We start from the raw sequence: 57,634 nt of genomic DNA on the forward strand, positions 1-57,634 counted from the left end.
TCACGTTTAGCAGGCTGCAGATTCTACACAAGGGGGTTCTATCACTTCCAGACTAGCTTCACACGTGCTAGCCTGTGCTGCAGATGTTGAGCATTTGATGTCGCCACCCACAGGCGGGGAAGGTATACCTGTCGTGTTTACATGCAGGTTTCGCTCTTTTTTTCATTTCTGGTACTTACCGAAGTCACTGGCGCAGTAATGTTCCATGATGTTGTCTGCTTTCAGCTCATTGTCACACGGAGGGCACACCTTGGACACTGAGAGGACAGAAACATAATTCATCATTAGTAATATTACATTAAGGCCAGATTAGCGAACAGCTAACGGCAGAGTTGAGGTCACTGTTAGTCAAGTGCAAGTCAGCAAAACCAAGGCTGTGTCAGTATGAAATCATTAAGGCCTGAGCACTTTGGAGGCACTTATTTGCGGCCCCCCCTCCTCTTGTCAGAGGCTATTTGCTGCAGTGCGAATATACAGTCCAGCAGGCTGACTGATGTTTGCCCTGCAATTACACAGGACAAAATGTTTTTATTCTGACCCCTGTATATTTTGGTGGCGCGGGCGTGGTCTTGGCTGTGCAGAAAGGTAAACTCTGCTGCAGCAGGAGCAGCTCAACACGGCGAAAAGTGATTCAGTGCGCACACGCGGCCAGCGGCACTTAGGCCACACAGCAACCACACATTGTGAAACAGCGGAGGGGAGACCGAAGCAGCGAGCTCGGTTTATTTTTAAGTCCGAATTTATGGTCGTGTCTGCCTTTCTCAAGAGCGTGTTTAACTTTGATTTGGGTCTGTTGATTGTTTTCGCGCACCTACGCAGTGGAGATCCAGCCTGAGAGAGAAGTGCAGGCCTTACAGGAGGCCTTTTTACTTATATTACAGCAACATCTTGCATGTTGCATGTATAAAGCTTAAAACTCACCAAAATATGCTTGGATGTGACGCATTTTCAAAACATTTTGACCGGATCAGATATTTCCTCTCGCTTCAATCGCCCACACCACTTACAAAATCTTGCTTTCAAAGCGCTCGGTCTGTTCTTTCTCAGACGCACAAACATGCTTCGTAATCCCTTTCAATTTTCTCCAAAGGCTCTTCAATATAAAACTTTATTATGACAATCACTGCATGAACTCCATGTAATCCCGGAGGGGCTGGTTCTAGCTCCACGCATTTAATATCAGACCGCTCGTCCACAGAACAGAGCCTTGTGCTGATGGAGAGACTGGGGTATAATATTAGAAAGGGTCAGGGAGAGAAGGATGCGGTCGACATCTCCCCTGCACCACATGTATGTTTACACCTAGAGGGCAGAGATATATCACCAGCGAGGGACAACAGCGCTGACATTCTGCAGCCTTTTTGAGGACGACGGCTTCCGTGGGAGCTACATTTAAAAAAATAATAAATTTATGTAACATCCAAAATATGTTCCGACCTCTACCCCCAAACGGCTTGCTGTCCCCTTTTCTTGTGTGTCACACATATGCAAACGCGCAGCCACACAAAACGCACACAGGATTATCCTCGCACGGTCCAGCCCAGGCCCCTGGGTTAGGAGTCAGGGTTCAAAGGTTATCACCCCAGCCCCAACCTCAGCGTCTGGCTAGATAATGAGAGGGGTCAAAGTTTGGCATGCTTCGCTGCTCGGGTCGTGGGGAGGTGAACCCCCTTAACCACAACTGAGCGTGTGTGTGTGTGTGTGTGTGCACTCGTATGTGTGTTTCAGAGGGAGCTGAACCATGTTCTTGCAGAGTGACTGCCAGTTTTTCCTCCTCTGAGGGTTCCCATGCTTTCGCAGGCGAGAGACCTGCGAGGCCTACAGGGGTCAGGCCTCTAATTGTCTGGTGCTGACATGAGGACTGAGGACAAGAGCACGGAAATGCACGCGCGCACACACACACACACACACACACACACACACACACACACACACACACACACACACACACACACACACACGTACACACACACGGATCAAGACTTGCCAAAACTCTGGATTTGTCTGTTTTGAATGATTCCCTTGAAGCTGTTACGTCTTATTCAGGCTCCACGGTAATTCACTCTGGTTTTCACAGGGGTGGTATGTTGGCAGGAGGCCCAGCTGCGTGGATGCCAGAGCATGTGTCAGGAGAAAGCAGCCCCTCCACGAAACTTAGCTGGGCTTGGACTGAGAAACCGCCGTTTGGATGCTGCCGAGAAATCAATTAAGCGACGGCTGCCCCCATATCACTGTCTGGTCTCTGTCCGGGGAATCTCGGTCATGTTCTGGTGGGAATCACTGCTGCATGACTCTGTGTGTTTTGTTTTGTTTTTTTTCTTTCCTGGACACATTTCCACTCAGCAAATATTTTGACATTAGGTCATTAATGCATTTTGCCATCATCTCAAAGCAGTTCAGGAATTTTCTGTTACCGCGGCATGTGATTAAAGCGTGAGACTTGTGTTCTCGCTCTGGTTGACTTTGGACTTGACTCCGTCTCGTGTGCTGCTTTTCGTCTTTTGCGCGCTGGTTTATCGCAGAAAGTGTAACACACTCCCAACAAGTGTCGAACTTTTTTTTTAATATTGTCTCTCAGAGCTGCCGATGAAGAGGGTGGGAGTCGAGGGCTGAGGAAAGGGACGATGGGAGCGGGGTGGGCAGGGAGGTGGTCTGCTGGAAAGCCCTGCTGTTAATCTTCAAACGGCAAGCCAGAGTGGAAACGACGTACGGCAAGAGTCCAGAAATTTAACTGCACAACTTCACTTAGTCATAGCTCTGTGGCTCATATCACTTTCTCCAGTTTTGTCTGCTCTCACATGCTGTATCTTCTGCCTCTCACCGGCTTTTTCTCCTCTCTTTCACTCTTCTCTTTAAACGGTTTTTCCATCTCAGTATTTTCACAAATTAGAGAGACTGATTCAACAAAATATCCTCATAGTCATAGAAAAGCTTGTTCAAAAACATGCTTGTTCTTATTGTTCCTGATAAAGAAAAGTGACACAGTGTTGGACTAGAAGGTCCCAAAGAAGTGTCAGTGTGCGCCAATGAGATATGATGTCCGGCTGTGACCTCCCGAAACATGACAGCACGGTGATGATGTCATCATTGCGATTTTGTTGTAATCAGTTGGTGCTGAAGGAAATTGCTCCATGCATGATTTTACGGTTTCAGCTACGTAAATTACAGCCATCCCTAAAAGAGCAGAAACGCCTTGTTTGCCCAACCGCAAATTATCCCTAAAAGACTCCATTTGTCATGACATGACATTCAAGAATCCCTCTCAGTCACTTCAAACATTCTGTTGAAAACACAAACACTGTAAATCACTTTTTTTTTTTTATGTTTACAACATTTCACAAATCTGGGTACAGAACAGACTTGAGAGTTTGGCAAAATCTGACAAAAGTGACACACTGCTCGCTTTCTCTCACGCAGCTTCACACAAAAGATCCAACGATGTCGTCATGCGGTCCCGCGACGTGTCTTGTCCCCCTCGTCCCCAGCGGCGTCACGCCGACATTCATGGGAAGAGCGTTCCGTTGAAAGTATGCGGCGGGTCGCCGTCCCATGCCTCATTTGGGCCCTTTAAGTTCCGAGCAGCAACACTTATGACATAAAACGGTACTGTGCCGGAGATGAAATGCAGCGTGTGATTTATGTCGGCGGGCCTAACATCTGTTTTAATGCGGCATGCAGACGGACAGAGGTGGACTTAAACGCAGCCCGCAGGCAGCCCCCGGGGCCCCTAAAACACAGCACGCTCCTCGCATCTGTAGGAATCCTTACAGAAGAGAAAATACATTCTCAAAAGGCCGAGGCAGTCTTCCATGCACAGAGCATTGGATCACATTTTCCCCTTTCATATAGCAGCCAGGGCCACATGAGTAGCGCCCATTGTGCTGCCGGGGGACCCGACAGTGCTGCCTGTCTCCGTTAGTGCGGTTGTAACTTACACTAGCCGCATCAATGAGTACGGCGAGGACAGACAATATCTTTCACACCATGCAATTTCAACGACTTTCACCGGACAACGTGCATATTGTGTTCAAGAACATGCAGTTTGAAGTTATGGAGTTTACCCCTACACTTAAGCAGAGAGCGCAGAATCCAACCCCACACCCCTCTCATGCGCGTTGATTTGCCGATGCTGACAGTGGGCTCATTAACAGAGGAAGGTGGAGGTGCTCTGTGCTCTGCCTGACAGCCTGAGCTCAGCTGTGCTTTTTCTTTCTTTCTTTTTTTTCCTGCTCCTTGTCTTCCCTGGTATAAAATCTACAGACTTGTATTTCACATAATCACACCCCATGGGCCCCTCTCTCTCTCTCTCTCTCTCTCTCTCTCTCACACACACACACACACACACAACCTGAGCTCAGGTGGTGTTGGTGTTGGTCTCAGTTTTGGCGATGACAGAGAGGTGGAAAGTGAATCTAACTCTGTACTGTTAGTTTCCACAGGAGCCCTCGAACCGTGCTATATCATGTAATTGCAGAATAGCTCAGATAGCATCGGGGCCTCCCGGACAGGGAGAGCAGCAGGTAGCGCCGCACTTAATTCCTGCGATTGATCCAACTTCTTCAGCTTCACCTGGATTACCACCGGAGTCCTCACATGATCCTGTGTGAAGAGGATCCTTCATGTGCTTGGACACAGAGGATTCCCAGGAAACTCACTTCTAACAGTTCTTAGCTGAAATTCTTTCCTTTTTATTATTGCTGGCCATGTTTGTCTCTCTCTCTCTCTCTCTCTCTCTCTCTCTCTCTCTTTCTGTGTGTGTGTGTTCATGTGTGTGTGTTTTAGAGCCAAAAGCTTGTCCTCAGGATGGCCTCATCGGCACATCTGAGAATCTCTGGTTCTTAACAAAATGTCAGTGACTGAGCCTCCAGGCTACAAGTGATATGGGTTCACTCTCGGTTTCAAACACACACACACACGCATGGCGCACACAAGAACACACCCGAATTACGTTTTAAAACTTTTAAATTTTTGATTCATTCTTTAAACATTTAACACAGCTCGTCTGCCTCTCGCTCTGCATGAGACTGCATCAGATCAGCGATCCCCTCCACATTTGTACACCGATCTCGCACCACTTTCTGTAATCTAGCTGCCTCTGATCATTATTTGATTAGATAAGATCAACAAGCAGCTGGCCGTTTGACGGGGGTGACAGATGAAGTCGAAGCTGCCTCCTTCACAGGCAGCGTGTAGAAAAAAACGAATGAGTTATGGCTCTGTAAAGCCAAAATGTCACATAGTTGATGTCAGTCCTACAAAAACACAGCAGCCATTTTTCCTGATGGAATAAGTCGGTTCTGCATGAATTCACCAGAGGATCCTCTCGTGATTTTTATTTTCCCACTTTTTTTTTTCTGTTGACGGTTAGATGTCAGCACGCTGTGAGCATTTACTGATAAAAAGCAAAGATATGTCGCGCAACTTGAAATCATTTTTTGTGTGTTAACAGCTTGAGTCAAGGAAATCACTTTCACTATATACATATATATATATATATATATTGAGAGAGAGAGAGAGTCAAATATAGTATATATATATATATATATAGTCAAATATTAACATGCAGGAACACTTCACTCTGAGCAGATAAGAAAGGGCAATAAACAGTTAAAGGCTAGAAGTGGAATAATGAGAATAATAAAGCATTTTCTCAGGGCTTTTATTGAAAGCAGACACTTTTTTATGCTGCAGGAAGCAGCTTCTCTCTCATTCTATACACCGTCTGCCTCTCTTTGCTCTCCCGCTTCCCTCCCCATTCACTCCTCTCCATTCGGCTCTCTCAGGGACAATCAGACTTTAGCCATTCCCATTCTCCTCCTGCGTCTCTTGTCCTGTCATGTCGACTAATTAGCAGGGGAGCTCGGTAATTGGCCTCCTAGCTAATTGGCCTGCTGGCTGCCAGACCCAACAAAAGCGAAGCAGGCCGGGACACAGTGGGGACTGTCCCCCCTTCCACTGTCTAAAGACTCTCATCAACTCCCTCTCTCCCCCTCTCAGGGCTGACTGCTTTTGTGCAAGAGGCTGCTTAAGTAGTCGCACACACACATGCGCACACACACACACACACACACACACACACACACACACACACACACACACACACACACACACACACACACACACACACACACCTATTCCTCTCCATGTAGTTCCCACTCACTCTCTCACAGCTCACTATTGGCCCATTTGTCTATTCTCTCACTCACATTTAACTTTTTTTTTTCTTTTGTGAATCAGATCTCTCAGAAACCCCACTGTAGTGATTTTCCTTCTTTTACCCCCTCATCTTGAGTTCATTTTCTTCATTTACACTCGCTGGCCAACTTGTGAGCTGCATGTATGACAGCTTTGAAATCCACTCAGTTGTGAGATTGATTGATTGTCTGCTGATGGATGTCTGCTGATAAAGGTGTGTGTGTGTGTGTGTGTGTGTCTGTATGCAGGCATGCGTGTGCGCGTGTGTCGCCTTTTCAGGTAAGACGTGTTTAACATAACAGTCCATTAATCTTAACTGAGGGAGCGATCTGGCCTCCGGAGTCTCTCAGTCTCCTGTCTGTCTCTCTCAGCCTGTCTCTGTCCCTCCCTGAGGCGCATGCAGATGGCAGGGAGCCGTCCTCCACCGTCCACTTACTGGAGAACTTTCCCCCCTTAGCCTCTTCCTGCTCTTGTCTCCCTCGCCGACCTCCTCTGGATATTCTCTCAATTAAACTTTCGTCTGTCATTATCGCAGTGCGAGGGAACCTTTTGAGGCTGACAGGCTCTCACTCTGCAGGCTCTTGAACGCTCATTCGTCTTGGTAAACGTTACTGGATGAGATCGTTATATTTTACTCTTTTTTTTTATCCTTTCTTTTCTTTTTCTTTTTTTTGTACTTGGGTCCACACATCACATTTCACAGTGTAGCAGTGATGTCATCTTTTTGACTGATTATTATTTCAGTTTTTAACCTTGATGACCAAAACAAGTCATAGCATGCTTTTTATGCACGAAAATGTAGATTTTTTAAAATTATTATCAACTCAACTTCATTTAGGATGACGTTACCTTGCTTGCCACATGACATTTTGACTTTTGAAAAGAACACTGACAGTAGAGGTTGTGCAAATTTTTTATGCTAAAATATGAAAAAAAAAACAAAAACACATTTTACCTATTGCAAAAAATGTAATTCAAACTTTTGATTAGTGAGTTCTTCAGTAACCACACTCATAATTAAGTCAGTTACACTATTGTGGACTTTTAACTTATATGAGTGCATTGATGCTTGAATGAGTTGGTGTGTTGGGGTGAGTGCACACAGCTGCCCTACCTGGTGGCTGGGTCGCCTGGTTCCCAGTGAACTGCATGGGAATGCAGAGGTCGTTATCAATTGGAAACTTATCGCAGGTCAGCATCTCCGGCCAGGGGAAGCCATAGGTCTCCATCACCGGAGCACAGCTGTCCCTCACAGCCTCACACAGCGAGCGGCAGGGATAGATGGGCCGGTCCAGGCACACCGGTGCAAACAGCGAGCACAGGAAGACCTGGGTATCGGCGTGGCACCGTTTGGCCAGGAGGGGCACCCAGCTGCCCGCCTGCTGCTTCACCTCTGGCATGGTCTCGTGGTCCAGGAGGTTGGGCAGCCTCATCTTCTTGTAGCCCACATTGTGGCACAGGCGCAGGTCAGCTGGTATGTCCACACACTGGGGCTGCTTGGTGTAGAAGCGGCCATTGTGGAAGTTGTCCGACTGCCAGCTGTAGTAGTCGTACTCATCTGCGGCCGAGACGGTGAAGAGGAGGAGGAGGAGGGAGAAGAGCGACAGGCCCAGTGCCAAGCTGAAGGAGCCCTGGGTTAATGCCCACCTGGGGCTCTTTTGTCCGTGTGCCATGCCTCTCTGAGCCCGAACCAACAATTCAAAAAGGTTGTATCCAAAGTCTCCAAAGTAACTCAGTGAGGACAAAATGCCGAGAGAAGAGAGGAACAAGTGGGGCAGGCGTACAAGCTGTAATCCCTTTCTGTGTCCTGAGTATGGACGCGGTGGATTGGAAACAAAAGTGTTTAATTCCCTTCTTCCCTGGAGAGTCAGCCCTCTAAGCCTCCCTGAAACACCTCCCTGTGTGTGTGAGTGTGTGCATGTGTGTGTGAGTGTGTGTGTGTGTGTGTGTGTGTGTGTGTGTGTGTGCCTCAGGTAGTGGTGTGGGTAGGCAGCAGTCAAGGAAAGGTGAGCACACAAGCAGGACTGCTTACTTTTCTAACTTTCCCTGTTCACAGTTTCTCACTCTCCTTCCCTCTTCCCGCTCTCAGCACTGTCTCCAGCCCTCCCCTGCTCTCTGTCTATCAAGTCTGTAGCTGTAATGAGGAGTACCTTAGGTTTTAAGAGGCAGTGGTGGCTGCTCTCTGTGGCTGCCTGCCCTCCTAGCAGGCTCCCAGACCACTCACCTCCCTACTGGCCTCCCCTGCTCTCACTCACAGGAGCCTCGGCCAATCACGAACCGGGGGGAGGCTCCCACTGGCCACCAGGACACTCCTTCTACCCTTTATCCTCTAGAAACCCCTCCTCTGAAACAAGTTAACATAAGAGAGAGAGAGTGAGAGAGAGGACAAACTATGGCAAGTCTCTCCAGCTGTATTTTTATGTTCATCTCTTGAGCACGCATGGTCAAAAAAAAAAGAAAAGAAAAAAAAAAGCACGCCGAAAAAAAAGTCGCTGGGTTTGTTACACATTGTTGGACATCTCATCAGAATCTGAACAAGCTCCCCTGCACATTACTCCACACATAACACATGATGCCTGCTTGCCTTTCAAGCCTGCGCACTTCATTACCTCAAAACAGTCTGCTTCTGCTGGCAAGAAACAAAAAAACCTACTCACACATACACACACACACACATACACACAAGCACAAATGTAAATGAGGTTCCAGGAGAAACGAGTGAATGGAGTGGGTGAGAAAGAGCTGCGGAGTGTGGGCTGTGCAGCTCACAGGTGGCTAGGTGGATTGCCCGCTCGATGGGAGTTATGCTAATGTGTATGTTGGCTGTGAATAGAGGCACGCTGCCCCTCTGTCTCTTTCTATCAGTGCCACTGACACAGTGAGGGCCTTCGCCTTGGCAGAAGGGTCACGTTGGGATTCAAAGGGCCGCAGCATTGTGAGCAGGATGTGGGATCGGCGGCTCACACGGAGCGCCATCTCGCATCTCGCATTTGATCTGCGTCACGCATTAATGCTTGTGCTCGTGTGAAAGGGCCGTGAATGCAGGTTCATACAAACGACTGCGGAGCGTTCCTGCCCGCAGGATTGTCAGGACACAATCTGCAGCCGGATGCACTACAGATGAAGTAAAAAGACATGTGATTTTGGATTATTATTATTGTCTCTATGTGGCAGTACAAACAAGGAGACTATGAGAGAGAGAGAGAGTCTGTGTGTGTGTGTGTGTGTGTGTGTGTGTGTGTGTGTGTGTGTGTGTGTGTGTGTGTGTGTGTGTGTTTTGCGAACAGTTGGAGGTGTGTTTGGATGAGAATCAGGGACGGTATTGTTCTTCGCCTGTAGCGTAGAAGATAAAATTCCAGAAACAGCAGACGGTCCATAAAATCTAATTCAATAAGATGAAATCGAATAGATAAAAATGCGGTCCAGTGTCAGGAGACCAGAACACGGTCCACATCATCCAAGCACATATAGTTTATAGTATCTTGACCACACTTTCACTTATTCCCAAAGCCAGAGGATTATGAATAAGATTGCTGCATCGCCTAACCGCCATTTTTCACTTGAATATGGAGTTGAACATGATTCAGCCTTATCTTCCCCAGCTACAGCTCATATCCCTGTTGACTTATTGGTGTGCGCAGACGCTGCCGAGTGATTTTTCTGGGAATGGAAACGCCGCCAGCAGAACAAACACGCTCAATCTTCTCCCGCAGAAGTACCTGCGATGTGGAAAGATGAGATGGCAGCGAGCTGAAGTCAGCCCTGAAATGTCGTCATCGCATCGTTTGGCGGACGTTAAAGTGCTGTTTTGGTTTAAAAAGTTTATAGCCAAGGCTAATTGAGCGCGTTTCCTCACCTCTTCTCTTCCATCGCTCTGCTCCTGCTCTCGTTTGCCAAAGCGTTTTGTTATTCGCAGATAGAATCAAGCGCCGCTAACCTTTGCACCACTGCTAATCAATACTGCGCACAGCTAATAATCCGTGGACCTTACTCTGTCATGAAGGGCTGGTGAGATTGCCCTGTGCACACCTCACTATCTCTGTGACGTGTCTCGTATACACGGTGACCTATTTTAAGACCGCTAGCGTTTCCTCTTGATGCAGGCACAGTGTACTGCCTTCAAGTCGCTAACAAAAGTGTCTTTCATGGTAATCAATCAACAATGGTTGTCTCCTCTTGTTCTCCTTCCCCTAACTGGCCCCTGTGGCCACCGGCCAATCAATTCCACTCCTCAGTTTCCAGCCCACGTGATTGGACGAGGGCTGTAAGATTAGGTCCAGCCTGTATTGTTGGGCCTAAAGGTTTAGCATGCTTTGAAAAGAGTGTCTCAGCAATTGTATGTGTGAGTGTGTGCGCACTTGGAAATGGTGGTTCTGTGTGTGTGTGTGTGTGTGTGTGTGAATATGTGTGTGCATGTGCGTCAGGGAGTTTCTAAAAGGGAAAGGCCGGGGTGGGCGAGGTGGCCAGCCGCCCAGATTTGCCCTCCATGCAGAGTTTGAATTCCAAACCACACAAGAAGACGGAGGAGATGATATGAAAGAAGACAGACATGTCCACACGCTGAACCTGAATACAAACTGCAAAAGTGTGTCTTCTTTGTCCGCCACTCACAAATCTGTTACTTCAGTTTGACTCAAGCCAGAGTAAATAAAAGTTTGTAGCTCACTAAAATGCATATAAGATACAGTGTGTCGAAGTACAGTTTTTCTTTAATGAACCCGTCTTTTTTGAGAGAGCAGACATCCGTGCAAAGTTAGGTAACCACATTGCTCAACCTAAACATGCATCCGTCATGGAGGAGGATGCACAGGGCTTTTATCCGTGCAGTAACAGTTTTGTCTCCACGAGTAAACCCCCCCACCACCACACACACCTCCCAGCTTCGCAGAGCGCAACAATGGGGATAAGCTTGCAGAACTGTCAAAACATGGGCGAAACACACGGACCAGTTGTCTCCTGCGAATAGTTTTGTTCACTCTTTCTCTCTTCATCCGTCTCGCGCACACGCTGCGACTGTAACTGCAAACTGTGGGGAGGCGCAACCACTGAGGAAGCCACCGCAATAACAAGAGGAATTACTCAGACTTTAATTAGTCGGATCAGTTTTTTTTAAGCTTCACTTTTATAGTGAGCAAAGTGCAGTAAGTAAGACTGTGTTTGCTTGTCTTTGTGTTGCGTATTAATACAAGGACTAAAAAACCCACTTAATGTAGCTCCCAGTTTGGTTTATTCCCTTTAAAGCAATAATCTTCTTAATGGAAAGTGCTTCGATGCCTCATACTGAGCTGTTCACTTTTTCAAAATCTATGATCTGAAATCCAGCATGAGCAATTCATTCTTGTCGGGTCATCTGCTGCCTTATCCTGCCTGTTAGCTGTGTCAGTCAGTCCGCAGACACACAAACAAGCAAAAATAAATCAGCAGGGAGCCTTCGTCTTCCAAGAGAGTGTCCCTGAAAACAAAACTGGCAGCTTGAGTGACACCAGGAAATATCAGGCTCGTACGGTATGAATGATTTCTACCTCCGTCCGGGCCTGGAGTGACTCTGTCAGATGGAACTGTTACACATAGTTGCTGAAATGTGATGAAATTATGTCGGAAGACTTTAGCACCACACAGTCACATAGTGCTACACCCGCAGATGTCTGTCACGCCTGGCAGCGGTGAGGAGATATGCTGACAAGTGTTTGCTCTCCCTGTCTTTGGCCCTCATGTGCGCAGACTCACTATCAGCCCGAGTGTTTTTTTTCTTTTTCTTTTTCACTGTTTGTTTGTGTTCCGTCTTCAGTCCCTGAGCTTCTCGCTCCAGTGTCGGATGCGTCTCCTTTAGACGTCAGGGCCAACGCGCGGGGTCAGAAGGTACATTCAGTCACACCAACAGACAATGTCGCGATCTACCCTCTGCTGGCCCGCCACACACACACACACTCAGGCACACACGCACACACACACGCACACACACACACACACACACACACACACACACACACACACACACCTCCCCTCACTGTCAACTTAAACCCCTCACAACTGGCTCCAGCTCCCCCCCCCAATCGTGTCGAGTCTTTGTAAAGGTGCTTTCACCAGATCACCGTCATGGAACCCAATGTAATGAGACAGAGAGGAGAAAGGATACCCAAACTGGGGCGGAGGGCATTTTTTGAGAGTGTGTGCATTTGTGTGTGTGTGTGTGTGTGTGTGTGTGGCCAACATCTAGTTCAAGTGAAAAAAAAACAAAAACCTTTGAGTGATGGGAGACCTTTGCTGAATCTTGCAACACACACATACATATAAACACAAGCAGCAGCAGCAGCAGCAGCAGCAGCAGCAGCAGCAGCAGCTGACCTCCGACAGGCTGTTATTGTAATTCAGGGAGAAATGATGACTCTTGTCAGCATTTCGGGTAAAACTTCCTACCACGGTGCTAGAATTCACACAATCAGTGCTTGTGTGTACGCGCAGGCATGCTTGCATATCCACTTCAATATCAGTAACATGGAAAAAATGTGTTTTCCTCCTACAGGGATACGTGCAGGTGTCAGCTCCAATCGCGTCAGTCGGCTCATTTTTAAGCAGCGTGTCGAAAGTTTGATCCCCGAATCGCGATTTTTAACCGCATGTGAGGACGGATGCACCTATGCACTGCCTAGAATGACGTAATGACTATTTCAGCTTAAAGTAACAGTTTCAGAATCATTTTTGATGGTACACTGACTCATAATAAGGAGAATGGTGCCTCTGTCAATCCCTCTCAGTGCCCCGAGTCTGGGTTCTTGCTCTGACTAACTTGGGTGAGCAGGGTAAATCTCCCGCAACACAGTTAAACAGCACTGCAGTGTACACCTCCAACCATGTCGTTTAAATTGAATCTTTTTTTTGTATGTGAAAATGTTTTTTTCTGGTTTCCTTCACATGTCCTCTGGCTGCTTTGCCTCAGCTCTCTGGTATTGCCAAAGTTTCTTGATGGACAGCTGAAGCAGCTGTTAACTGCTGGTAAATGTAGCTGGAATTAGCTAGTTAGCTAGTTAAAAATTTGCTTTTACAAAAGTGGGCAAAATAAGACAGACGCAGAGCTGGCATTCTTACTGTTAGACTACTAAGTAACATCAGCTGTCTTACTATGATTTGTGCTTGATGATAAGCTGTGTTAGCAAATTTGTCGCTAGTTTTTAATAACAAAGTAAAGTTATTTAATCACAGCAAGTGCATGTGCACAGTTGCCCATATTTACTGCCCCACACTGGTGTGTCAGTCAATTGTAATCCAAAACTGTAGTGGTGCCAAACTACGGAGTAAAACACTTGAACTGCGTGGGCGGCTCGTGTGACAAGAAATGAGATGGGCGCGGAAAAAATGATGAGAAGGTGGAAAATGTTAAAAAGTCAATTGGAACAATCGCGTCGACAGCCCCCTGACGAAGCGCAGTCCCCGAACATTTAATCGACTTTATTCATCGAAAAAGGAAGCGCTTATTGACCGATCTCACTGACTTCATTACAAGCTGGACCGAGTTGAGAGGGTACCTTCCCCCCCGGTGACGACTTTACCGCTCGATCTGTGTATTTTTAAGAATAATGGGATGGGACCACTTCAAAGTAGGGTTTTTTTTTTTTTATGAGTTTTTCAGAAATGGACAGAGGCTCAGCAGAGTGCCAGGCGGTGAAACTTCACTGTACTGAGTTGGAGTTTTCTTCTTTGCAGGGGAATTACAGTGTGAACGCTCAAACAAACCACCGGTTCCAGCTGAGTAAAGCTACATTCACATAATCGGATATGTAAAACAAATAAATGTGGGGCAATTTGAAAAGGTGATTTATTTAGATAAAGGAGTCCTTCTGAAGCTCACCGTGTTCCTCCTTGACCCCGGCCGTTTGACTCACAACTTTAATGTGAGCTACTGTGCTGCAGAGTGTTGGAGCGCAGCTCTCATCGCGAGTCTTTGGTGTTGTTCCAAGGGTTACTGTTCGTAATGTGAACCCAAAGTGTGAGCGAGTTGTGTGTTTAGACCTGCAGGATCCGCTGTGATTTATGAGCTGTAGACTCCGTTTGGTAAACACTTTCCTGTCACCTGATCCGCTCGCCACTATCTATCGATCCATCGGCCGTTCTTTTAAACACGTAATCCCAAATATGTCAGCGAGGACAGTGAGAACCCATTTCTCCTCTCCACGCTATCTCTGCATCTTTTTGTTTATGTGTGTGTGATATATGTGTGTGTGTGTGTGTGTGTGTGTCCACTTGCCCCCTCCCGCTCGTCTCCGTAATGGCCGGGGTCATCAGTTAAGGATTCGAGCCTCACCTCTGTTGAGAAATAGACAGATAGGAGTTTCAACAAACAGGGAAGGATTTTCCCGTATCTCAGCGAAAGATCGCATGATAACATTTTTTTGGCTGATGGGAGAGAGGGTCTTGGCATTTACGTCGGCCTTCAGCGGCCATTATTTCAAAACTCGCAGTTCCCACTCGCAGAAAGCGCCACGCTCTCTCACAGTTTTGTCAAATAGATTAATAGTCTGCGTCTCATCCGCCAGACTGCAGTGCCAAAGCACGAAGGTCCTCTTTCTTGAACGAGCTGCAATTCAGAGACGCAATCTAAGTACATGGGATAGAACGAAAGCTGATGGTTGTAATGAGTTGCGTGTGGTTTTACAAAGTTGGCTCCGACAGGACTCCGGCGTCACTTAAACGAGCACTTGTAATGGACGCCCGTGACAACATCATGTTGGCAAATTGTCTGACACGTTATCCAGGCCAGTGACATTGTGTAACTGCATATTCCAGCTTTCCTCCTGCACTGCTTTATGAGTGGCTGAGCATTTGAATCGTCAAATCTATGGCTGAGCCGGCCGTACAAGGTTATTTTTCACAACCATCAAGGAGGGAAGGAGGGTTTCCGACACAAAGTTAAAAACAAGAGAGTAAGGACTCTTTTTTATGGTGCCATCTCAATAAAAAAGGCTGGAAGTTCTCCAGCAATCAATTTTATGGACACGGCGACAGCAGTCAGGGTCATTCTGGTTCAAGATGGAACAGAAATGAAGCGCAATTAGATGGAAAAATACGAACCATGTCTCCAACGGATTTCAGCCTTCCAGTCTGACAAAACAGCCCTTTAATTCATTCAGTGTCACTTTAATATTTTCATACCAACTGTTTATTATTATGGGCCCACTTATTTATTGTTTTTATGTCATGTATTTTAACCAGTGGCGGAGGAAGTTCCTAAATGTATGTATGTCCGTCTGTCTGTCTTCATTGTGTCCCTTTGTTTTATTTCAGATTTTAACTACCTTGTGTTTTACAGAGAGCACAGAAAAGACCTCTTCTTTTATTTTAGCTTTTATCAGCATTGATCAACGCAACTCTATTACATTCATTTGGCAGACACAGTAATACGCGAACTCAAAAATCGTCATAAGCTTTATTATAACAGACAAGGTCACTGAGAGATGATAAACAATGCATGTATGTTTCTTCAAGATACAAGTTTTCAGCACGTGACATCGTTATGATGTAATGAGTTTTGTTGGTAGTTTGCACCTGCATCAGGTCTGACAAATTGTTACAGACCTGGGATTTGTATGTACAACAGTGGTGTTGCACTCAGAACCTGTTGTGGGGTTGCAATACATATCATAGAGGCAATAGAGGCAACATCATTTCAGTCAAAAATGTCCACATTTGTCTCGCCCTCTGTCTATTACAAGAGAGTCTGAGTAAATGAATTGGATTAAAACACTCTGTCTGTCCAATAGCTACTGATTTAAATTGATTAAAAGGGATCAGCATCTAGCTTTAAAAGTTTATGTTTCCTTTTGTATGGTGCATAGTATTTTCAGACAAAAACAGAATGCAGTGCCCTTCTCTTCTGGCTGCCACCACAATTCCTCAGATACCAAACGTTGGTTCAGTTTATCCCTCTGCAGGTAATACACTGGTTATCAGAAGTTTTTAATCTGTTCTTATTACATAAATCTAGTAAAAAAAAAATAATGTGCACATTATTTGTACATGGACTGGTATTCGACCATTACCAGCGTTCTTCCATGGCAACTGCTGTATATTTTTGCTGTCCTCGAGCAGAGCACATAATGGCAGCTGTTAGTGGCCGGCAGCAGCAGAACTCTGGGAGGTACAAGTAAATTGTGCATAACTCAAAGAATGTGACAGATTGCATAAGAGCAGAACGAACCCTGCCCAGATAAATGAAGGTACGAACAAACTAGTTAATTGTTAAGCACAATGGCGCTTTTCACCGAGACAGCGGGCAGACATGCTACTGTACTGTGTTAAATGGAAGAACAGCAGTCTCACATTGGCAGCAGGGCGACTGTTCCAAACCACTTCATCTGTCCTCTTCCAGTCTGGTTACCATACACCTTTGCTAGTTTTGGACAACACGGCCTTTGGAATAGGAAAAGCATAATTCTCTCCTTTCTCTCTCGCTTGCTCGCTGCGATTCTGCGCGCCTCTCCCTCATGCACATTACCCCACACATACCAATTTGCACAGATGAAAAATGTCAAGGGCAGACCACCTGGCTATTCCATGCCTGGTCAGAGGAAAATCTTCCCGTCTTCATCAATGAGGCGCAGTGTGCCGAGCGTGTTCTGTCCCACTCACATATCACGGCCATTAGACAGGCATGTGTTGGGCTGGCTCCAGGGCAGTGCCTGCTGCTCTGCTCACTGAAGTCCCATTCAAGGTAATCCACACCAACCCAACCAATTTCACAGGTGCAAAAATGTGTAACAAGGAGAACTTGAAACATTATTGCACTGCTCACATGATCCTTGGGTGAATTCAGCGGTGTGGACAGGTCTGTTTTTCACACCCAAAAGCTGTTGTGTTGAGCTTGAATATACAGTAAAGTACAGCTTAAATGTTTCAAATGAATGACCTGCCACACAGCCTCATATAGATACAATGCTTTATCACAGGGACAAAATAGAAAAGCTATTTGTTGTATTTTCCTCCAAGTAACATTTCATGAATCTAAAGAAAAGATAGAGAAGAGAGCACATTTTAACAGGATGTCATCGGGCGAGTCAAATACTAATTTTGCCATTTGTATGGAAGTTTAGACTGATTAAACTTTAATTTTGTACATTTAGTTCTGCTTGTTTTACAGAGACTGAAACTTTTTCCTGAATCATACCCAATTGCCATTACAAAAATATCAATTATATTTGCTTTAATGTAAATATTTTGGCAACAATGTGATAGGGATTATTTTCAGCAACGGACCTACCTATCATCATCTGAATGTTCAGTTCTATTCAAGCTTTGCTCTGAGCTTCAGTTCCTTGTTTAGCTGTCTGGCCCCAACTTAAAGTTTTGATTGATGATCACTGCTGTCAGCGGTGTTTGCAGATGACGCAGGCAGCTCTATACTGCTGTTCAGCACCAAACAGCGGAGAGACACCGTTTGCAGCTAGCAGCTTATGACTATTGTATTGTATTGAACAGCTGAAGAGTTGAACATTTTCCTTACAGGTTGATTGAGACCAAAAACAGAGCAAAAAGAGAGTGAATATTGGCTTCATATTTGTCAGGTGACCAGAAACACAACCCTTTGCTCACAAATTCCATATCACCTTGAAGGTGATGATATGTCACTGATATGCTCACAACTTGTCTCTGCTGCCCCCATGTGGGCAATAAAAAAAACAAACAGTTACGGCTTGGACACATATCCTGCGTGAGCATTGCATAGAAAAGAGGGTGCACTGGTTCGATTCCCCTGGTTGGCATGTCATAGTGTCCTTGGGCAGTACTGATACTGAAACTCAAACTGCTCCTGATGTGCTGGTCAGCACCTTGCGTGGCAGCCACCGCCATCAGTGTGTCAGCGCCATGTATGCATGGGTAACCGTTAGTCACTTTGGAAAAAAGTGTCTGCTAAATGTCCTAAATGTAAATGTAAAATGAAAATATACTGCCCGTCACCTGTGTTTATTCTATCATGTCTGCTACATACTTTACAGATACATGACTAGACATGAAAATTGTAGCAAAATGCTGGTTTGATCTCAATACAACGATCCACAGATCGCTTTCAGGTGTATTTGTGCAGAAAACTGCGCGTAACTGCGCCTGAGACACATGCGAGCTGTGTGTCTCCTCGAACATGTTGACATGGCCGCCGAATTGAAGAGCAAGACATTTTACCTCGTACATGCACTGCTAAACCTTCACTCCAAAGGTTTGTTGTCTAAATTTAAACATTACCCTTCCTGTTTGTGTTAGTCATTACCTTTGTGCTTGAGGAACTTAATCTGCATTGGATCTGTCTTTATGAAGTACAGTAATCAGCATTTTACATTAAAGTTCATTTCAGTACATTTCTTCTTGACCCAGCTGACGAATTGTTGCTTAACAAAACTTTCTGGAAACACTTGCATCCAAATATTGGCACATTTAATAATGTTGGTAGCAATGGCTTTACACTGTATTGTCCCATGTGTTTCAGTCTGTCAGGGTATGATTTGTGGGCACACATATAAACAGACACGCTAAGATTTTCCTCTCCCCCCCTACTCATTTCGAGCTCTGCTGTGGGTGACCTGAATAAGCAGGGAACACAAAGGCTGACCACCTAGAATGTAAAAAAAAAAAAAAAAAAAACCCAACAATTTAGCTTGGCAGGAAAGTGTGACATGACCTAAATGACGCACACTGTACGATGTCCTGTCCCGGAGCCTATACAGTCATGAAAGTCACCACGGAGCCTCTTGAAGGTGTGTGAGTGGATGCAGGGCCAGAGCTGCAGGCTCAGATGTGTGTGGTTGTAAACAGACCTGTGTCAGTGGGGTGAGAAGACAACCTGAGCAGCTGTGGGTTCCCTCTACAGCAGAAAGAGACTCTCCGACGCGCCAAAGATCATACAATATACGTTGTTTTTGGATGGAATTACAGTAAAGCTTCTATTGTGGCACTGTTGGCATTTCCCAGACAAAGAGTTTAAGAGTTTCTCCCTCTCTCTTTTTTCTCTCTCTGTGCCGTGTCATTTTAGATTAGCAAGCTAAACTTGGTGCTTACTGTAATTAATCTAAATCCATCCAGATGGGGGAGCGGTTTCAGTTTCATCTACTACAGAGAAAAGCTGTTAGACGCTGTGTCCTTTGGGTCTTTTCTCTCATTCTCTTCCTTCTCTTCGGTGACAGTACAAGTGTCCCTCTCGTGACGGCAGGCTCTGAGTCACGAGGCAGCTGTTCTCCTCCCTCCATATATTCAGGTCCACACTGGGTGCCGCTGACAGACGCTCGTTCTGTGTCTCTGTCTCTGTCTCTTCACCTTCAGCCCGGACTCCATCCTTCCGTGACTGTCTCTGTCCTCACGTTCATCTCCCAAAGTCACTGCGCTGATTGTTGCTGCAGTCTGGTTACGCTTTGTGCCGTTTGAGAGTCATAATTCCCCCCCCAAAAAAACAACTCCTTCCTCCTTCCTTCCTGAACCTGACTGCTGTCATCCTGTATGTATGGTTTTGTTATAGCACTAATTGTTTCCATTGGATACAGTATATAAAACATGGTGCTGTGGAGCTCTGAACAAACAATAACCACATTGTCCTGTCTGCGATTTCATATGTTCAGGCACAAATACACCCGTTAATAAATTAAGGGTACAATTTCCCAGCCTGGAGGAACTACAGAAATAAATACGGTTTTAGTTCTTTTCCCGTCTTGCATTGCCGCAGAGAGATTATTCGATTCTGACTGAAATGTCTGGAAAACTTCATCGATCAGATCGATCATCGCTGCTGGAAACCAGACGCTCCCCTCCATAAAAACTCCTGAGTTCACTGCAGACCTTTTAAAAGTGGAATCTTGGCACGATACGAACCCCTACACAGCTACAGAACCACATTCACTAACCTCTTTTCATATTCCTCAAGATCCCAGACTAATTTATTAAGATCTCGGTACGAGTCCGTGCTTTTGGCTCCCACAGTCGAACCATCCTGCAGTTTCTGTGCATTATCCTGCCACTCTTGTCCCTGTAAAATGCAAACCAGCTTTTCTAACATGTGGACTCTGACACGCTGCTGCCAAAACATTATTGCACAAATCTGTCTCCTCCTCACGGAGTTCTCTTTCCTTTCCCGCTCTCGCCCTCTCACTCCCGCTGTGGTCTCACCTCTCTTTTCCCTTCCTCTGCTCCCCAAAAATGTCAAAGAGAATTCTGCTCACGGCTGACGAGTGCGCTACTTCGTCTCCATCACTGTTTGGAGGTGATGGGACGTTTGGAGGACAGTCAGAGCTCATGTTCCTTTGAGTCAGAGAACAAGAGAAGGTGTAATTTCCTGAGTCTGAGACCCAGGTGGGCTCTAAAAATAATTCAGGCCCACGCTTACAGTTTGGAAAAATGACTGCTTGATAAAAGGCACCTGAGCCAAGAAATTCTGTGATCTGGTCCGGGGCCACCCTGTGTAGCTCGGTGGGTAGATGTTGGCAGCGGATGGCCAGGTTGAGGTGTCATCATAATCACGCTATTACGGGAAAAAAAGGTAAAAATGGCATACTTACTGTGACCACAAAGATCAAAACTCAACATTGTATTTTGACCTTCAGGACCTCCATACATACTAACACCATGCCAAAAATAAGCGAGTGACTTCCTCCAACTGTTAGAGGATGAGTTTTTACCACTCAGATCAACAGGGAATACAATAGGAACCATCACGGAGGCCAGTGACAATGTTACAGTGATTACTTTTCGCAACTTTTTACGTGTTTTCAACAAATGGAGAAAAAAAAACGTGCATCACAGCATCGTGTCGGGGAAAAAGTAGGTGAGGACCTCAGCCGAGTCCACCGAGGTGTCGTGTTTCCATCACTACCAGTTGGAGCTGAAGCTGATAAATCCCTGACTACCGCAGAGTCGACTACCCAGGAATGAATCCCGATTCCCACTGAAAGACAAAAGCCAGATGTTCCTGCTTGCTTTTCTGTCCAGTGGGAAAGAGGGTATACGAGTATAAAAATACATTTGTCGGACGATTCAGCAGTCCCAAGGAGCGTGGGGGTGGGGGTGACAGGAGAAGACGTGATAGAGTGTAACTAGACATGGAGAGACTCGGGGAATCGGTGGTCGCGCTGCACACACAGGCGCACATGCACGCTCTGCCGTAATTAGCAGCATTTCTGCGTTTGGCTGTCCGCTGTCAGGGCCCGGGCCAGCACTTAGCACGGGGCAGGAAGGCTGTCTGAGTGTGGAGAGCACAAAGCACTTCAAAGCAACAGAAGACTGGCAAAGACAGCGAGATGGCTGGGGAGATGGGGAGAGAGAGAGAGAGAGAGAGAGAGAGAGAGGCAGCTCATGTAGGGAAACAAGGGAGAAGAAGAATATCCCTCTAAATCACACTCCGGGGAGAGAGGAGAAGAGACAGTCAGAACACGCTGAAGTTATTATCCTCTTTCTGTCGCTGCTCTGGTCTCTCTGTCCGTTTCCCTGCATCACGCGTCCCTGCGTTTGTGAGAAATGATGTTCGTATGATTAGGAGAGAAGCTCTGGGAGATGATTCTTGCGTCTAAAGAGATTTTTAATGATAAATAACGAGTGAAGTTACTGCAGATGTCCGTCTCTGCTGTCTCTCTTTCGCACACTCTTCAGCTCCTCCGATTAAGCTCGAATAAAGCAGCCAGCAGTTCTGGGAAGAAGCAGGCATGGTTCTGTGTGGCCGCTTCCAAGTACCTGTGATAAAACAAACCTCGTGTGTGTGTGTGTGTGTGTGTGTGTAACCAAGCCTCGCTCTCACCTCCCAACAGAGAGTGCAGCCCCTGTTCATAATTTGATTTTTTTTTTTTTTTTAAATAAGCCTGCAAGCTGTTGCTGTGCTCGTCACCTCGGGTTGAGGATGAGTCTCTGTCTGTTGTTTCCTTCATCCTCCATGCTGGCGTGCAACAGAACCGAACTCTCCCGGCTCGCTCTTCAGAAGAAGTTTGATAACACCAATGTGCTGACTGCTCAAACAAAGTATTCAGTATTCTTGGCTCACACGCTCAGAGCCGAGGCACGGTTTCCCTCCAAACTGGTCGAAATGTATGTTTTGATCGAATCATTAAAACATTAATTGTGGCGCTGAAACAGGAGATGGCGGTTTATTGAAAACAGGCAAAAACAATCCTGTTGGAAATATTGGGTTCCTTCTGTGTTTTTTTTTTCTTCTTTTCTCCCAGATGATAGAATAATACGAGCCCTTCTGTTCTTTCCGTTATAAGTCTCAAGTTCTGTTCTTTTCATGTCGCTCATTTCCCAAACACTGATGCGTGGAAGAAAAGAGTCACAGATGTTGCGTATCGGATAATCCACCTCTGATTATGTTTCTCTTTATCTGAGCTATTGATTTAACAAACACCCAAACCACGGCTTTACATATTAGTGTTACTTGAAGGAAAATGGATAAACCTGCTTTCTCTGCATCCTGTTGGTCTTTTTTTCAACTTCTTCAATTTTCATCACCTTCCCTTAAGTCTGTGGATGTCCACAAGAGGGCACAGTGGAGACGGTTGATCTTTGGCCCCTGACTGACCTTTGTTGCTTCAAGGACCCTAAATATGAGCAACTGCTCTTTCAAAAATGCTAAATATGCTCCATACCTTTGTGATAATGGAAGTGACTTATTTCACCCTGTCAGAATTCGGCACAACTTAAAGTTCCCAAAAGTTCGAATAAAAGTCAAACAGACTGTACATGCAGTATCTTTACAGGCAGGTCTGAATTTATTAGCAGACTTCCCAAACTTAAGAATGACAATTTCAAATCAGAAAATCTTTCACTGTACACTGTTGTGTCAATGTCTGTTTTTCAGTCAAATAATGTTGCTCTTCCTCCTTGATTTGTGCCACCTACTGACCCTGATCTCCACCACTGGGTGCAGATTAAGGGTGGCATGGAAACAGACAACATGAGCAGAGCAGGCAGATAAATATGTTTGTCCTGTCAGTTCTGATTACTTTTTAAACGTAGATATAAAATCATAAATATATTATGGTCATTTCTTAAAAGCTTATTTACTGAACATGAACAAACTGAACAAATACTTTTTACTTATATATTAGAAGTGACCTCTCGTGGCCCACCTGCAGTGCCTTCACTCCCACCAGAGGGCTGCAACTAACAATGCTGTATACCAGTGATCATCAACTGGCGGCCCGCGGGCCGAATCCGGCCCGCCGAACCGTTCAATCCGGCCCGCGACTGGATTCGAAAATTGTGAGGAGAAAAAAAAAAGAGGAGAATATATCATGTGGTCCACACTATTAAAGCAACTGAAAATAGCAACAACGACTGAGACTCTTAACTATCAGTAATCCCCACCAATTATGACTCTATTTAGGCTTTATTCCGAAATGAGGACAAACTCGCTCCACTTTTTTTTTTTTTTACATTTATTGTTTCACACAGTTCTTGTTATTTTCCACACATAACTTTTCCTTATGCCCCCTACTTAACGTTTGGTTTTTATTTCAAAGTCTCAACAAACTTCAAACCAGACTTCTCCGTACAAAAAAAGGAGAGAAAACCAACTGGCTGGCATAACTTAAAATAGCATGGTAAATAAATACTAACCTGGTATCCGAACAAAAACAGGTTACAAATAATGTTTGCACATCAAATAAAACGTTAAGTGGGCTATAGCGATTTCAAATCACAAGGCTGAAATAGGTTACTCACACTGCTCAATGGCTAAAATTACATTTCCCCTCTGACACCAACTTTTTTACATCAGGCTTGGCCGCTGTCAGACTTATGCGCAAAGAGTCCTCCAAGGACTGGTGTGACAGCCGGTTCCTCTCATGTGTTTTTATGTTGTTCATTTTGGAGAACGCAGCCTCACAGGTGTACGTCGAACCGAACATGGTGAGCACATACATAGCCAGCGTCTTCAATGTACCATACTCCTCGGGACAGGACAACCAAAATGCGCCCAGGTTTTCAGCACCACGGAGAGCAGCCTTCAGGTCCCCGGCGGCCTGGATTTCAGCCAGCTCGCTCTGAATGGCCGCTTCGTCCAAAGACATCATTTTCACTGCGTTTGTGGAGAATTCTCCACTTGGGTTGATGCTGAAAGGATCACGCACAAATCCAATGACATCCCTGGGAATTAAAAAGTCATCGAACCTGGAGGAGAAGTTGTCTTTTAATTGTGTGATGAATTTCTTCATCCTGTCTGTTACGTGGCTTTGTCCCACCTTCTTCAGTGTGCTGAAATGCAACAGCCTCCCCGACAACAAATCTGCGTTAAAAAGGTCAAGTTTGTTCCCAAACGCATCGAGTTTTTCCACCAGATCCACCACTGATTTCTCTCTTCCTTGCAGCTGGAGATTAAGTGCATTCAAATGCGAGAAAATGTCTGTCAAAAATGCAACGTTGGACATATATTCGCTGTCCTGCATGGTGCGGAGATGGTCAGCTGCCGCTTTTGCTTTGCTTTGTTTCAAAAACTCCACTACCTGGGCACTGAGTTCAACGAAGCGCTCCAGTGCTTTGCCCTTACTGAGCCAGCGCACGTCATTGTGGAGTAACAGGTCATCATGAGAAGCCTCGGATTCGAGCACAAATTTGCGGAACAGGCGATGCTGTGTGCTTGAGGTTCCTCTGATGTGGTTGATAATTTTCATTGTTTTCTCCATCACCTCTTTGAGCTCCCCACTTAGCTTTGCGCACAGCACACTTTGATGGATAATGCAGTGAAGCGCGTTAGTTTTAGGAGCGACAGTCTTTATTCTGCTCACCAGACCCTTGTTTTTGCCAATCATAGCAGGTGCTCCATCTGTCACTATCAGGTTGATTTTATCAAAGGACAATCCATGACTTTTAAAAAAATCCTCCAGTTTTCCGAAGATGATGTCAGCAGTGGTGTTGTCCTCCAGCGGAAGCAATGCCAGCAGCTCCTCTCGGAAATCTTTGCCATCAAAGAATCTGACAAAAACGCACAACTGTGAGATATCCGTATTGTCCGTGGATTCATCAATGGCCAACGAAATGTATTTGGCTTCCTTGATCCCTTCAATGACAACTTGCTGGACATGCTCTGCCAAGACGTGTACACGACGCGCGGCAGTTGAAGCAGAGAGAGGTATTTGTTTGACAGCTGCAATAATTCTGTCCATGGATTTGTCGGGGGCAAGTTCCTCCAGAACTGTGACCATGCACTCCTTGAAAACCTCACTTTCTGTGAAAGGTCGATTATGTTTGCAAAGCACCCAGGCAGCCTGCATTGATGCACACGTTGCTCTCTCTTGATCAGTTAAAGCTCGAGTAATAATGCCACTTGCACAGGAGTACGCAGATTTCAATGTGGCAATTTTTCTCTTTCGGGCCTCTGACTGCTCAGGATATGAATCCTTGAAATTTGTGTGTTTAGTGTTGTGGTGACGGCGCAGATTATATTCTTTTGCAACAGCAACAGTTTCGTTGCAAATGAGGCACACAGGTAACGGATTTCTGAAGGTTGGCATGATAAATGCGTACTTTTCAGTCCATTCGTCATTAAAGGATCTGTTTTCCGCGTCAACTTTTCGTTTCATGGCCTTTGAGAGTGCCATTTTAGCCTACCTGTGTTAAGAGGCCTTTTCCTTCCACTAACTGAAACTGTATTAGCGCTGAAGCCAGGGACGACAGCCCTATATCGATACTTTGTTTCATCTGTTTGTTTTTCAAGTGCTCTATAAATAAAGTTTACTTGAATTGAGACAAAGTATCTCTATCACTCCTGGTGGTTGACTGTGGTACAAGTGATAGGAGCCTGACTCATAAAGGCTAAAAATGCCTTCAGTTTTGTAATGAAATGAAAAAATATAAACAAATAAACATTAAGTGATAATTTTATGCCAAAATTATATTTTTATTTCAATTTTTTGGGGGTCCGGCCCCCAAGGTGAGTGTCCAGTAAAATTCTGGCCCTCCGACAAATGTAGTTGGTGACCCCTGCTGTATACCACGAGTCGACCAGTTGCCCACCTGGCTGATTACAGATCCAATATTCAGCGTTTTTCTCATTACTGAAATAGGAGTTTTTGTTGTTGTTGTTTTTATCTGACTGCCGTTAAAATCAATTCATTTGGCTGTGGTGCAGAATGCAGCTGACAAAATTACAACATGTGACTCCTTTACTGACATTGTAAACATTGTTCAAATCACACAATAAAGGTAAATAAGTTACCACAAATCTGTATGATAGTAGGAGTTATTCTCCTCAACCTGTCAGGCTAAAATGCATTGCAACGCAATTACTTATACTTTGGTTTGATAAAAAAGTACAATATCTGCCTGGAAGATGTAGTGGAAGGTAGGTATAAAGTAACAGGAAATGGAAATATTCAAGTAAATTACAAGTAACGATAACGCCTCGATCTTTATCCCACATGTTTTTGTTATTTTTAACTAGAGAACACCCTGCATCAGTGATAGCGCCGCTAAATCATACCTGCTATAAATGACGAGGAATTGAGTGCTGCTGATGGAGAGTTGGATGACAGGCTGTTTCATCGGCCCTCAGGACTCCGCCATCTGCTCAGCCATCTGAAGGCAGGAAACTGGCATGCTTCATCTTACCTTCTACTATAGACTCCAGCAGCCCGCTCTGTACTTCAGCCACAGCACGGACTGAGCTTCCCGACAGCCTGAAATTCATGCGCTCACTGTGGGCTACAACAAGGCACACTTGGCGTGCCGCCCGAACCCTCACTTTCATTTATGATTACAGTCATTTTCATATGGTGCGGGTGATGTTACTGTCAGTTTCAATGCAGGAGACATGCAATAGTCTATTTCTCAGGAATCTGATTGCTTGTAATTACGTGGCTCATTTTGTGAGAGTTAAGGACCATTACCATGACAAAAAAAAAATGTCTTCTGGTCAACCAGCTGCACACCTGGTGTTTTTCGTCGCACTGACAATCTCTCAGCCCCTCATCGGAACAGACCTGGATCCTTCCACCCTGGAAACAAACAGCAAGTCGCACAACTGGCAGCCTGCTTCGCTGGGTGTTTGATGAAATAAGTGCATTTTAATCTGCGCCGAGACTTGGCTGCCAAAAGCTGATCTACAGCCAAACAGCACATCAGAACTTTGTGGGGGGATATGTTTTTTTTTTCTTCTTCTTCTTCTGTCTTTTTCTTTTCTTTCCCTGCCTGACAGGCTCATTTTTCTTCTCTCAGTGGGACGGGTGCTGGTGGTGGTATCATTACACTCCACTACATTACAGAGCACTCTATCATGGGGCTCAGTCCAAGAGCTTTCACGCTCGTTGCTGTCAGTATCACTGACGGGGCTTTACTGCGCAAAGTCCTGAAAGCTCATAAATTCTGTATGTTTAACAAGTCAACCTTTTGTGTCTGGTGTCTCGCTGTGTGCTGCGGGTATGCTGCCAATATTTTCAGAGCACCATACCAGCACAGGAGCGCTGTGTATACACAAAATGTGTAAAAGCCTCGACTGTCATCGACTGAGTGAGAACTCTTTTATTTCGGCTTTTTGTGTCCTCTGCTCACCCCAGCGTTCACTCAAGATGGAGTGGACACGGGAGTCTCAGTACACTTAAAATCACCTATTATGTAAGGAGAACAGAGAGTCTTCTCTCTCTTTCTCCCTCTCCCTCTCTCCCCCATCCCTCCTTCCAGGCAGTGAAGACTAATGCAGCGTCATCTGCCTCCTGGCAGGACGCTCTCTCTTCATTACTGGAGTGAGGGCCTCTTTTTCCTGTCGTGTTTTTCACTTCACTGTGAGCGGAGCTGCATGTGTGTCTGCATAATTTTCCCACTTCCTGTCATCATAATCAATAGTGCGGCGTGTAACCAGCAGGTAGTAAATCATAGATGTAGATGATTAGAAATCTGCTTTTAATCTGTAAAGTAAAAAAAAAAAATAGATGTGCAAACAAATCATAATTGATAAAGTAACCATATTTTGTGGTGCTGCGTTTCACAAATCATTCTTCACAATCAGTCTGATTTCTTTTGTCCCGCTATTTTAAATCTCAGCCCTCCCAATCCAGAACAGACGGCACAGAAATTAAAAACAACCCAACAAGAATCATTTGAACACAGCAGCTTCCCGAGATAGCGCGGCTTTGTAAATGAGAGGCAGATTTCACCGACACTATCCCTATAAAAGGCAGGAAGGCAAATGTAGCTGAAGCCTCAATTAGATCTTGCAGGCTCGAGGATCCCCCTGCCAAAGCATGAAATCACATCACCGACATTACAGCCATCAATGTGGCTTCATGCGAGCCCGTGGCTGCTGTTTAATAATCATGCATGGCAGCTTTGATGTTCAGCTCTGAGGGACGTTGGTGTTTCGATCAAGCAGGAGCAAGGACAGAGCAGACACGAAGCTTTCATTTCAGATCTTGTGGCTCAAATCAAACACCGCCAGAAATCGTGTGAAGACTGAAATACTGTATGAGTAACACCCCACTGAATGTTTCTCTGAAAACGTAACTCATTGATTATTCATAAATGTATTTCCACTGCGATGGGAACTATTTTCAAAAGGAAAAACCCCCTCATGCCTCGGTAATAACTTTTATTTTTGGGAGTGTGTTTTTTTTTTTTTTTACAAGACACAGTAGCAGGCGTGAAGGTGAGCGAAACCATGGCAATAAACCAGGCGTGTACGTATGTAAGCGTGCTGTGAGTTCCACTAGCTCAGAGGGAAGATATGTGTGTCTCAGTGCAGCAGCAGACTGGGATGTTTCCTCTGCTATAAAAGCCTTTCCACATGTGTCCACCTCAGACCTGTTCTGAACAAAGCCGCAAGAGAAAAAAAAAAAAAGAATTGCATTGTCCCTGCCAACGAGACGAAATTTAAACCACAGGATGCGTGTCCATGGGCATGAATTTCCATATGTTTGTAACGCAGGACAAGTTGAAAACGTGTGTCCATGAACTTAAGTCATAAATTTCATCTGTATTTCATGAGCAGATTTTTATTAACATATAGCAGAAATCACAATTCGTCCTCAACCTTTAAGGGGCTCTGTGAACTTTTGTGTTGTGCTTGGCCTGTCTTCAGTTTATGTTAGTGGGCTCCATTTCTAAATTATCGTTAGCTACTGTTGCTCTCTGTTAGCCGAGCTGAGTGAGGCGCAGAGACGAGACACTCGAGACACTTGTGCGTAAAATATTGTCTGTCAAAATCCAGCAGCCTTAAACGGCTTCAGCAAATTCTCCACAGGCTTGTATAGGCAACCGAGAGGGAGAGTCTCGTGTTTCACGCCATGTTACAATTCTCTCGCATACGACCAATAAAAAGGTGATTAATACATATAAATTACAATTGTTTCTAACTTTGAGTCTCTGTAACCAAAGTGACTTTTTCGTGAACTGAAAAATATCTTTTCACAGCCACAACCACAATGCATTTGCAGCAGTCTTTGAGGTCATTAAACACATCGCCACGTGTGGATGCAGAAGTCTCCTAACTGAGAATACGGTTAAGAAAAACTGACGACGAATGTCGCTTTTGGATGTCTGACATTACTCACACGTCTTCCTCCTTTTTTATGGTTGTCATTAAGCATGAAAGAGCCTTAAACCATACCAAACACTGGATGTGGACTCTTGTGGACCCTCCAGCCCCCCACATGGTGCGTTTGTGAAAGGAAGTCGTGCTGAAAGTTACATAAAACAATTTGAAGTGGAGTACATGAATCCTGTAGATGACGTTTTTTGTGACAGCCTCGCAAACTGCCACGATGTTTTGACGTCTCTGCAGCCACGGCGAGTTCGCCGTTTGAGTGGAACCTAACGCAGGAAAAGGAGCCCTGTGGATTTGGGCTCCCTCTGTACTGTAAGCTTGTTTACAAATCTAGCTTCATGATTTTACAAAGCACCAGATTAAAGCTGGATAAACACTGAATAACGATGAGCCAAGACTTGAATGTCAACATTGTGTGTGTTCAGTGGGGAGGGGACGGCTTCTCTCTTTTGTGTGTCTCTTTAAACAAAGCTGAATGTGTCTTTATATGGCAGTGCAGCGGCGTGCATGTGAACCATCCAGGCAGGAATCTGTTGGCTCATCTCGTTTCTCTCATCCCCCTTCCCTCTGGCAGTGGGTATGCTGAAGGTCCACAGTTGTCACCACAGCGCACAGTTGAGAATATTATTATTCAGTAAGACAGTGAGAAGCCTGCGATGGGGCCGCAAGAATAAAAAACGGGTGGCACTTTACAGTGGGAACAAGATGAAGTGTTGGTGTCAGTCTTGATCAAAAATATAGAGTCGTAACCATCGCTTCTCATTTGTCATAATAGAGCCAGAATGCCAAGCTTGTAAATCATGCCTTCAGGCTGCAGTGACCAACATATTTCTGTGCTCATAACTGGGGTCAGTTCATGACAAAAGCACTCATTTTCACGCCTAATCAACTTTATTTATTTCTGCAAAATCTGCATGATGCCAGTCCCTCCTGGAGCACAAACTCCCTCAAGCTAGCGGCGGGGAATCTTATTTTCTCCGTGTTATTATCGTCCTCGCTGCTAAATTAACAATATTGTCTCTCCCTGGGGATTTCATGCGGGCAAATCGCATCCGCTCTGTCTTTCTATATTCTGTTTTTATCTCTCTTTCTCCCCCTCCCCCTCTCTTTTTTCCCTCTCCTCCTTTGCAACCCCTGCCTGTGATAGCTCAGAGGAGCTAAATCCTGCTGATGTCTCTCCCTTGATCTGAAATTTATTAGAGGGAAGATCTGCTTTGCCTCCGGCACGTCGCTCTGCCCTACCAGCTGTCCCATTCAATTGCATTATAGTTAGCCTGGCTTGGAATGAATGCATATTTCTATACAGCTGGATTAATACACATCTCAGTTGGTTTTGTCCCTTTCATGACTGCGAGTGCCTTTTTGTTCCACTTTTCCGCAGTCGCTGGAGAGCAGCCACGCAATCATATGTGGATTATTACGAAGCGGAAATTATTTATTACCTCTGATTGTGTTTTGGCCCGTGTAAGACATAATAAGGAACAGTCCGAGAACTCTTTGGTTTATCTGGAAGCCAACTCTTCCCTGTTATTCCTCAGAAAGAACAAACTCAATTGCTCATTGTTCCTGCTTTTATGTAACTCCTAAACGCAGGTCTTCTTCCGCTCTGCAGGTATCTCTTTCACTTTTGAAAAGCCTATAATTAGCTTCTGTCATTCTTAACATTTATCCATCTTTTTCACCCACTCCTGTCTTTTTTGAGGCTTCAAATATCGCGCTTCAGTCGGTATGGGCAGATTATTTTCCACCAAACGCCTTCCTGCCATTTCTCCTCTGAGTTTTGCTCCCGCAGTGACGTGTGAGGTGAAATATTCGGTTCGCTTTGTGTGTCGTGCAAACTGAATATCCCCGCTGGTGCGCTACAGTAAACTGGATAACACTGATATCGTATACGGTAACATCCGCTGGCTCAAACCGTGAAAAGTCTTCACCTCAGATTTGGATTGCCAGCAAGAGCAACTGATCAGCATTCCTGCAGGTCCAGGCCAACTGTTGACAGGCCTCACAGATGCACAAACACACGCCAAATAACCCAGTCTGCGCTCACGGAAGATGGAGGATGTGTGTGCAGACACTTCCAGGCGCAGACCCGCCGAAAAAGATGACATGTGGGGTTTTATTTAGCTCGACTTCAGACTCCAAAATGTTGGAAGGCATTTGAGGAGATGTTTATTTGCTTTTAAAGATTCCAAGTTAATATATTTTATTTTGGTTTGAGAGTTCTCATTTCCTGTCATGTTGGAAGAGAACAAGATCTCTTTCAGTGCGCTCCTCTGACAGTATCCGCGTAGTTGTGTGTGTGAGAGATTCTCGACTTGTGGTTAAGTCAATAGGAGAAGGGTGTTTGCAGTGGCACCCTGCCCGGACGACTTTGGAGATAGAAAACACGGCATGCATGAACACAAATCTCATGCATCACTCTCGTCTACAGGTAGCATGTGCTTGCTAAAGTAGACGCCGATGGCACTGTATGACACATACAAGCTGTACTACATAAACAAATATGCTCCAGTGCTCACATCTCACCAGCAGAGGATCATTTAGACTGTCTGCTCTAGGAATGCATATCTCCCAGGAAACACAATCTGCTCTTTTCAGCTCCCATTTGATTGCCGAGAAGACGGACAGGTCAGCATACCAGGATGGCACAGTCACACACGAAGACTTCTCAAGACAAGCAGACAATTTGTGTTACTGCGGTGGATGTGAGATTACAGCGCATTCATTTCTTGTTATCTCATCAGAAGATGTAACCCTCTTGCACGCATTTGAGCAAACGCACACATACGGCATACAGATACTGTACATACCACCAGTGTCTCTCCTCTGTTCTTTGTAACAGGTTGAATGCATCTGGGATGTGATGTTTGACATGGTCACAGACAAACTGATACCAATCAAAAGGAATACAATGGTCTCATCATGTCCATGAGCTCATGTGGATTTAGTTCACAAAGTTTCCTGCACAGAAATGCACAAATGCAAGTCTTCAAAAATGTATATATTAAAAGGGAAATCTAGCAACATGTGGTGGTTTAGTGGTTTTCTTGTTTGTGAAAGGGCTGAACTCTGTGATAAAAAGAAAAGTTTGACAGATATTACATCTGAGACAGGATTCACAATTAGTAGTAATGATCCTGTCTGCACAGCACATCCTCATACCAAAATGACTGGTAGTCACTCCCATAATGACATGAGGCTGTGGTGTACTGGTAACATTGATTGTGCAGTTCCTGTTTGTTTAAGTTCAGGCACTAAAACTACTTAATTAGGTTCAGGAAAACATTGTTGTTTGGGTAAAAAAAACACTAAAAAAAAAACTATGCTACTTGTAACTTAAGGTACATTACATACATTACTCATTACATTATGTAATGTAATTATGTACACAATATAACTTAATTACACTTGTGAATTAAATTAACTCACGATCCTGCATGAAAGTTTTCAATTTTAACCAAACTGTCCATCTCTCACCTCTTAAACCTCCCTGTGCAGACTTTATACTACTTCTCCTTACTTCCTCCTTTGCAGCCTTAATAATGACTCCAGCCACTAGAGCTCATTGCCGAACAAAAAACGTCAATGTGTGTCGCAATATGCTTCTCTCACAGTTGTTTTCTTTAATCAAACATGCCGTAGATCAACATGCCGTAGAGGTTATCATCTTTATTTTTGTCCATACTCAGAACTGGTCAGATGAACTCTCTTCCGCAGCACAGGTGTGACCTGACCAGTAAAAACCACATGAACGAAAAAACACTGACAAAGTGTTTAATGCTACCTTAACACTGCACGTCTGAGAACATAAAGAGCAGAGAACCCACAGTAATAATCACTGTTTTCTTTTGCCCTTTTTTCACTCTTCATTGCAGGGTCAGTATCCCCATCTTCAACATTTCACAGCACAAGCTTCAAATAGAAACTGGCAGTTTTGGAGAGAAGCTGAAACCAAGAATGTTTTGCAGAAATAAATATTTCATGAAGTTTGAAACGTGAAAAAGGCAATATTTGTGTGCTGTGTGTGTCTGTGTGTGTGTGTGTGTGTGTGTGTGTGTGTGTGTGTGTGTGTGTGTGTGTGTGTGTGGCTGTACAGTGCTTTGGGTCATTATGATAATTTAAGGCTGTGGCAAAGTTATTATTTTCTGCTGAATTGCAGATTCAGACACTGGAAGTGTGGGATGAGATGTAATAAGAAGGCTTCTTCTTTCATTACATTCTCAATATGAATAGGAATGCACATGTTCAGCCATGATGGACGTTCGAATGTGACAACCCAGTAATTTTCTTCAGTTTGCGAACATCCGCTGGTAACCCAAAAGACAATCAACCCGATGCCAAGACCCAAAATCTTTCCTATTTCAGTTGACACACCGTATAACCAAATATGCATTTCTGTGACAGCCTTGTGAATATATCACAACCCTTCCCATACGCACTGTGTGCTACAACCTTTTGTCATACTACTATCTCAAGAGCTGTTGGATGGATTATATGAAATGTGGTCCATGAGCAAAGGTAAAACAAAAGTAAAAGTTGTGCTAAGTTTTACAGACATTGCTGGACTACCCTCCCAAGGAAAACAAGTTAGCCTTTACAGCTACAACATGGGTTTTGGGGGCTTTATGTGTAGGTCAGCTATCTATTTTTTGTGAGTTAACATACTTAAGGGCATTACGCTACATGACTAAACAAAGTTATTTTAACCTAAGGTATGATCTTGCCTTAAACCTGACCAAGCAGCTCTGGCGCCTAACGAAACTGCAACGTTTTCACATTGTTAACTATGTACTACATGTAGCCCACCGCTATCTAAATACTATCATCACAACCTCATGATTTTAGCCTCATTAAATTAGGACCACCTAATGCACATAAGCACTGATTATGAGTTGCATCCACTGAATAAGTTCCTCAGGCTTAGGTTTACTGTTGTGGTGAGTGTGTAATATATGTGTGTGTATGTGCCACTTACAGCCTTGAGGAGAAAACACACACAGATTCACATGCATAGGAGAGCACGTGAATGCGAATATAAATACGCACCCCACAGGAATCTGTGCCAGTGTGTGATTAGATACGCATCTTTTCAAGCAATCTGGGGCAAGCAGCAGGATCCTGGCAAATAATATTAGTTCTGCATAATTCTCATTTTGTTAGAGCTCCTCTGTCGTATTCTTGGATTCAGTTTCCATTCATAAGCGTTGGATGCTGCGTCGTCTTTGTGGACGCATTTGTGCCTGTTTACAAGCCTCCGTGTGCACTCGAGAGCCTCTGCCAGGAATGTGTGATCCGAGCATACCTCGGGAAGTGTCACAGTGATGGAGAAAGGGACTAATTTCAGCATATGTCATGACTCATGATGTCAAGATAAGAGCTTCACCCAGAAATAGACCCATCAAAGTGATTTCACTCCCCATTTTTCTTCTCTGTCCTTTTTATCTAATCAAAACCAGTTTCCTGTCCTTGGGAGCGACACGAGCACCAAAACGCAGGCTTTTATCTGGCATCCAGGTTTTTAGTCAACCTTGTAAAAAATTCAAACCAAGTGAGACCTTGATCTGTTTGTGAGGGAGAAGACTTTCCTGTTCTTGAAAGGGGGGAAAAAAGTGGCAATATAGGACATCCAAGTGGGCCGTGATAAATGTTTAATATGAGCACTTCTAATGGTGCATTAAACATATGGGCTACGGGATGAGTCACCACAGCATGAGCACTCTGCACCAGAACCAGCCTGCTTAAAACGGACAGCAGTGTTGGCCAAGTAACCTCCTGCTGGATGGCCATGCAGCACCTAAATATGAAAACAAGCTTCAATTATAACAAGCTGGAGCCTCGCTGAATGCTGGCAGAAACCAGTGATTCATGCTGTACAATAACTTCACTGTAGGCCAAAGTCTGTCACTCACCGGTGACTGAATAATGATTTCATATTTTTATCTCATGGGTTTCAGAATAGCACTTCCGTAGTCTTAAAGTGCTGATAGCAATATAGAGTTTTGCTCTGATTCTTGCCTTATATAAAGTTATTAACCCTCTGCCGCCCGCATAAGGACATTTCTGCTTTTGATACCTTTGTTTTGGTTATAGAATTACAATTTTTAACAGTATCATCAAGTTTAAATCACTGTTGAAAAGTGGTGTGGACATAAAAAAATATGATGGTCTTAAACAAATGTGATGCCCAAGAGAAACACTGGAGGAGACATTAGCAACTACTTAAGCAAGCTACACTGTGACGTCCTGTGTAGGCTGTCGTATATATTATGATGCACCGTCAAATGCAGCAAATTGAACACAATAATCTTAATATGGTTGCAAACTTGAAGCTATTCCAGCTGCTTAATCATCAGATTTAGCTATTACAAAGGTATTGTCTGTTATTTTACTGTGTAAGCTGGTCACATAGTGTTTTTAGACTGTTGCTTAGCCTTAGTTTACAGCTGATTGCATGTAGCCTACTACTTAGGTTCTTCTGGGTTGAAATTTCCTTTTAATTTCACACCAGAAATCAGCTGCAAATGAAGACGCCATTGGAGAGGAAAAAGTTCTCAGTCTTTCAGAACCTTTTTTAACACATTATGCTGTTTGAAAGTGATGGGGGTAAAACTGGACATTTCAGTAAGTGGCTTAGAATCGGTATAACCTCAGCTGACTTAATATGTCACCCAATAAATACGCCTGTGCACTATGATAGAGGGTATCAGCCCATTCAGCAAAAACAAACACAGCTTGGATTTGAAGTGATTTCATTAAAAAAAAAAAAGAAAGAAAGAAAGAAAAAAACAGCACTGCCAACTATTTTTTCAAATGGCAATTTCACACACTTGTTTGGATTGGGATATAAGGGATTCATAGCTTTTATGGTAGCTCCCACTGCCTTTGAATTATTGTCCACTTTAATTAAGATAAAACCATTTTTCCTCAGGGAGCTCAACACTCATAACTGCAGGGTTGCGTGTGTGTGCTCAGAACACTTGTATTATTCCTGTGCCTGCAGAAAGCTGCTGTTGTAACTTCTGGCATTGGTCTCTCTTCCTCTTCCAGTGAAGACATTGTCAGTTGTTGCTGTGCTCGTGTGAATCTGAGGCACTTCCTTTGAATTACTGACAGTCAATCAAAATTATTAACCTAAAGCAGAAACCCCACCGTCTATAAAGCGAGGACACTTCACAGGCTGACCTTGAGAACACCGCATCTGAGAGCAAACGGTCTGGGTTCACGCCTCAACATGAATCCTCATGTAGTCATCACGCCGCCGCGCGCTCCCTCCCTCCCGCGTCCCGCGATACCTCTCGCGCGCCGGCACGTGCACGCGCGCTCGTGCCTCTGATCCTTCCTGCCAGGCTCTGTGTAGTCGCGTTGTCCCGCACAGCACGAGCACACGGCTGTCTTTTCCAACACGGGACGCATCCCGCACCCTCTCACTGCAACATGGCGACAGAGGTAAGAAACCACAGCCGCTTCTTCTCTTACTGTTTCACAGAGACAATGTTCCCGCGCCTCAGTCTGTTTGCGTGTGTGTGTGTGTGTTTTAAAGAAAGGTGCAGTCTTGTAAACTGAACGTCTTGCTTGTTGATATGTGTTGCTCGTCGGCTGATTAAGTCGAGTCATGTACCGTTATCTCCACGGAGGAGAGTGTTTTCTGTCACTCTCATCACTGTGTGTGAGCTCTCCACAGACAGAGATCCTCAGGTACAGCAGAGAGGGAGAGCTGGACACTTCTTCCAGCATGCATGCTGTGGAACAGAAGCCAGTGTCATGCAGGTGGAGGCTCAAAGCTTGGGGGACTGATGACAGTGGTGCTGGTGGTGGTGATGATGATGGTGGTGATGGTGATGGAGCAGTCAGCACCATGGACAGGGACAGTCTCCCTGTCTGTCGCTCTCCCTCTGTCATACTTTCAGATTAGCTGGACAAGGCTTCGTCCTTGCATTTTAAATCCACACTCTGCTCTCTGGAGTCTCTCCATGCCTCCAATAAACACACTCTACATGATTGGCAACTCTTCACAGGGCTGAGCAGGAGACGCAGAGGGTCCATGACACGATGTGGTGCTGTTCACACTGTGTCACCCGGTACAACTAGTTACTCCAGGCGGCATCAACAGTGTTTCTGCATGTATTTTTAGCCTCTGTAATGACTGGTAGCTCTCTGGCCGGCAGCACGTCTTCCTCTCTCCGCCCCTCTCTGCGTCCTTGCTGATGTCACTTTAATGCTGAAGACATAGCATGCCTTAGTTATCATTATAATGATCTCACTGGAGGGGGCATCCATTAATTGGGTGCAAGTTCTGGGCAGCTTACGCTCATGCATGCAGTGTGTGCCTCTGTGAGTGTGTGTTCATTTGCATTTTGTTCCCAGTGTCCAATTTCTGAGCGAAGTTGTAATTCAGGCACAGTGGTGCTGCAGGTAAAGGTGCAGTGGACAGTAAGCCAGGCAGGATGCATGATTAGTTTTTTGTTTTTTTTTTCCTGAGCCTGCAAGACATTGGCAGGGTGGCCCTGATTTCCTCTGGTGGTCTGCCAGCATCCCTGTCCAAGCCCCATCAATTATACGCACACACACACACACACACACACACACACATGTGCGCACACAAACATGCAGTGTGTGCAACCAGGACAGATTTTATGTCCAAGGCCCATCAATTATCCATGGCATATTTAATGCGAACAGGCTGCAGCAGTTTGTAAGCATCACTGATGTGGAGTTTGAGATGAGCAGAACAGTTTAGCTCCTGCCTCTCTCTCTGTCTCCCTCTTTCCCCGTCTCATTTCATATAACAAGTCATTCTGTGACATTTACTGTATGCCAAGTCAGCAAATTACCGCGTTAAGTGACTTGAGTTAACAATCAGCTCATACTGCAGACTCTTTGTGCTGCTGCATGGACGCTCTCCGGATCCATTAAGTCAACCGCCGCCGGATCCTCCTCAGTATGAAGGCTCGCCCTGGCTCGAGTTTTACTCTGTTGACGAATAATGTGTTGAAGGATGGTGATCATTTCAGGGGCTGGCAAAAGGTTGAGCTCTCTGCTGCAACAACACTGTACCTTTATCCAAAAGAAGATTTCCTCTTCCAGCTCTGGTCCTACAGTCACTGATCTTCCACCGCGATGTCATGGAGATTTGACTGTTTTGTCAGCGCTGTCTAAACTCTGATGATTTATAGACCTCTGACTCGCACAGCTTGGCGGTAAACATGAAAAATGCCGCTCCCAATGGCAGACAACCAGTTATATTAAGAAGAGATGAAAAGAGAGGGCTGACAGGAAGAAAAATGCTGTGAGACTCAAACGTCCAACTCTGAATGCATTTACTGTGCGTGCTGTAATTGTGTGTGTGTGTGTGTGCCCTTTGCGATGTCTGCCCACTGGCAGCACTCACCCGTGCTGTCGCTATGTGTTCCTTGAGTCGGAGTGACTTAACCTCAGAAACATGTCATGGCAATGAGAGTCACATGGACCCACAGTTCCAAGCTGGAGCACATGAATAGGGGAGGGGTATCAGAGTAGGAATAAGAGGAAATGACAAAGAAAATGTGCTGAAACAGGGTATGTGTCATCTGTAACTTTAGTTAAAGTTAGCATAGAGCGGTTTGGTATTTTACCTCTGTTTTTTTGTCTGTTCAGCTGGTGGCTATTTCCTTTCATAAAATCTGAAATGCTTAAACTTTTGAACGAGCTGTGAACAGGTTGTTATATCATATTAATTAGTGAAACACATAATGTGGTTACAGTTCAGCGTCTGTGTCTTTGCCCTCCTCCTTCTGTTAACTTATCCTCACTGTTTATTTCACCTCTGCACTTGCTCAACATGCAATGCAAGTGAATCAAACTAAAAGTAATAGTGTGTGGGCAGACGGAGAGGTCAGACACTGCAGCTCGATGCAGGGCTTCTTAATAGAGTCCTGTGTGATCCGCATGACACTTTAACATTGCTGTCTGCCTGTGTTCTATATTTAGACACAGCAATAGACTGGATTTGAACCCCGGTCTCCCACGCAGAAAAGTAAACATCAGCGCTGCGCCAACAGAAAACATTTATCTTAAAGGCTTAAATGGACACAGACAAGGCCACTCTGCCACTAACATCAACACCACGTGACTGAAGATATATTTTATCAAGTCCTCTAATATCAAATTCGAGTAGCTGTTAGAGGACGTTGGCAGCAGTAAGTAACTTGTAGGGGGGGAGAGGCAGTCTGGTTATTTGGGGCGAGGCTGGAGAGGGGGGATATGAACGATCGATATTTAGCTGCAGAAAAGCACTTAACTACATATTCACATATAACACATTAAGTATGGCTATAAATGGAATGCTGAAACCATCCCTGGTTGATGTAGTGTGTGTGTGTGAGAGAGAGTTTAGTTCAATTGTGTCAGTGTAAGAGCTTCTTGACACTGTGTGTGGGCTGAAGTTGGGCTGAAGTCAGTTAACAGACTGTCTGGGACAAGATCTCTGGAAGTCAAACCTAAAATGGAAGTCCAAGATGGCACTGTGAGACACTGAAAGCGCAATAGACCAAATTTGACAGTCAAATTCGGTATCGACAAAAACAAACAAATGACTAATAACAAGGAAACCAGACAGTATCTGAAATGTATACGAGATCCTTTATTGATGAGAAGAGGGTTAACTCATTTAGTAAAAACTGAACTGAACTAAAACTATAATATTGCCAAAGATTATTTACTTGAGAAGATGGTTTACTCTGGAAAGGTGTGAGACGGCAAAGTTTGTAACAAACTGAACCTGTTTTTTTTTTTCTTTTCTGTTTATTGTTGAATTATTATTATTTGATATGTCCATGTTATTTGAACATGTCTAACAGGACAAAGTAAAGCTGGTGTTGTAAAGAACCCCTAACTTTTTAAAGAAGAATGTGAAAAAGAAAATGACAGTTGTCAGGGCATAAAAGTCAAAGTCTAAACATAGCATAGCTGTCAGTATTGAAAATATTTTTTAAATCGGATCATAACCTCAAAATTAAGTGTGTATTTGTAGAATCATGACACCCCTAATGTCCACCATGTTCAGTCTGGAGCTTAGTGACCAAAGAAAATGTAGGACCAAATTCCAACAATGAAACGACTGCTAAATGACCCACGTCCACAGACAAGTAATGATGCAGACTGCACTAGCTGGCACAAGATTTTGTAAGCAACATTTTTGAGTAAAGTTTATGAATAAAATCTCACACACAAACCAAAACGTTTGAGGTGAAATGAAAAAAAAAAAAAAGTTTGTAGAAAGCCTGACATGAGGAAGACCTCTGCTGTATTTTCAAAACAGTGGTGTGGTGCCGGTGGTTGAAGCGAGCTGATGCTCTGCCTCTGTCCTCATGTGTGATTCAGTACACCGGACATCTCTCAGATCGATGCTGCACAGCCGACACCGATATCCACAAGGATTTTGTTATTGTGACATGCTTTAAACATGCCCGATCATTACAAAGTCTAAGTGACACATGTAGCCTTTCTTGCGTCACAATACGTCAACGCTCCAGGGTTTTTAGATCCCTGCTGTCAGATGTATCCGTTTTGACCTTTGTTCATGGCGTTCCCGTTTAGTTTTAAACTCTGGGCTTCAGCTTCCCAAATTCATTCAAACCAGGGGAGATGTTGGAGAGACATCCTCTGAGAATTGGTGTGTATAGCGTTTGATCGGCAGCCTCACAGATACATGTCTTCTGCCTGCTTTGCTGCGCTGTGAGTAACACGTAGCACAGAGATGTAAGACGGAGGTCAGTGGGTCAAAGACAGGCACGCACCGCGATGTCCCACTGGCCTGAATGCAGTGCATGTGACTCAGTTCACTCAGGAGCCTCTGGACTGGACTCCTGTCAGCTTTAACATCTACATCCTTTTTTTCCCCTCCTTTCTCTTCTTTCCTTCATTGTTTTCCTCGCTTTCGCTCCCCTCACTTTAGTGTTTCTACCTTTATTTCTTTCCTCTTCCTTTCCTTACATCTCAACTTATCAGTCTCATCCATTCCCCTGTTTCCTTCCTTGGTTACTTCTATGTTTCCTCCTTCCTCCAGTGTTTTTAGTCTCCTTTTCTTTTCCATCCTGCTTTTTCTTATCTCCCTGCTTCCTTTCAGCAACCTCTTCTCTTGGACACACGAGTACTTTCTGCTGCTGATATCTGGTTGAGTAATGCATGCGGGACCTAAACTAGTAGCACTTCTTTTGCCACACACGTACAATCCCATATCCACACACACATTCCGACAGTCACGAGCAGAGGACCTGTACAATCTTAATGAACCTGACTCCCGGCCAACCGATCCTAACTTGGATAAATGATGCTCAATCGTGTGCTGATAATTGCTTCTATTAATAGAGTGACTTGTTGTTCATCATGATGGCCTGAAGATAGCGGGGGGAGGAGGAGGAGGAGGGGGACAGAGTGAGAGAGACGAAGGAGGCAACAAGAGGGATATTAAAAGCTCTGGCAGACCGAAAGATCTAGTGGCTGCGAGATGATTTTGGCTTTTAGCTGACAAAAATAGCAGCTTGGGTGCTATTCCTGGTTGCGAGTTATGTACCCTATATAGAGATGAAAGTCTGGCACTGTTCTATGTCTGCTTTCATGGAAGCGCTTATACAGCACATGCAGGTAATCTCGTAAACACAGGCTGTGCTTGCTTTCAGTGACAACAACACTGCAGCAGCTAGCCTGATGTTGGCTGTAAGGATGTAATTTAGTAAATGCCGTCATTTCAACCTCTAAAATGAACACAAACCTTGTGCCTCTCTCTGTTTCTCTATCTTCTAACCCGCTTTGTTCATCCCCCTCCCTCCCTCCACACTCCCACTGTATCTCTAATTACCATCCTCTTAAGGGGAGTAATTTAGATCAGCAGGAGACAAGTTACGCTGGCCCATTTGGTTGCTGCTGTATGCCTCTCAGGGGAATGGCTGTTTGGATGTAAAACACACCATTCAGCACCAAAGTGCTGTGAAGTGGATGTCTTTCAAAGCATTATCACTGCAAGTGGGCCGATTGATGCAGGAGGACCTCAGAGCGAGTGTTAAATAAGCTTGCACTGATTTCGACGTTGTGACGGGGTATCGCTCCCTCACTACATGTATGTGGCCCTGTTGCGTTATGTGAAAAAATGACATCTCAGAACAGGCAAAACTGACTCACCAGGGGTCTCAGAGGTTAAATTGCCTCGGACTCCCCGCCAGTCAAGGAAAAAAAAAAAAAAGAAAAGAAAAGTGAATGGAGATCTGCTCCTCTTGCTCCTACATGACCACTTTTGTCCGCTTTTCCCATCTTGTCTTCTTAGTTCCACAACCTTCAGGAGCTGAGGCACAGCGCATCGTTGGTAACAAAGGTGTTCATACAGAGAGACTACAGCGAAGGAACCGTCTGCCGCTTCCTGACCAAGTTCCCCTCAGAGCTCGACAACAGGGTGAGCACAAACACAAACACACATTTTTTGTGGTACGCTGGCGAACTCACCTGAAACACCTTATCTCGCTGAGACAGGAGGAGTAACGGCTTAGTGTAGCTTGATACGATCACTACAGCGGTGTGTCCTGGATGACAGAACAGAGTGAATGATGGGTATTGGCACTAACACATGTACGCTGTAACTAATAGATTAATGTAAATAATAAGTGTAAAGCAAAAACAAAAAACTGTATCTCACTGAAATGTTACTATCTAGATGATTGTGTCTTACATTAGGCATAATGTGATATTTTGAGTAGAACTTCAATCAAGAAATACACTTGGTAAGATTGAGAGGTTGTGTAAAAAAAAAAAAAAATTAAAATCTGCAATTTTAACTTTAAGGACAATGAAAAGTACAATGACATAGCAGGATTCACAGATTTCATTCCATCCACCTATGGATATTAACTTTTGCAACCAAAAGTGGCAAAAAGTGTCTCAACTATATTAAAGCTCGGCAAACTATTGTGTGGTCAGAAGAAATACAAGTCTGAAAACCTTAAGAAACTGTTAATGTAAGTTACTAATTAGCTCTTTTTACCTTCGGCTCCTGTGAATGCTGTTATGTAAGGTTGTTATTGTAGATTTGTCCAGCAATTAGCATCAGAATCAGACAGTCGGCGCTCGCAGAGCAAGAAACACAGAGGCAGACAGTGTAATGGTACCATTTTAAAACAGAAATATAATTTGCATCACTTCGCTGTCCCTGCTCTCTGTCAGACACTCAAACCTCCACCGAATGCCGCCACACCACTGAGTAAGGTGTGTGTGTATGATCCTAAACTGATCGACAAAGTCCGAGTGTTTTGTGTTGAGCAGAATGCAGCGGGTGTGTTTGGCAGGCCGTTTGATGGCAGCTTGCGCTCACAGTTAACACTTTTCACTCCTGCAGTCCTTATGGTGTATGCTTGCCTCCGTGTCTCTACCTGTTTGTGTCTGTAAGTAGATCGAGCGAACGCTGCTCGAGGAGACGGTGAAGACGCTCAACTCTTACTATGTGGAGGCTGAAAAAATCGGAGGTCAGTCGTACCTGGAAGGATGTCTGGCCTGTGCGACAGCTTACATCATCTTCCTCTGCATGGAGACACGCTATGAGAAGGTAATGCACTGATGGCCATATAACATACCTGTGGACCAGAATTTAATCACTTTGGTACGTACTTATTTGCTGCCTTTGTAAGAGCTAGCACGTCTCACTCTGAAGCTCAAAACTATTCCTGTCTAAATACTAACACAGGCCAAAAGGTCTTGTCATGGAAGATATTTTGAAAGAAAAGCAGAGGTGTAAATAACAAAATCACTGATTTGGCTCAGCGTGTAGCTGCTAGCTAGAGTCTGGTGTTGTGCTCCCTGGCTGACACTGTAGCAAATGTCATGGCACACTGGGACACTTGAATAGAGGAGAGCCACCATTAATGTTAGCGACACTTGTGCATTTCCAACTCTGACAGGTCAAATGGTCTCCTGGTAGAATGTGTCTGGTGCCCTCTGGCTCCAGCTGCACGCACACACACACACACACACACACACACACACACACACACACACACACACGCGCACACACACACACACACACACACACACATACACACACCCACACACACACACCCACACACACACACACACACAGGAGGGGTATGGACCTTTTCATCCTCGTAAAGAAAGCATACTTCCCAAAATGTTTGATTATTCCCCAAAGCCTCCATAGTTTGCATAACTTTAATAATTCCCCAGAGGACACCAGGCTCGACTTTTTATAGAGCTTGTTTTGCTATGGAGACTCAGTGTTCTGCTCTTTCTACAGCTAAAATAAACCTGACGTAGACAGAGACTGCAGCCTCATAGCGCATTCTGCAGCCCAGAGATGATATTTTATTGAACACAGAGCAAACTTGATGGAGCCTTACAGGGAAAAAAAACACTGTCTTAGTGGACAGTAAATAGAGAAAGCAATAAAAAAATAATCAATCCATTATTTTCTAACGTGTTTACTGTTGAGGAGGCTATGGAGTCAGTGCAAGTGTCTTCCACACAACTGCTACGACCCAGATTCGGAAAAAAAAGTTGAGCTGTAGAATGCCGTATGCGATCCTAAATACCTCACAGCAGTCTGACGCTTCGTCAGTTGCTTGGGGAGCTGCGGGCCTCCACCCTCCGCCATACCTCTGCACGTCGACATCTCCACCTTCTTACTGCAGACGTGTTCGCTCCTTTCCTGCATTCCCGCAGCAGTTCTGGGGAGACGGTATTTCAGTCTGTTTTCATTCTTTTTCAAACAGCGCACCAACTTTTTTTGGGAATGAGTTGCACATATAGACACAACCAATCGCGCCCACAGGCGGTTTACCAATCTTTCATGGAGAAAACAGGAGCAGCTTGAAGTGAGGCGCACAAAGGCCCTGAGAGAACACACAGTCTTCACGCTGAGAGGAACCAGCAGCCAGAAGGTTCGAACCAGGACCCTCTTGGACTAATTTAATATTAAAAAATGTTAATATTAAAACATATTAAAGCAGATCTGGATCCTGATAGTGCACAGTCGAATAGTAATATCATTGTTAGAATGTTTAATCTCGACTGATATTCATTCACAGCTGGTTATTATAACCTCCAGTGCGCATCCACAAAGCTTATTTACAGCCATATTTGTCCATTTTTATGGAAGCCAGCTCTCGCTCAGGCACAAAAGCATTCAATTTCGTGTTCTACTGCACTATTGCTCTCTGTGGTCAGAACTCGAGGGCAGCGGAGCTAAAAAAACAGGAGATACGATCTGATTCTCTTTTGTGCGATGTGTTTCCCTTCAGCTGTACGTCCGTCATTAAAAGTGGCTCTGGAGCCCACACCTGTGTGCCGGTGGGCAACGCACGGCACGCCGACTGTTACACGACATTTACCTTTAGAGCTCCACGAGCTTAAACAAGATCACATACACGGACTCATACACCGTGAGTTTGAGTGTGACTGCGTGGGTACCTGTCGGCGCTTTGGTTCCGGCATGCCTCGCTGTTCTGATCTCTTGTCACCCACAAACTTTCATCTCCCTCGTCTTGTTGCGTTTTGTCAACATTTCTTTATCAATGCAGTGCACAGGAACTGGGAGCTTGACCAAGAAGCACAAAGGGACTTATCGCTGCATTGAAGCCATGCAGAAATGTCCTGGTCGGAGGCCCCTTTCATCTCCCTCACAGCTGGGTGCCGCTCCATTGAGACGCTCAGATCATATCAGCCCCACAGGAGAGCTGTTTATTTACTTGTTTAACTTCATCATCTCGGCTGAATGACGTTATGACTGACGATGATCAAATATACCCACCCAGGTCGCCGCTGCGTGTCCGAGTGTGTGCGCCGATAAGGGGGCCACACACACCAGCGAGCACGGATCAGTGTTCAGACTCATTGGAGCACCCAGAGCTCCTTGAAGCTTATATCTCACCCTATCAAAGGACGCTGATTACTCCCAGCATGTCAGAACAGATACATGTGCATACAAGCATTCATAAAGCTCCCCTCACGCATAGTGTGTGCCCTCCGTCTCCTACTTTTCTTCTCCTATTATTCGCAAGAATTTGGCTGCACACACACGGGGCCCACTCAGACACATGTATACACACATCGCTGGTGACATAAACAACTTTCATTCGAGCCGCGAAGTACACATTCGAAACCCGCACGTGAAACGAACTGTGACACCTTCGCTTCTTAGGCGATATGCACACACTCCTACAAAGCCTTTCCCCCAGAAGGGCCGTCGTCACACACATGCCACTACAACAGAGGCACAGCTTGTATACTTGACTGTCATATTGTTACGCTGAAGAGGATTGAGCTGCCCTGAGAGCTCGCTCGCAGTGAAGGATTGGCCTTTTCCCTGCACCACAATAAACCTATTAGTCAGGGCTCTGCTCTGTGCGTCTCTGCTTCCTCTCAGCGATATTTGACTCCCTTTGATGGGAGTTTTGAACAAAAGACACCATTTGTATTTTGCTAAAAAAAAAAATGTGTGGATACACTGTCATTGTTCCAAGCCAAATACCAATTGTTTTCTGCTTAGGTATACTTGACATAGATCTGACTGATTTAAAGCAGCCCAGTGGAGCGAACCACTTCCTTTTGATGGCTTCTTGAATGGCTTTCCACTGAGGAATTTCATGACTTGTTTGCTTGTAACACTATCCAGACATTACATTGCAAAAGTCTCTTCTTTTTCTTCCAGTGGGAGACTAAGTATTCTTCTGTGGTTTAGTCTTCACTAGCAGGGGTCACCATATTAGCAGCTGTGCCTGCAGCTGTAAGAGGCCTTTGACATCCCCGAGGAGCGCTGCTCAGTGTGTTGCTCAGTCTCTATTGTTTTAATCTCTCAAGGCTGAGAGCGCTGCATTGACCTTTAGTTAACTTGCAAAAGAGAATGTGAGTCTGTCATGTTGAATAAATCAGTTACACAAAAGTTGCACCCAAATACAGCTTACATCAAAGGGTAACGCATTCTATTAGTTTTACCGCACTTTTTTACTTAACACTTACTTCTCAATTTCATTGATAAGATTGCTGACAAAGAAGCCTGATGAGGTAAGAAGCACAAGTGTTCAATCATAAAAGTTTTTAATCTGTAGGTTAACCATATCTTCATGTTCAGTTTAACCTCCTATAATGTTGTCGAAAATAGCACTCAGCCTTTGTGTATTCACAACTTCATCTTCTCGATCAATCATGTTTCTTGCCCAATTGGACTTCATTTTGGCACTGTGTCTATGCTTAAGCTACAAATGTGACCATAGGATCAAATAAGACCAAAGTTGTAATAAACTAGTGTTTAGTTGCCAGTTGTTTTGTAAATCGATACATTTTGAAGACTTGAAGACTTCCCAACGGGATTTGGGAAATCCCAAAATAGGACGGGGGGTGCCAAAAGTATTTCCTAAAACCAAAAGGAAATGGTGGGCCACAGTCCACAAGCAAACATCTATTGAATTGTTTTGTTAAGATGCAAAATGGGACAAAGATCCGAAATTCCCTTAACGGACTGACTTCAAGCAAGTGTAACTCCATACTAGGAATATTCAAGTTTTGGGATTCATGTTTATATTGTTCTTGCTAGAAACATCTGGCGAGCCAAACCAACCTTATGGTGGGCAAACTTTGGCCTGCGGGCCCCAATTTAGGCATTCCTGTTAAAGAGCAAACAATAGATTGATCAAAAAAAACTATTCAGCAGATGAATTGATAATACATCGCTGTCAGACCGCCCTTTCTTTTGGCACTACATTTTTGTCAACCGTAGAACTGCGACGGTCTGTTAAGTTTCATTTTTATCGAAAGTAAACCTCTCGTCCAGCAGCTGGGCCTGCACTGTATCTCGCCACTCACAGCTCGGACCCTGTTCACTGCAGTACAAAGCTGAGCGTCTGGGCTGGAGCGGCTCTCTGCTTCTCCAAACTGAGGCTGCACTGATCGGTGATTACGGTAGGGAACAGATCCACTATAGATATGTTCTTTATATGGCCCCACTTCCAAAAACACGACCTGTCCCTTTAATAGCCATTGTTACACTATACCGGCACATATATAAGCGTACCATTCAAAAAAGGCTTGATGAAAGACTGGTATCAAGTACTACAACACTACTAGATTATAAAGCTTAATGTAGAACATGTAACAGTGATCTGTGTTATGAATGTGTGTTGATTTTGCATAGGCACTCAGATGAACTAAAGATTGCACATGCTTTTTGTGTACACGAGGCCCAGTGGAGTGTGTTGGTGTAGCTGATTGACATGGTTAGACAGAAATCATTGGAGGCATGGCACATCAGCATTGTTAGTGTCCACAGAGGCATAGCTGAGGCTGAATAAGCTGCTCTAATGATGCCACTTTAGCTAATGTCACTGCATATAACATCTCTGGCCATCAGTCAGCAGTCATTTGGTTGCTATCATCAGCAACCTGGGAAAACATCACAGTGCTTAGCTTTTCTTAAACACTCTTCTGGTCTCCGGGGCGAACAGAGTGTGCAGGAGAATGTACACAGGCATGCTTGTCTGCATTTGTGTGCCAAGGCACGGTCTGAACTTAGTGCTCAGCTTCACACCACTGCTGCTCTGTGGTTTTTCGCACACTTGATGCAATGCGCCCTTGCAAAACCGAGAAGAAGTTCAGCGCCAGCGCTGTCTAAATAAACTGTCCGCCTCACATTGTAGAGTGTCTCCAAATTGCCCCGACAGTTAACCAAGGCATGACATTTAGCCTGAGAGAGCCATCTTTGGGATTCCGAAAGCAAAGCCTCCGAATGGAAAACTTCAAAAAGAGAAAAGCTCAGGCTCGTCAATTTTAGTAATTCAATTGCTTGTACCACGGTTGGAACTATGTATAAAAATAACTGCTGTACTTAGAGCATAATGGAATTACTTTGAGTTTAGATTATAATGTTGAGGAAAAATAAAGACGGCCAATGACTCGAGAGACTCGGTATCATATGCTGCATGCCAACTACGTGCAGAAGGAGAACGCAAGCTCATTTCTTCCATTTTTGATTTCTTCCATTCAAGACGACACAGGAGGAGCTCAAAGTCGCTGTAGCCCTGCTTGTGGTCAGCCTCTCGTAGGTACATGGTTATCACATGTAACACTTAGTGCCAAAGTAATTCAAAGGAGATGTCTTATGAGATTATTCTCTTCAAGGCCATGTGTTCTGCTGGTTCTAATCAAGTTTGGATAATCTCTAAATGTCCATTTTTTTGTTTTCTACCACTCTCCACCCTTTTATATTCCAGGTGCTAAAGAAGATATCGGGCTACATCCAAGAGCAGAATGAGAAGATCTACGCTCCGAGAGGTCTGCTGCTCACTGACCCCATAGAGAGAGGGATGAGGGTTGTATCCTTTGCTCATCTGCTGTTGTTCTCTCCAGAATAAAGTACGAGAAAGGCCCAGCCATGACAGGCAGATATATAGAAGATGATGGAAGGTGACAGTCGTTTAGTGGCTGGAGAAACCAGGCTTTAAGGCTTTAAGAATCACTGGAACTGCTAGAAACATCTGGGTTGAATATATGGATGAAATGCCTCCTCTTCCTCATATATTACCATCAAGCTGTCCTTGAACGAGGCACTTGAACTCCAGCTGCCGCAGAGGAGCTGCTCAATGGCCAACTATCGTTCCCAGGAGTAACTCTGAAGCAGGGCAGGGCTGAAAAAAGCATGCATGCTCTGTCAAATGTCCTTTGGATAAAAAAGGTGAACAGAACAGGCCGATGTGATGAATCAGCACCCTAGGGTTTCTGTGCTCGGGCCTGTTTTATCATTCCAGAATAAGATGCTCTATCGCAATCTTTTCAGATGTCTCATCACGTGACTCATGTTGTTTTCTAGTTGAGTTGCTACATTATAGGCCGTGTCTGTCTTTGTTGGTGGCACTGATCCCAGCGCAGCTCCTCGAGCAGTACAAAGGCGGAAGAGGGGAGAGAGAATGGGTCCAGCAGACCATCACACCAGCCTGGCCCAGACTCACAGAACAGGCTCCATGTCACAGAGCCAACCTGTTCCCAACACTTAGTAGTCAATACGCGCCTATACAATACGGCCTGTGTTTGTGAAGGCTAGTGAGAGGCCTCGTTCTCGAACCCAACAGCATAACGTGTCTTACTTGTGCCAGTTCAGTTGTGCCGGTGCCAAGCAGCTGGGTCACACACTGCCATCACAAAAAGCCTTAAACAAAGAGAGAGCACGAGGAAGGAAGAAGGGAAACCTGACAGGAAGGAGGGAGAGGGAGAGAAAGAAAGGGATGAAATGAAGAGGTAAACGAGTGAAGAAAACATGATGGGGATAAAGTATCGAGCCACCTGTTTGAAGGCTCCAGAATACATGGCATGATAGATGATACATCCACCCCCACACCTCTGTTAAATCAAGCCACATTTTATAGGCTTCCTAGGGCCTTGTTGGAACCCAGACCTGTAGGGCCAACAGTCCATCTTGGCCTTGCACAGACAAAATGACTTTTGCATTGATTTGCCTGACCCTGACTATATTTTGATATGAGATTTAAAAGCCCTTTAAGCAGACAAAACCACACATCCAGTTTGAGTGATACTGAGACACATCCTGACCTTGTCGTGATTTGTTCCAGATGCTACATGTTTCTTTTTCAAACATGTTTGATTTTATTGTTGCCAAAACCAAGATACAATGGTACCTTGGAGACACATCTAAGAATGGGAAAAGGCAGTATCCAATGAGAAATCAACAGGATACCCTGGGGGAGAAGGAGAAAAATCGAAACATCTCATGAGTGCACTTCATCAAAGATCGTTTGTTGGGTTGCGCACCCACACGTGGACATAACAGCACTTAGGGATGAAAAATGTTGTGTGAATAACAAAAAAACAAAGATTTTGAAAGTCCTTTAGCCACCAACACTTTCTCAACTCTGTATTTTGATATTCTCTTCATCGTGGCGATCCTTGACCTACCTCGTGTCCTCAGCTAGAGGTGAGCGTGTTTGAAGACCGGGGCTCGGGCAGCTCCAGTCCCAGCAGCAGCATGTCGTCGGCGGGCAGCAGCGCTCGGTGACTGGAGGGGCAGCGCCAGGCTTACGGGTACCACCACAGGGGCAGCGGGACGCTTACCAACATCCGCATGCTGAAACATGAGAGCACCAGGTTCTAAGACAAGTGCTGAGAAAAAAAAAAGGCGAGGAGGTGATCCACAGCATTCACAATCTCCTCTGCTGGGGCCTTCGACATACCACCTCAAGAACAGGAACTGGCTCACACAAACACACTGGATATGCAACAGAACCCACACAAGTACAAGCCAACATCCAGGGTGTCTGTGAGGGAATATCCTTCACTCTCCAACAGCTGTCCGAACCAAAATAATCATCCTTTCTTTTGTTCTGATTTCCTCCCCTCTCACTTTCCCTCATTCCATCGCGTCTTGTTTCCATGAGTCACACCACGATTCAGCAGGCTTTCCCTTGATTAAACGGGACGTCAATGCTTGATTGTTCTCAGTTAGGGTCACTGTCACAGTGTCTATCGGCAGCGTAGTCGAACTTGAAATCTGGAAGGAGGAAAACTACCCGCCTCCCGGGAGACCCAATGTTCTCCGTTCTCGCTGAGTGATTGCATTCATGTCAGGTTGGTCGGGGTCAAGCCGCCTTGAATGCTGGCAAATTGGGCCCCGCTGTGGGATCGGTTGGTTCTATGCTCTGTTCACATGCATTTGGCTTCAGTATCAAACTGCTAACAGAGAGCACCTTGGCTTATTTATCCTCCTCATTCAGAGCAGTGGATGCTGGTGATCCACATCACAGCTGTAGGTCACCACACTCCTACGCACACACACGCACAGAACCGTGCCCAAGTACTCATACAGACACATACTAGCGAGAGACATGCGTACATACACAGACTCTCGGTTGTGAATTCCTGCACACACACACACACTCACACAAATACTCTGGCGGTTGCGGAGTCGAATCTAGCCAAACAGTATTCTCTGTGGTCTCAGCTCATTGCAAGCAAACCCAGGCCCTGGTCTTGTGCACGTGTGTCTTATGCGTTGTGGGCGTGCATGTGCCTGTGCCATTAGCCCCAGCCTCAACTAGTGTGAGATGAAAGCTCAGTCGATCATTAAGGAGATGTCAGAGAACAAAGATCAGCGCCCCAAATGAGAACCGAACACACTCTGACATGTTTGGCTCTGAGAGAGGGCGGGTTGTTATCTCCGCTGCTGTTTGATCTGATGTTGGCGCATGGAGGTTAATGAAAAAGTGTGTGTAGGAGATTCGGCACACACAGGGTTCGTTACCTGAGCTTCTTTTAGTCTGTCGGCAGCATATTTTTTTATTTGTATCAAGACCATAATGACTAAATAGAATGTGTTGCATTAGTCTTGCACACAACAGTAATGTAAGAAATGCAGGGATGTGTTGATGCAGATGCAGATTTAACATTTCTAACATCAAAGTCTTTTAGTTCATTAGCATTTTTTTTTTTTCAAATCTGTTTTCCATTATCAGAAAGATAGGCATCACTTTAGATGTCATTTTGTCAGTGCACCACAGCTGTAGCTCCCTCTAGGGTCAGGCCGGGGAAGTTCTGAACCTCTGAAAGAAAAGTCGCCAGAATCATTCAACCTTATGCTCCGTAATAGAACATAATATTCATCTGACAGTACTTTTCTAATATCGTCAGTGCTCACAAGACAGTGCAGCCTGAGGATCATTAATTCCATCTCCCTATTTTTAGGGAAAATAGTTAATCCGGTCTGACTAACATGCGCGTGTGTGTGGGCAGGCTGACGAGACAAAATACGGATCATTATGTAGCAAAAAAGTTGATGCCAGTAGACAGCACGCCCACACAACGCCTAACAAAAGACAAGACCTCCTGAAAACAACCTAAGCCCCGTTTCACTGTCTGTATATTTTATTTCAGTTGCCACACTTTCTGTCTCCTGTTTCTTTACCATTTTTTGCACTGTTTTTTGTTACACTCAATCCTTAACATGATCCGTTAGTTACCTGTGGGAGTGTAGCCCTCAACCCTTCTTTAGCCCAGTCGTTAGCTACAGTCTGAGCAAAAACCCTCAGCCAGAGCCCTGCCTTGCGACCAGCCCTGTGCACTTTCACCAGAGCAGCGGTGTCAAGTTGAAGTTAAACTACTCACGGAAAAGTCATTGTAGATTCAAAGACTTTTTGATTCACCCCAGTGGATGGTTTAATTAAAACTCGACATTTTAATACCTGGATGAATGAGACAAAACCTACTTAGACATTTTACCACAGCAGTTGAGTTCAGTCGTGCTTGTGTTCAGCCTCCTGTGCTTTTTCGATGCCTTCATGTTTCATCCCAGTGGAATGGATACCCAACCTGGGGCTGATGGACTGATCAATTAACAAATGACTCAACACTGCCAATAAGCGAATAAAGGAGCTCATTGGACAATGTATAAAGGAAAAAAAACAAACAAACAATGAGTGTGTCTGAACTGTGCAGCCGAAGAGCTGTACCGTACATGCTCATCTGGGTTTGTGAAGTGTAAAGAAGTCGATCGAAATGCCATAATGCTATTTAATTCCAAAACATCTTTGATGCCCAGTATTAGTCCCTAAATACATTTTTTGATGTTTTAATATCCTCTCTAATTTTGGCATCAAGTGACAGAGCAGCTATAAAGCATATTGTCTGTACAGCTGTCAGCTGCTTTGTAGTATCTTCTGGAAAATGAAGATCTTTTTTTTGTTTTTGTCTGAGAAGTGTTGATGATGTAGCTTATGATGTTGTTATTTACAATGTCAGTTATTGTAGTGGAGGTAAATAGAGGGGTGATGATGATGATGATGATGATGATGATCCTCAGGGGACAGTGTAAAATGTGCCAAATACAAAGTAAAGGATAGGTTCAGGTTTAAACATACTGGCAGCTTTAAGCAGTGCAATGATGCTGTGTTGGTTTTTCCACCTCCTTCCAAACTGAAATAGCTAGATAACTATTGGATTGACATGAACCTTGGATCAGAAATCCAAGATATTCAATCAAAAATAGTCATTCCCTCCCTCCTCCTTTTTACATCTGCAAATGTTGGCACATACAAAGACAAGAAGCTTAAAAAACTCAGGGTTGTGTCTTGAGAGGCATTTTTACGACTGAAACTTGGATAAATGAATGGATTTTTTCTTTCTTGCACCATAAAAAGATCAAGTGGTGTGCAAGTTGCCTCTGACTCAGATATCCATGGTGCCAGCAGACTTTTCCTGATCCCCTGACTTTTCCCTGTGTGTGCCACCATGAGGTTAAGTTAGTTAGTTAGTTAGTTAGTTAGTTAGTTAGTTAGTTAGTTAGTTAGTCATCAACTGAACATTGTAGTTTGTTTAATCTGGTTTGTGACTACATAATGACATTCCGACGAGCCTCCGCTGTACTTGGTTAACTGTTAATTGTGTTAACATGCCAACACGCTAAACTAAGATGTCAAACATTTTACCAGCTAGAATAGCATTTTTCATTGTGAACGTGTTAGCATGTTAACATTAGCATTTGGCATTTATTGGTATCTAAGTACAGTCTAGCATGACTGTAGACTATTAGGTCCTGTGTGTAGAATATAGTGGCACCTAGCGAAGGATGTTCAACCAACTGAATACCCCTCGTCTCATTCTTTCCTACGGAGACCACTGAAAACATGAAGAGCTCTATCAATCTCAAAAGCCAGTGTTTGGTTTGTCCATTCTGGGCCACTGTAGAAACAGCGCAGACTGTGATGGGATCTGTGTCCTCTGTAGTTCAAAGGGAGTCATTCTAAGGTAACGAAAACACAACAATTACTAGGAATGAACATGGTATTTTGAATATTACATTCCATTTCTGCCAGTACATCCTCCTTAATCCTCCACACTGGACCTTTAAATATGTCTTAAAACATCAAACACCTGCAATACGTCGCTTAAACCACAGGGACAGTTAGAGCAGCAATCCATCCCTCGTTGAGTGACTCTTTAATGGACGTATGGGCATGTAAATAGTGTTTTAAAAAATACAAAAAAAAAAAAATCTGAACCTATCCTTTAAGACTGAGGTGAAAAAGAAGCACTGCGTAGCTCGTTCTTCCTGTAACCACTTCTTTGATTAATGAGGACGACCGAGGGAGAGAAGATTGTGATATGGTGGTAATGTATTCTCGTAACAAGATGTGCTCCAAGATATCAGTGCATTATCACTGAGCAGATTTAATGTTTGGTCCTTGAACCTCTATCGTGCTGAATATCCAGATAACCTCTGTGCCAAAACGTGGAGGAGCCGCAGAGATTTAAAACTTGTGGACCAAGTGATGATGTACAGTCCTTTATCAGTATGTAAATTCCCACATGTCATATATTTAACCTGTACTGTATTTGCGAGTGCGGCAAGAGCACTAAGTCCCAGATACTGTATGTTTGTTATGCTGTTACAAGTGAGAGGTTACTCATAGTGCAATATGATGTCTTCCTGATGTAGAAGATGCCGTGTAGAGTCTTGAGTTCTGAGCCGTTCTGCCTCGGGGAGACTTAAACTGCATTGATGTTTAATGCTGCATGATGTGTGTGTAAACAAAGCGAGCACCAGATGACAAGAGCCGAAATCCCCGATCAACAAAGTCCCTCGGTTGAGCTGCTGTGAGAGAGGAATTTCTATCTTATCTCGGTGTTATCTGTGTGTTTACATCGGATTATTTACATATTTATTGAAATGGATTCATGTATATTTTTTCTCAAAGCTGATTATTATTCAATGCCGGGGGAGAAGGAGTCTCAACTGTCTCCAAGAGATGAATAAAAGTGTCTGATGAAGTTGATTATTGTGTCTGCAGGCTGCTGTTTGTATCCAGTGAGGTTCAATTCATGTTGTTGTTTAGAAACCTGATCCATGCAGCTCCGAGTTCATGTGAGGATCGATCCTTCCCTCATACACATTTCTCAGGATGTCTGCAGTAGAAAAACCACGATGAGTCAAGAGTATGTTTTATCTCCAGGTTGTCAGAGTGAACTCTTGGGCCATGAGCCTCAGCTGCCTCGCGCTTTGGTTGTTCTGTTCTGCACATAAATGTGTCACTTTTGGTTCAGTATTACAATATCTTTAGATCACAAAGTCATTTAATTTTGATATCAGTTTTAGAATCTTAAGCAAGTGAAGAAAGTCTGCCTCTGGGATAAAATAATGAGGTATTTAGGCCACCTGGGAGCAGCAGAACAAGCTTCAAACACAACACAACAACATATATGCCCTCTTTTTAATGCAGGGCATTTAGTGGATGCTTTTGTCCAAAGCAACTTATTTTAATTTATACACTGATAGCGGTGGCTGCCATGCAGGGTGCCGACCAACACATCAGGAGCAGTTTGTCTTTCAGTATCTTGTCCACGGACACTTCGACATGCGGACCAGGGGAATCGAACCTGTGGCTTAAGTCTGCTAGCAGTCAGTCTGAATATCAAGTGGGTGGACGTTTGGATTTCGCCGCGGACTCAGCCACTGTGTTCAGCTGACACGTAACCCTGCTGTACATGTTGAAGTTTAGATGCACTTCAGATTTGCCTCAAATTGTTGAGTTAAAAACACAAAGAAATGGCTCCATTTGTGTAAACATTTTGACATTCTCTGACCAAGTTATTTTGCAAAGGCTACGTGACTTAATTGTCCATAACTAATCAACCCTTCCTCATCACAGAAACAGTTTTGTTTTGTTCAGAAAGGGGGTCAGTGTGATGTCTGCAGAAATGTTTAATGAACCCAAAGGAGAGCATAAAATGAGCACAAAGAGAATTTCTCCTCGTGACTGATGGTTCTGACATTTTAGGGAACCAAAGGTCAGAATAATTGGCACACGCCATGTTATCTTTTATGTTTGGTGCTTGGTGGACCGCTGAAAAGATTCTACTGAGTTCTGAGTCATAATGTTTATCCTGTATTATGTTATGACTTTATGAAGAATTTGAGTTTGAAAT

At 44.5% G+C, this 57,634-nt stretch overlaps 2 protein-coding genes across 2 annotated transcripts in view; one reads left to right on the plus strand and one right to left on the minus strand.

Annotated features, from left to right (window-relative positions):
• sfrp5 (secreted frizzled-related protein 5) overlaps window positions 1-10,160 on the minus strand; it is a 16,075-nt gene extending 5,915 nt beyond the window's left edge. The window contains exons 1-3 of the mRNA XM_037124047.1: window positions 10,052-10,160; window positions 7,310-8,539; window positions 180-257 (exon numbers count right to left, since the gene is read on the minus strand). Coding sequence (XP_036979942.1) covers window positions 180-257; window positions 7,310-7,868 — 637 coding nt within the window. The 5' untranslated portion in view covers window positions 7,869-8,539; window positions 10,052-10,160. The remainder of the gene's footprint in view (window positions 1-179; window positions 258-7,309; window positions 8,540-10,051) is intronic.
• A 26,885-nt stretch (window positions 10,161-37,045) lies between these two features.
• On the plus strand, window positions 37,046-56,478 carry golga7bb (golgin A7 family, member Bb). The gene is made up of 5 exons (XM_037124052.1): window positions 37,046-37,129; window positions 42,981-43,106; window positions 44,097-44,249; window positions 49,921-50,022; window positions 51,630-56,478. Exons 1-5 carry the CDS (start codon window positions 37,118-37,120, stop codon window positions 51,714-51,716), a joined length of 480 nt encoding a protein of 159 aa, XP_036979947.1. The 5' UTR covers window positions 37,046-37,117; the 3' UTR covers window positions 51,717-56,478.
• The last annotated feature ends 1,156 nt before the right edge of the window (window positions 56,479-57,634 follow it).

The sequence above is a fragment of the Acanthopagrus latus genome, chromosome 15 (assembly GCF_904848185.1).
Source record: "Acanthopagrus latus isolate v.2019 chromosome 15, fAcaLat1.1, whole genome shotgun sequence".
In the NCBI taxonomy this organism is placed as follows: Eukaryota; Metazoa; Chordata; class Actinopteri; order Spariformes; family Sparidae; genus Acanthopagrus; species Acanthopagrus latus.

What these genes read in the sequence shown, in the direction of transcription:
- golga7bb (XM_037124052.1), top strand. An exon ending in TGGAGACACGCTATGAGAAG is followed by an intron (nt 44,250 to 49,920) that starts GTAATGCACTGA and finishes TTTATATTCCAG; the next exon opens with GTGCTAAAGAAGATATCGGG. An exon ending in TAGAGAGAGGGATGAGGGTT is followed by an intron (nt 50,023 to 51,629) that starts GTATCCTTTGCT and finishes TCGTGTCCTCAG; the next exon opens with CTAGAGGTGAGCGTGTTTGA.